Source organism: Salvelinus namaycush, chromosome 22 (assembly GCF_016432855.1).
Source record: "Salvelinus namaycush isolate Seneca chromosome 22, SaNama_1.0, whole genome shotgun sequence".
In the NCBI taxonomy this organism is placed as follows: domain Eukaryota; kingdom Metazoa; phylum Chordata; class Actinopteri; order Salmoniformes; family Salmonidae; genus Salvelinus; species Salvelinus namaycush.
In genome coordinates, this window is record NC_052328.1 from 18559175 (window position 1) to 18631263 (window position 72089).

Here is a 72089-nt window from a genome sequence, read left to right on the forward strand (position 1 = left end):
TTGTTATTTTGGTAATCATTTCAAGTGTTTTCGGTTTTCGTCTTTCTTTAATAAAATCATTATGTCAAATTATCACGCTGCGCTTTGGTCCAATCCCTACTCCTCCTCTTCATCCGAAGAGGAGGAGGACACCCGTTACAAGGATACATTTTTGAATTGTCTGTTTTGCCATTTATGACCGTGTTATTTAATGCATTTCTATGGGTAGTAAAGGCCAAATTCTATATTTTATCAAACTATTTATTCATATATTTTTGGGTACCTACAGTGGTCATACAATTCTAAATCAAATAGCTAAATGATCCTTGGTATGACCATCTTAAAACAATTCCATATGTTAGCTTTCCATGGGAAACAATTCCATGCTTATGCTTGTAATCGTTAAGGACTGGGGAGTTTTTTTGGGGATAAAATATAAACGGAATGGCACAGGCAAAATCCTAGAGGACACTGGGATATGAATTCACCCTTCAGCAAGACAATAACCTAAAACCCAAGGCCAAATCTACACTTGAGTTGCTTATCAAAAAGACAGTGAATGTTCCTGAGTGGCCAAGTTAGTGTTGACTTAAATCTACTTTAAAATGACAAGACCTGAAAATGGTTGTCTAATGTCTAGCATTATACTGTACAACGGGTGGGACTAATCCTGAATGCTGATTGGTTAAAACCGCATTCTAGCCGGTGACCATTCCACAAGTTACCACCGGCTAAATCTATGACGTTAAAATGCCTATTGTCACGCCCTGACCATAGATTGCTTTGTACGTTTCTATGTTTTGTTTGGTCAGGGTGTGATGTGGGTGGGCATTCTATGTTGTATGTCTAGGTTGTCTTTTTCTATGTGTTTGGCCTAGTATGGTTCTCAATCAGAGGCAGGTGTCAGTCGTTGTCTCTGATTGGGAGCCATATTTAGGTAGCCTGTTTTCCTTTGTGTTTTGTGGGTGGTTGTTTCCTGTGTCTGTGTTATCACCATATGGGACTGTTTCGTTTTCGTTTTGTATTTCACTGTGTTATTTTGTATTTCTTAGTGTTCAGTTAATAAATTGAATATGGACACTTACCACGCTGCGTATTGGTCCGACATCTCTTCTCATTCCAACGACGAGCGTTACACCTATTTACTCCGTTACATCTGACTGCGCAATCCACTGTCTCATCAGCCTAGCCAAGCAATTTATAAACTTGATCTCCACTATAAAAAGCATCTACACATTATCTCACATTTCTTTTAGACTAATATTTAATTTAAACAGCTGAGATTTGTATAAACCTCGCTGTTTGTCTCTCTGACATTTGCAACATTGTTTCAATATTCAAATTCAATCTCCAGCTGTCCCATAGTAATGAACGTGTCAGGAGTCTGGATGAGACTGACATGCTGGTTTCTCAACCACTTGAAATCATGAATCCTCTCATCATTTTTAGGGATATATACAAAGAAATGTCAATTGAAAAAGGTAAAATGAAACGAAGTTCAGCTAGTTTGCAGTCTTTCCAGCTTCAGTTTGAAGTGATTGTGTTAGCTGTGTTGTTGGCTAGCTACTCTGAACAACAGTGTCTTGAAGAGTGAGCACATTTTCTATGCCAGGTGAAATTGCACCTCATTAGGTCATTGTTATGGATGTATCCAAATAAATGTCACTAGAAAACAGCTTAAACAAATGCAAATACAGCTACTTTGCTGTTATTCTGGGTGCACTGTTTGACATGACTGTAAGTTAGCCATAGTTGGCTAGCTACTAAGCAAGGAATAAGAACGTTGCAAGCTGGTATGGCAATGGAACATTTAGAACGAATGACTGGGTCGCATCCATAGACACAGAACAAAAAGACTGAACGACTGGGTCGCGTCTCTGGCAACCGAACCGATAGAACGAATGACCAGCCGGCTTGGGAAGCAACCCTAGATTTGCGTCGGGACTATATCTCGTGGAAGAATGAAATAGTATGAATAAATTCATTAAATGATTTTAATAAAAATATGTCAATCATCATTTGAATATGTTGGTAACCCGTTATATAAAAGTGATAATGCCTTCGAAGCCGGTGTTTGGAGGATATATTGGCACAGTTTGCCCAGCCCTTGACTTCGTCTCGGGCCTAACAACACCCGTGCCAATATATCCTCCAAACACCAGCTTCTCGGGCATTATCACTTAAATGATCAACAACCAATTTGACAGAGCTTGAAGAATCTTGAAAAGAATAATGGGCAAATGTTGCACAATCCAGGTGTGGAAAGCTCTTAGAGACTTACCCAGAATGACACACAGCTGTAGTCACTGCCAAAGGTGCTTCTACAAAGTTTTGACTCAGGGGTGTGAATACTTACGTAAATTAGATATTTTTGCATTTCATTTCAATAAATTTGCAAAAATGTATTAAACCATGTTTTAACTTTATTATTATGGGGTATTATGTGTAGATGGGTGAGATTTAAAAAAGTATATATTTAATCAATTTTGAATTCAGGCTGTAACACATACGTGTGGCATAAGTCAAGGGCATAAATTATGTGGCATAAGTCAAGGGGTATGAATACATTCTGAAGGCACTGTACATGCCACATTATTTGTCAGGTGAGATGCGTAGAGCTGGACCACACGGCTGCCATAAAGTCTTGTTAGAGTCCATTACCAAACAAACAAAACACACAACACTCGGTCTGCACTCTGATTTATTGGAGAAACCTCCTCCTCTCTCTCCCTCTCTCTTTATTATCGTTTCTCTCCCTCCCTCTTTTTTACATTGTGAAGAACGTATGTGGCAGTTTTGTTGTGTCTGTGTGTGTGCCTGTGCGTTTGGCAAGTGACTTCCTTAATGACAATCTGTCTGTGCTCTCTCATTTCTTCCTTCAGCTCCACCACTTGATGAAGTGCGATGCCTTTCCTTTTGTTGCCCTTAATCGGGGCTTAACGTCTTCACTGGGAGATCAATATACTTTATTAATTATCTGGCCTGGGTCTATTTTTCCAGCCTCAGCTAGCTCATTAGCATGCTGCCTTTATTAGCTGGAGCAGCCGGTGTCTTTGACCCATCCTTTGTGTGTGTGTGTCTGTGTGTGTGCGTGTGCGTGTGTGTGCGTGTGTGCACGTATGTCTGAACTGGAGAATGTGGGTGCAGTGTGATTGCTAGAGGGCGGCCATTGTGTGTGTGTGTGTGTGATTCTTAGGTATCGTGACTATGACTCCCGCTGTAATTAATAAGCTGCTCCTCAGCTCTGATTAAACTCAGATACTTCATGATCACTCCACCAGTCTTCTTCAGGCCTCCCCAGCCTAGTCATACTCACCAGGAACAACAACACAGGAACAGATCTAGGAAACACAGGACAACCAGGAAGTAGGAGATACTTCCAAGACCCCCACAAACCTCTGGGAGGTGTAAGCCCACATAAACATACAGTATTAGCCCATATTGGTGCGTGTATAAGATAGAAATATGCAACTGCATATTCATGAACAAAATGACAGTGATATTTAAAGCCCCTTTATTACAGTGCTTGTGATTGCCCTTTATGAAATCAAGTCAATAAGATCTATTAGAAGCCTTTAATAAAGAGGTTTCTCAACTCAACGCTGAAGAGCTTCTTCTCAGTGTAATCTGTAATAATTGTAGCCGTAATAATCCTGCAAACAGAGGAAAAGGTCAGGGCTGTGAGGGGAAGATGGAGGGAGGTAAGAAGGAAAGAGAGAGAGAGAGTGTGTGTGTGAGAGAGAGAGAGAGAGAGAGAGAGAGAGAGAGAGAGAGAGAGAGAGAGAGAGAGAGAGAGAGAGAGGGATAGAGAGAGGGGGGGAAACAGAAAGTTCCCCGCACATCTCCCACTCACCACATGTCTCTGCTGTTGCATCACTTTTGCCTCCCCTTCTATGTACTGTAGCTTCACTGAAAATAACACTACACACTGAGTAACTATAGTCACTCACTCTACATCTGCTGTATTAGAAGCCTTTGCTCGTCAATGACTAAGCGTTTCACAATTTTGTAAGGCACGTGTCACAAGCAGCAGCTATTTCTAGCCTGGGTGCCAGACTGTTTGTTACAACACTCAAATCATCCAAAGCTATAAGTCTAACTGTCAGAATTTAAACTTAGACCTACATGTAAAAACAATATCATGGAAATTAAGTAAACTGAAGCAAATTAAGATACCTTTATTCAGAGATATATATTAAAGTCACACTCTAACACATGAAACTACTCGTTCCAGATTCTTGAAGCGAAACATTGAAGCAAACTTTTATCGCAAAGTTTAAAAAGTCAAAAGAGGCAAATATCACACAGCGCTGATTCACGATGTGACCAAACACGGCATCCAAGTTGAAACTAATGAAGTCTTTCATTTGGTTATAGTATATTAATGTCAGAGACACTCTGCGATTAATCACGTTATAACACCCCTGTGAGTGTGTGCGCTTGTGTGTGTGATGGCTGAGCCTCTGCTGGTAATAAGATCATTTTAAAGCGCTGCCATTATCGCCGTGGGTTACCCCGGCCCCCATCAGAATCCCCCCAAACCATTTTCATTCCAAACTCATTAATATGCAAACTTATTCAAATGAGATTGTAATTAAGGATCTACTGAGTGGGAACCCTTTTCATGATAATTTATGATAAACTCACAGCACCTTTGATTGAGATAGATTTTTGGTGCAGGGAAACCGTCATGAATACAAAAGGCGCACCTGAAAGACCTGAAAAAAACAAAACAAATTTATACACCTAACTTATTTCATGGATGATTGTGCCACAGTCATCTGAGAAGAAAAATAAACTAATAAAAATAGATGCTTCTGCATAATAAATTCTCATCTGAAAGAGAGTGTGCCTATCTAGCCTAGGCTTGACGTCCAGTAACTGTTTAGACAGGCACACATATTAACCTGCAATATAGCATGCTTATATATGTGTACAAACTTTAAAATAAGCATTTACTGTAAGGAAGAGATCTCTAAACATAAAATAACCCAACTGCTGTTAACTCACAATTTTTATCTTAGTACAAGGCAAAAGTGTATGTGCATGTGAGAGAGTTTTCTCAATTACAGTGTGCAATGTGCAGTGTGCAGTGTGCAGTTCATGTACATTTTCACTCTCTGTATCTGTACGTTTCATTGCTGTTTATGTGTGTTGGCCAAATAATGCATATGGGCGTGGACAGTACTGCAGGTACTGAGAGTATGTGTGTTCTGGTGTCTGCGTGTGTGTGTCCATGTGTGTGTGTGTGGAGGATATATTTAGATGCTGATGATAATAGCCTTTGTAATTAACAATGCCAGAGTGGGCACCTCGATGATAAGAATGTGAATCCATTGTTGTTTAGGAACAACATGAAAGGGAAATGGAATCTTGAGCAAATGATAGGCCTGTAATTGCCATACCTGGGAGTATTGTGGAGATATTCTCTGAGCTAGTTAGAAGCCCCAGGTGAGACCAGAGAAGAGAACAGTGGGGTTGGCTCCCCTGCATCCCCCAGTCTCCCCTCACACCACATTAAACAAGCACAAGTACAGACAAACACACACAAATTAAATGTAAACTTTCAAATCAGCATCTGAATTGCTTTTGTATTTCAAAAGTCTCCATTGTTTATCAAGGTCAGAGTGATTTGGAGAAGGATTTGGGCCGAGACGAAAAGCACCACGGTTATTGTGTTTGTAGCTTGTTCGTGTTCAACTTCAAACTCGACTGTTAACTTACACAGCCTTGTCAATCAACTCTAATCCAGTAAACTACTACTCAGCAGCTGTATCCTCCACCCCTCCTCTCTGTTAAATCACTGTCTCCTCTCTCTTTCTCCCCTTATGTCCTCTACCTCTCTTTTCAACTTTAACTCTCGTTCTCTGAGCACTCTTCCTCCATCTATTTCATACTTACTGTACGCTCCACCTATCTTATTTGCTGGCCCTCTCCACCCTTCTCTCTCGCCGTCTCCCTTTAGGAAGTGGCCTGTTGGAACAAACAGAGCCTCATGGAGAGCAGTAATCTACCAGGTGTTAGGAATGTTCCGCTGCTCAAATCTGACAACCAGGCCATCAATTCTTCTCTGGCTTTCACCCTCTTCCTCCTCTCGCTACCCCCCCCCCCCCCCCCTCTCTATGCCATCTCTTCTCTGCTGTGGTCTGCATATGATCTCTGCAAGGTGAGACTACAGGTGGTTCCATATTTGCCAGAATAACTTCAAAAAGTACATTTCCCAGCCACTGTGCTGTACAAGCCATAACACCTTGCAGGCCATAAGGAAAGCAGTCCGTCCTTTACAGATACAGGGCAAACTGTTCACTTTCCTCATGTTATGCTACAAAAGGTCAGGGTCAGACCTCTGAGGATGTCCTGGCTTGTCTTTGTGTAGAGTTCTCTGATCAGGCCTTTTTCATTTTTCATTTACCATTTTTAGGGGGTAGATCAGTGTTAATATCGCAGATAGGTTGTAGGCTTCCATCAGTGAAATTGTGTGCATCATTTCCAATCCCCCATATATATATTTTTGTAAGTATAAATATACTGTATATATATATACATTTAAAAATATATATATTTTCCTTTGTTATTTTCCCCTAACCCTACCACCCCTCCCCTAATTTGAGTAAACTAACGGACAACAACACTTATGCTTCTACTTCCAGCTTATACATACAGTACTATATACATTTCAAGGACAGTGTATTTTACAAGTTATCTTTATAAGAGCACTGGGAGTACTGGGAATACTTTGTCTCGTCTCCCATGGTGTGCTGGTCTCTAATTGGTTGTCCTATGGGGCCAGGTAGTGTCAAATCAAATCAAATTGTATTTGAAACATGCGCCGAATACATCAGATGTAGACTTTACCATGAAATGCTTACTTTACGAGCCCTTTCCTTACACTATGTGTGTGTGCATATCTGTCTCCGAAGAGACTCCTCAGTGCATGTGTCTGTTCAACATGCCCCCCCCCCCCACACACACTGACCCAGGAATCAACAATGACAACAAGATGACATACATGTTTGTGTGTTTTCATTTAATTTCTCATTTCAAGACTTCTGCTTTCTCCTTGAACCACAAGAACACAGAATGGTGAACATCAAGAACATTTTATTGAAAAGAAATGTTAAAGATTGAAAAAATGTATGGGATACAGTGACCACTGAAAAATACCAACGACATTTGGGGTGTGTTCGTAAATTCACTCTGGCACACTCAGACGAGAGTGCTCTGAAATGGGAGTAGATAGCCAGAGTGAATTTACAAACGTGCCATTGGTATTTTAGGACTTCAACCAAGTTCTCTTTTTCCCCCCTCTTCTTTTCCATAGGGCTCTAGCCTGAATTGGCCAAGCTCTCTCTCTCTGTGTTGTGGATGTGTTGCTTGTGTGTGTGGAGAGTCAGAGATACTCGAGGAAAGAGACAAACTAGATTTTCTCTTTGTCAAACTTCTCGAAAACATGTATTTCTTATGCTCTGTGCAACATCTCAATCGTTAATTTCCTCGTTGCTCATGCTGTTTGATTGAAAATATAATACATTATTATATTGATCAGTGTTTGACAAAGGAAACTGACATTGAATGGTAGTTACTAAATACATAGAGGTACTTTATTTGATTTTATACACCATGGTCTGACAGTTAGCAGCACTCCTTTTGTCCTCTCTTTCATTCTTATGAAAACATCTATGCAAATCCATAACAGTACAGTAATGTAAGGTTGCACAATCATGCCTGTCAAATGATATGGCATCACCTGAACATACATTCTCATAGGCCTAACTAACTAATTTCAGTCTCATAGTTCTCCTGGAGATGAGTGGCTCTTTAGAACAAAGTAAATTACAGTCCAACAACTACAGTCCAAGAAATTATAGTCCAACAACTCCAACAGCGTCGTCAATATCCACATGCAGGGCCACATCAACAGGGCAGACGTATAGGGCTAAATTATGTTTGGTTTGGGGTTTTACATTTCAATTTAGCCCCAGGCCTAAGAGCCATTATGGCCTAATCTGAATCCTGGTCAGTGCCTGTTCCCTGGAGCAGAAAGCAGGCTTTATCAGCCTCACATCACACACATAGACCTTCACTCACACAGGGCCACTGTCTATTATGGAGACACTGCTTCACATTACTGGCCATTAGATGTATAATGTATGTTCATTTGAAATGGCAATCTCATATTCAAAAAAATTGAGAGAGCCACAAAGCAGAAAAGTTACATCTGATGCATGATGGAATTCAAAAGAAAAAGACAAATACACATGCACACACACAGTCTCAGAAACACATTCATGTTGATTAAATATTGTGAGACTTCTAGAGAGTTGAAGAGTTATAGGTAGATGACTACAATTCAGACCTCACTGTCACATGGTGGCAGCGATGCTCACTCTACAGTGCAAACTCATATCACGACAGACAAAAAAAAGGAACAGAAAACTCTCCAGCCAGACTGATGGCCGCGGTTCCATATTGAGTATCTCTTCCTGATGGACACAGCACATTAACTGGCTCATTATCTATTTCCCACCATATGGACTTGGGCTGGGGTGGGTCACCACAGCGCCACCCTGCTCTGCTCCGCCTAATTATAACAATTATGCCATCTCCATCACGAGGGCCAGTTACACAAAATGGTGTCACGGCCTTCCCGAGATTGGTGTCACTGTGCCCAGACTATGAGAGCTGGGGAGAGGTGCCCGGTGGCACTCGGAAGGCCTCTTGGAGCTCACAGAGCAATTACCCTGGGTGAAGGGAGAGGAGACGGAGAGAGGGCAGAGGAGGGAGACAGCTACACCAGGCTAGCCAGAGATTAGGGGATCCTCTGCGTTAATGTAGGTGACTTTTAGAGATGAATCGCCTTCTCTACATCTCTACAAAGTCAGAACCAAAGTGATGTTACTGTGAACTCCACTGTTTCGCATGAATAAGGCGACCTAGATAGAATAACATTAGGGAAACGGCAGGCCAACAGAGATGAGAGTGCAGATGCGTAGGCTGTGGATGTTTTCTGTAGTTTCATATTAGCGAATGTAGTAAAAACGTAACTTGCTTTGCAATAACAGAGACTTACTTGGAATTGAAGATGGGTGAATGCAAAATATGTGAGAGATTATGCAACACCAAGGGCTCCATGCCAATTACATAGAACCTAATCATTGGCTGGTCATTCATATACAGAAGGCCTACACGCAATTAGGCCAAATTCATTATGTTCTAGTTGGATATAAACCCACTGTTATCCATTGATCTTTCATATGCAGCAGCACATGCATCGGTTAGACTTCACTTTTTTCTCTAAATTAACATTCTTCCGATTTTTTCCTTCCCCTCTCTTTGTGCTCAGCCCTTAATGTACTTTAGCAGAGTCCTTGAGTCTTAAATTAGGCCCTACGGGTGCCCACCGATCGATAGCCTCGCTGCAGGTGCGTGCCGATGGGAAAAAACGGCAGTTTTGCTCTGCTCTAAATAAAACAACCTGGGCTGAGAGCAGAGAGCGCGTTCGCCATCAGTTTGAACGCTCCGTTTGTTAAACCACTCTGGGTACATTATGGAAGGATAATATTGACCAATACATGCTGTAAAGCAACACTAGGATCAAGCTGTGATACATCTCAGAGACCACCAGACTGCTGTCCAAAAAACAACTGCCTATTGATCTGTGTGTGAACTAAACCAGCAAGAACTGGGAGGTTGTTATTCTGGTAAATAATTGTTGTTAGTGTCTCTCTGTTGTGGTTTCTTCAATCTCTTTATAAATAGTCTGAAATTGAAGTTTCACTGTATCAAGAACGGCTATGATGATAATGTGCTGTGTTGGCTGTTACACAAACCATGCTGGAGCGACATCAAGGTCTCTAAGATAAAGCCTAGGGCATTATGGGATCTGACAGGTTTGGAGCAAGGTTAGAGCCAATGTCATGACGTAAAGGTTTAAGCTGATGACCACTGGGTCATCTTGACTAGGACAGAGACAACTGGCAGCTCTACGTTTTACACATCTTTGTGCATCTTTTACATGTCAAAAGTTTAGCTTGTGTTCACAGTCTCTATAGCCTTGGCCCATGAATAGACAATGCCATCGATCACGTGACACCATTCATTCCTATGTGAAGACTCAATAACCCATTGAAGCCAAATTAAGTTGGTTAAGATGGCATCTCATGGATACTTAACATGTGCAGTTTGAGCTACTCCAGGAAGCAACGTTGCAGGCTAGCTCAGTGCTGCCCCCTCTCAATGAGTAACTAAAGTTGATGGCCTACCGGGGTACTGCAGGCTGCAATTAACAACTAAATTATCTTTATAACGTCTTCGGTGTGCGATTTTTCAAACAATCGGTCCAAGGACATACATCTGGTGTATTAGAAGTAATTATTGGTAACATGAGTGTCTTCTGAACATTATTTTTTTTTTTTTTACACAAAGATGGAACACAAAAATTCCCATTTTCCCATTCACTAAAATGGAGGATCCTGTTTTCTGCAAACAATGCCTGCAGTACTGTTGATTGGCCTTGAACACCATGGCTTCAATGAGAGGGGGCAGTTGTTCTCCCCTGGCCTCATCCCATGAGCTGAAGAGATCTTGGCAATTGTTTTAGTGCCTACTTCTACAATCATCCAAAAAGCTTTGGTTTAGACAACTGAGATTACAGTGAGTTATTGTTATAGTCTTATTGGCCCCCTCTCAGTCTGTGCCACCAGATGTATTACTGTTGTGCCCACTCAAAATTCAGGAAGACTTTGTGGTTAGGCCTACATTAGGCTCGCTGTTCATGCAGGTCCAGAGTGGCCCTTCCCAAAGCATCCAAATAGCATGTACAGTATAGTAGTCCCAAATGTGACTATGCTTTCCATTGCCTGTATAGCATAGCCACACATAATTACATATTATGCGTGGCTATAATGTTTAATACCTTTATATTTACTCTGTTGATTGTCTGTGGGGTTGGTACTTACTCGGGTCGAAATTTTAGACAAAATGTCTTCAGGAAAGTATTATTAAACCCATTTCAAAATGTGGGTCTCTGTGTGTGGCAATCAAGACTTGTTTGCGTATCACATAAGGCACGTACACAAGACGGAAGTACATGCACATGATAAATGCATGCTAACCGAAGTCTTGCAGGTGTTTTATTTACATGGTTTTGCGCATGTGCCAGGTGATAGACTCTTCAATGGCAGTACCGACGCTCTAAAAAGTTGGGCAAACAATACTTTCCTGTGGATATTTTGTCTCAAATTTTGCCCGCGTGCAGAGTAAGTATAAATTGAATTGTATTCAACATTTTGGCTTGTAAGGAAACTTTCTGGTATCATAGTCTGATTTATCAGCCTACCTGTATAGCTGCTTCATGTAACCTATTATTCAGGCTAAGTATATTAATAGTATTGTGGAGAATAGTGTTAATTCCACTTGCTCTACACATTTGATTGTTCCATTAGCACTAGCCATGGCATAGGCCGGTGAACGCAATGCAGCAATGTTTTATTTTTTGGTCAAAAGTTGAAAACATCATATCAGTAAATGAAAAACACAGAGATAAACTCTTGAGATAAAGAGATAAACTCTTGTCTAACATTAGCATTAACTTGAATCTTGTCTTTGTTATTTTAGTTTCTCTCTCCAGGACAGAGTGGTGGGGAGTAGCAAGCTGCAGGTAGTGTGCCCAAGAAAGATTGTACAGGCGCTGGGAGCGTTCAAAAGCACTTGAACACAATCATGTCGGACTTCCCAGTTGACCATTTCCCATGAGCATGTGAAGCCACTTTTACAGCCCGTGCTAATATAATGCGGCATTGTGCAGTGAAACATCGGAAGCCATTAAAATTCAAGCGGAGTGGGCGGGGATCTTTGAGCGAAAGGAGCATGGGCGAAAGGAGCATTGGGGAAAGCTGAACTTTATGCAAATCCTCTGCGATATTGCGAGGAAAGTGACCAATCAACCAGAGCTTGTCCAAGGTGGCCTGCATGGGCAACCATCATCCTTCTAGCCCGTAGAAAGCTAGGTCACACTTAGCCCAATATTGGACTAAAGGAGCCTAACGTTACTCCTTAGTCCAAGGACCTTATGTATTCTGTGTAAAGGGCGCATTGGCTCTAGAAGCCAAAATAGTCAAATACTCCATCTTAATGTGAATTGATTCTCAATTGCTGTACAGATCTAGAAACATAAATCCCTCTACTTTCATATCACATCAAAATATTTGGGTGTCTGTCTTCCATTTACACACGTCACACGTGTTCGGTGACGAAGATAGGTAATTAGCACAGGTAGTCCACTCTGTCTTCCGTCTGTTTTCCGTAAACAAACGCTGCAACATGGAAATATGGCTGTGTGGGAACCCTAACCCCATAAAGGTGTGTATCAATTTAGCCTTTTATTTTTTGAAAATTCTTTCTCACTGATATGAAAGATAAGGACCTTATGCTTCCAAAACCATACCGCAAGCCATGCGTGTTACTGTTCAGACCGAGCTTTGCGGCTCTTAACAAAACTCTCCCCTACAAAAGACACCTTTGTCCAATGACTTATGTGTAATGTAATGGAACTGAGTCATGATCAAGGGCTGGGTCACACCATGTTTGTACAAAGTTTCTGCAAGATTTTTACCTTTTGAGCCCTCCAAGAAAAGGAAAACCCTAGACTTGGATTCCTAGTGCTACGACTCCCTCCTTCCACTCCATCAGTGCCATCAGTGCCATCAATCAGAAAGACAGACACTAATGCTTTTAGACAGGCAGTCCAATTCTGATAGTTGTTTTAACTAATTGGTAATTTGACCAATCAGATCAACCCTGAAAAAGATCTGGAAAAAAGCATCAAAATAGCGGAGGTGGATAAAGATGGCGGCCCCTTAGCCTTTGATCGTGATGACTCTCAGTTCCATTACACATAAGTCATTGGACGAAGGCGTCTTTCTTAGGGGGGAGTTTTAAGATCCCCAATGTTCGGTCTGAACGTTACTATGCATCACTTGCAGTATGGTTTTGGAAGCATTAGAACCTAATCTTTCATATCAGTGAGAAATAATTTTCAAAAAACAATATGTTAAATTAATACTCACCTTTTATAAGGTTATGGTTAATGTTCCCAGATGGCCATATCTCCATGTTACAGCGCGTGTTTATGGAAGACCGAAGCACCACCTGTGCTAATTAGCTATTTAGCATGATCCGAACACTTGTGCATAATGGAAGGACGCCAGACACTTGTCACTGAAAAATACTGTTGGCTGCAACTGTGTTAAAGCCGGTTAAAATAGTGTATATTTTGATTAGTATAATTATTTTGTTGTGACATGAAAGTAAAGGGCTTTATGTTTTTAGAATTATATCGCAATTGACATTCAATTCGCGTTTAGATGGCGTATTTGGCTGTTTCGGCAGCCAGAATCAGTCTACCTCTGAAAATAACATAAGATCCTTGGACCTTAAGGAGTGACGGTAGGCTTCTTAAGAGTACATCTTGGGCTAGCGGCCCCCATGCACTTACCACAAATTCCTCCTTTTAGTAAATTCCCAATATATTGTACATTGCTTTCCATTACTCTTTTTTTTGTCTGGTCATTAGCAGGATATACATGATCCCCATTTCAGCTTCAAGATGCTGGGAATTTGAAATACAGAAAGAGTAGATTGTGCTGATTTATTAGCACATTGAACCATATCGCAACCTGTAGACACGTTCCAGCAGGTATATCTCACTGATCATCCCCAAAGCAATCACCTCATTTGGCCGCCTTTCCTTCCAGTTCTCTGCTGCCAGTGACTGGAACGAATTGCAAAAATTGCTGAAGTTGGAGACTTTTATTTCCCTCACCAACTTTAAACATCAACTATCTGAGCAGCTAACCGATCGCTGCAGCTGTACATAGTCCATTTGTAAATAGCCCACCCAATCTACCTACCTCATCCCCATACTGTTTTTATTTTATTTACTTTTCTGCTCTTTTGCACACCAGTATCTCTACTTGCACATCATCATCTGCTCATTTATCACTCCAGTGTTAATCTGCTAAATTGTAATTATTCGCTCCTATGGCCTATTTATTGCCTACCTCCTCATGCATTTTGCACACACTGTATATAGACTTTCTTTTTTCTACTGTGTCATTGACTTGCTTATTGTGTTATTGGCTTGTTTATTGTTTACTCCATGTGTAACTCTGTGTTGTTGTCTGTGTCACACTGCTTTGCTTTATCTTGGCTAGGTCGCAGTTGCAAATGAGAACTTGTTCTCAACTAGCCTACCTGGTTAAATAAAGGTGAAATAAAAAAAATAAAACAGTTTAAAAACTCAGTGGATAGTGCTAAAACATTGACGTCATATCTGCGTTCTGCCATCTTTATGCACGTTCGTCATTTGGCCGCCTGTCTAAGGCAACCTACGTGTCTTTCTTACAAATATATCAATCAAATTGATACAACTCCCTGGCCTAATCAAAGTGACATAGGGTTTCTGTTCTATGCAGTTTTACCAGAACGTTCTGTAACGTTGCACTCCACTTAACGCATCCCAGGTCAGACGTTTTAAAGGTGACTGACAGCAGTGTAAACCTGTACGGTACATGCTGTGTCATCGTCCCGCCTCTAGATAGCATTCATTGGCGGTTGAATAGCCAGAGCCATCGCTTCCTAGATCTTTGATACATTTCACGGGAAATTATCCAAACTCGAATGGTAATGTATCGCCAGATGTTTCATTTTTAAAGTAGCTATCTAGTTAGGTATCTTGCTAAGAACAAGTTGACACTGAACTGTGCAATGCCACCGAGCCAAATGAATCGAATATATTGTTTTGCTAGCTAACGTTAGCTAATTTTGTTCTATGTAGGGAGAGCTAACTAGTTTATTCGATATAGTCGGTTAGCTTTCTGTAGCTATCTAGGTAGCTAGCTAATCTGCTGGCCAGTTTCCAGATTTAACTGACTTTCAGTTTTGTTTCTGGATGTATTACGGGTCTATATAGCTGCTCTCTACTTTGCAAGCTAGCTGGGTGGCTGTAGTTGCATCTGTTGACCACATGTCAATAGTCTGTCTGTACCATAAGTTACTATTGCCAGCCAACTAACTTGACTCTCTTTTACCCCCAAATAGGTTCCTATTGCTGGCTAGCCCTATGGCCCCTCCTAGGAAACGAGCATTGCCTGCACCCCTACCAGACGGGTTTACACTGATCGACACTGAGAAGAAGCAATGGAAACTGGGCAGAATTATTGGCCAAGGAGGTTTTGGATTGATCTACCTAGGTAAGTAACCAGACTAGTATGTCAATCCATCAAGGTATCACTGATTCTCAAATAAACACACACATCCCAATTTATTTTACCAGGAATCACTGATTTGGGTGTAAAGCATTACCTACAGAGCATAAAAACTGGAGTACATCTGATTGATGCAAAATTACTGTCATGTTTATCACGGTTTATTTATGTGTCCCTGTTTTTTTCTTTTTCTCTCTCGCACACCATATCTCTCTCCCTCCTTTTTTTCCATCTCCTACCTTTCTCTCCCTCTCCCTTTCTTTTCCTTCAGCTTCACAGGACATGGAAATGCCTGTTGGGGAGGACTCTCATTTTGTGATTAAAGTGGTGAGTACAGGGATGGCTGTGTTGTGAGTCAGGGCATTTCCATCACTGTATATGCTTTGTCATTTGTTCAGAGATAACTCCAGATGTGATTGACAGTTTGACTTAACCACAATAATTTGCTGTGAAACTCTTTCACTTTGTCTTTCTCTCTCGCTTGCTCTCTGCTTACTGGGTTTTTCGTGGATATGGGAAGGTATAATAAGGAACTGCCATGTTAATATGCTTATAAATAAACCTATAATTGTACGGCAGTCACATGCAACAGTTCTCAGCATTTCTATTTCCTCATATATGACCCTCTTATTTCATTGTCTGCAGGAGTATCATGAGAATGGGCCTCTGTTTTCTGAGCTCAAGTTCTATCAGAGGGCAGCTAAACCTGAGAACAGTGAGTATCAACAAATTCAATTAGTCAACATCATGATGTAGCAGAAATATGACCAAGAGTTCATAGCCTATGTCCAATATAGGCTACATACTGTATGGTTACAACCAAACCTATTTTAGGCTACGTCTTATATGAGCGGCCAGGCCCAGTGCAGCGGGAGTGTACTTGGCTGATGAAGTGCCCAAGACTGCTGCCTGGTGTAATTAATAAGCCAAAGCAAACATGCACCTCAGTGGCAGTTAGCCCCTTCCCTGCTTGTTTGAGCTCTTAATTCATAGAGAGGGACCCAATCCCACATAATGATGCCTGCTCCTCTGCTGGGCCCCTGACCACCTGCCAGTCTGGTGGAGAGCCAGCCAGGACTCCAAGACAGGCTTCCTGTTCACTTTGTGCGTTTCTGTGTCTGTGATTTAGAAGTGCATGATTATTTCCTCTGTCTTTAAGTGGTCATATGTGTTTTTGTGAACAGTTCAGACAGTCCAACCTGAATCCACAGTCATTAAAACCACATCTCGTCCTAATTTGTTGCACCACTTTTAAGACCAAAGGCTTAGGTCCTCTAGGATCGTATCTTGGGCACTTACATTTACATTTAAGTCATTTAGCAGACGCTCTTATCCAGAGCGACTTACAAGTTGGTGCATTCACCTTATGATATCCAGTGGAACAACCACTTTACAATAGTGCATCTAACTCTTTTAAGGGGGGGGGGGGGGGTTAGAAGGATTACTTTATCCTATCCTAGGTATTCCTTAAAGAGGTGGTGTTTCAGGTGTTTCCGGAAGGTGGTGATTGACTCCGCTGACCTGGCGTCGTGGGGGAGTTTGTTCCACCATTGGGGTGCCAGAGCAGCGAACAGTTTTGACTGGGCTGAGCGGGAGCTGTACTTCCTCAGAGGTAGGGAGGCGAGCAGGCCAGAGGTGGATGAACGCAGTGCCCTTGTTTGGGTGTAGGGCCTGATCAGAGCCTGAAGGTACGGAGGTGCCGTTCCCCTCACAGCTCCGTAGGCAAGCACCATGGTCTTGTAGCGGATGCGAGCTTCAACTGGAAGCCAGTGGAGAGAGCGGAGGAGCGGGGTGACGTGAGAGAACTTGGGAAGGTTGAACACCAGACGGGCTGCGGCGTTCTGGATGAGTTGTAGGGGTTTAATGGCACAGGCAGGGAGCCCAGCCAACAGCGAGTTGCAGTAGTCCAGACGGGAGATGACAAGTGCCTGGATTAGGACCTGCGCCGCTTCCTGTGTGAGGCAGGGTCGTACTCAGCGAATGTTGTAGAGCATGAACCTACAGGAACGGGTCACCGCCTTGATGTTAGTTGAGAACGACAGCGTGTTGTCCAGGATCACGCCAAGGTTCTTAGCACTCTGGGAGGAGGACACAATGGAGTTGTCAGCCGTGATGGCGAGATCATGGAACGGGCAGTCCTTCCCCGGGTGGAAGAGCAGCTCCGTCTTGCCGAGGTTCAGCTTGAGGTGGTGATCCGTCATCCACACTGATATGTCTGCCAGACATGCAGAGATGCGATTCGCCACCTGGTTATCAGAAGGGGGAAAGGAGAAGATTAATTGTGTGTCGTCTGCATAGCAATGATAGGAGAGACCATGTGAGGATATGACAGAGCCAAGTGACTTGGTGTATAGCGAGAATAGGAGAGGGCCTAGAACAGAGCCCTGGGGGACACCAGTGGTGAGAGCACGTGGTGCGGAGACAGATTCTCGCCACGCCACCTGGTAGGAGCGACCTGTCAGGTAGGACGCAATCCAAGCGTGGGCCGCGCCGGAGATGCCCAACTCGGAGAGGGTGGAGAGGAGGATCTGATGGTTCACTGTATCAAAGGCAGCCGATAGGTCTAGAAGGATGAGAGGAGAGAGAGTTAGCTTTAGCAGTGCGGAGCGCCTCCGTGACACAGAGAAGAGCAGTCTCAGTTGAATGACTAGTCTTGAAACCTGACTGATTTGGATCAAGAAGGTCATTCTGAGAGAGATAGCAGGAGAGCTGGCCAAGGACGGCACTTGGCCATATTTGATCAGCACCAGTTGTGCACCTGCTACCTTTCAGAGGGAATAAAACAAAATGGCATGAAGGTAAATAATGAGAGCAACAAGTAATTCATAAAACAAAAATGCAAAAGAGCAAATATCTGTTTTTGCAATCTTGTTGTGTCCATTATTTCTGTAGAAAAACAATAGGTGTAATCGTTGCACTGGTGAAAATACGTTGTAAAAAGGGGCGGCAGGTAGCCTTTTTTTTGGCCCTTGTAATTCTGTCCTGCTGTTGATTCAGTGCAGAGGTGGATGAGGAGCAAGACGCTGGACTTTCTGGGAATCCCTGCATACTGGGGATCAGGACTGGCAGAACACAACGGAACCAGGTACTACTGGAACCACTACACTGACTGGTATAGTGATGGTCATGATGAAGGCATTAATACTTAATTAATAATCCCTTGCTTCCTGGTTGGGAAGTGTGTCAGAGATGATTTTACCTCTTATCCTTGACCTTTGCCCTGTACAGTTTTTATCCAGGTGACTCAATTAAGAACAAATTCTTATTTACAATTCAGGTACAGGTTCATGGTGATGGACCGCCTGGGCAGTGACCTGCAGAAGGTGTGTGAGAGAAACGGTGGCAAGCTGAAGAAGCACACAGTACTACAGCTAGGACGTGTCCTGGTGAGTCCCTCCCTCTGATCAAATCGTATTCGTCACTTGTGCCGAGTACAACAGGTGTAGTAGACCTTACAGTGAAATGCTTACTTACAAGCCAACAATGAAGTTAATTAAGAAAATATTTACTAAATAAACTAAAGTAAACATAAATAAAAATAAACACAATAAATAATATTAATAAAACATCCTCTTCCAAGATGGAATGTAAAGATTTCACCTTCTCTTTGTCTTCCTACAGCTGGATGTGCTTGAGTATATCCATGACAATGAGTATGTCCATGCAGACATAAAGGCTGCCAACCTGATGGTTGGTCACACAGACCCTGACAAGGTTAGCGCTAGCACTGTCTCAGAACAGTAGGCATGCGTATTCAAGGCATTTCTTGTACTGTGTATAAAACGTACGTAGAAGACCGTTACTAGCTATATTAACATTGAGCAATGTATATGTTAAGCTTTTTACTTGTAGGTGGGCTGACTGTTATCTACACATACTGTCTGTTTATTCCCTGTACTGCAGGTGTACCTGGCTGACTACGGCCTGTCCTACAGGTACAGCCCAGACGGCGTACACAAAGAGTACAAAGAGAACCCAAAAAAGGGACACAACGGAACCATAGAGTACACCAGCATAGATGCCCACAATGGAGTCGGTAAAGTGGGATTTCATTGATATGAACACTCATAGTTTCAGGTGGCAACAACTATTGTGTAGTGAAAGGGCAAGGTTTCTGGGTAAAAATACAAGAATAGGTGGACAATAGCTCACTTGTCTTGACTGTGTGGCCAATGATCTCGTATGGATGTATCTTGCTGTGTATACTAACTGTGTTACTGTATCTTTCAGTTGGCAGTGTACTTGTTTATCAATGCATAAAGTGAACCCACCCCTTCGTTCCTTGCTATAAAACCGCCCTCAGTAGGGAACACATTAGCTGGCAAATTGCGTACATGGTCCTTTTTTATTGGACATTGATTCTCCCGGCCTCGTATTCCCCGACACAGACTCCATTAAAAAAATCCCCTAATTAGCTAAAGTCATAACCTGCATCGTGTATTCATCCCCCATTAATTAAGGCTTTGATGTTTGGTTAGAGCGGGACTGGCCACTGATAACCTCTGTTTGCTAAGAGCGGAGGATGGTGCCGGGTTCGATATGCTGAACGAGTGTGGCGAAGACTCCCTAATCGCCATGCAACTGTTTCTATCAATGCTGTCCATATGTATGAAAACAGACAAGGTGCTTAGTCAGCGTTATTGATAAAGGCAAACTCGTCAATTTTAATCTTTTATAGAGCGAAGAGGGTGGTGGGGGTAAACATGCTGAGCTTGTGTTTTTATGTTCGGTTCTCTGAATCAAGAGGTGTATGTTGGGCCCATGTAATTCACCGTTGCATACAAGCTGAAATGTGGCAGGTGGAACATGCTTCAACATGTTCTGAGTCGTTGATCTATGGCTGTGAATTTAATTTAACAAGCGGTTGGATAGGAATGACATTCACAGGACTGGTTTAAACACAGGTCTGTTCTTTTACAGACCTACATAGAAGTACACACACACTGTCATCTAGTGCAATTTGTTCTCATATAACATATACTGTATGTCGTTGCATATGGTCCTCATTTCAACTTTTTGGTCTTCGCTTAACAGTAGAAGCTGTTGTATAGGTGAATCATTCCTTTGCTTCAATAGCACAGGGGTCAAAAATCTTCTACAAACTAAAGTAGGTATAAGATGAAAATATACACTCACTGGCCAGTTTATTACATAGACCCATCTAGTATCGGGTTGCCCCCCCCCCCCCCCCCCTTTGCCTCCAGAACAGCCTGAATTCTTCAGGGAATTCTACAAGGTGTCGGAAACGTTCCACGGGATGTTGGTCCATGCTGACGTGATAGCATCACGCAATTGCTGCAGATTGGATGGTGGTATAGCCAGTTCCATCCCTAAGATGCTCTATTGGGTTGAGGTCTGGGGACTGTGCAGGCCACTCAAGTAAACTGAACTCGCTGTCCTGTTCCAGGCAACGTTTTTCCATTCCTCAATTGTCCAGTGTTGGTGATTGCGTGCCCACTGGAGCTGCTTCTTAGCTGATTGGAGTGGAATCCAGTGTGGTCATTTGCTGCAATAGCCCATCCGTGACAAGGATCGACGAGTTGTGTGTTCCGAGATGCCATTCTGCTCACCGCTGTTGTACTGTGCCGTTATTTGTCTGTTTGGCCTGCCTGTTAACTTGCACGATTGCCGTTCTCCTTCAACCTCTCAACGAGCTGTTTTTGCCCACAGGACTGTCAATGTAATGACGCCAACAGACATGGCCGCTCTGCTTCTGGCTCCTAAGCAACTTTGCAGTATTTCGTTTTTTGGGTGTTATTTCTTACATTATTAGCCCAGAATGTTTTTGTGTTATTACATACAGCCGGAAATAACTTTTGGATATCAGAGCTGCAATACAACCAGGAATATGACTTTCCCAAATTGAATCCTTTGTTCGTACCCCCCTGGGCAATCGAACTTATCCCAGAGGCTGCTCCAAGTCGGCGCCGGCAGAGAAGAGGTTTTTGGAGTGGACTTCTAGTCAATCCACCGCTTCCGAGTATTTTACTCGCTAATGTTCAGTCTTTGGACAACAAAGTAGACGAGCTCAGGGCGAGGATCTCCTTCCAGAAAGACATCAGGGACTGTAACATACTCTGTTTCACAGAATCATGGCACTCTCGGGATATACTGTCCCCGTCCATACAACCAGCTCGGTTCTCAGTTCATCGCGCAGATAGGAATAAAGAACTCTCCGGGAAGAAAGGTGTGGGTGTATGCTTCATGGTGTGATTGGGATAATATACAGAAACTTAAGTCCTTTTGTTCACCCGACCTAGAATACAATCAAATGCTGACCGTATTACCTCCCAAGAGAATTCTCTTTGGTTATCTTCTTATGGCTGCAGCCCGGCGTCGGTACACTGACAACAGCCAGCTCAAAGTGCAGGGCGCGAAATTCAAAATATTTTTTTTTAAATATTTAACTTTCACACATTAACAAGTCCAATACAGCATATGAAAGGTACACATCTTGTGAATCCAGCCAACATGTCCGATTTTTAAAATGTTTTACAGGGAAGACACTATGTAAATCTATTAGCTAACCACGTTAGCAAAAGACACCACTTTTTTTACTCCACCAGTTTTTTACTCCATCAGTAGCTATCACAAATTCGACCAAATAAAGATATAAATAGCCACTAACCAAGAAACAACTTCATCAGATGACAGTCTGATAACATATTTATTGTATAGCATATGTTTTGTTCGAAAAATGTGCATATTTCAGGTATAAATCATAGTTTACATTGCAGCTACAATCAGAAATTGCACCAAAAGCAGCCATAATATTTACAGACACCAACGTCAAATACCTAATTACTCATCATAAAACATTTCTGAAAAATACATAGTGTACAGCAAATGAAAGACAGGCATCTTGTGATTCCAGCCAATATTTCCGATTCATTAAGCGTTTTACAGCGAAAACAAAATGTAGCGTCATATTAGCGTAGCCACAATAGCTAGAAACACTTGGGGGCTGACTAATTCACATACACAACAGATATATGAAATAGCATCATAAAATGTTTCTTACTTTTGGTGATCTTCCGTCAGAATGTTGGACAAGGTGTCCTTTGTCCAGAACAGTCATTGTTTGGATTTAGAGCGGCAACTTTCCCTCTTCAATTAGCATGCACACTAGCCAAGGGGCGCGAATCTCTCCATGTCAACAAACGGAAGAGAACGGAACACGGCAAAACTCCCGAAAAATTTTCAATAATCTGATGAAACTATATTGAAAAAACATACTTTACGATGATATGGTGACATGTATCAAATAAAATCTAAGCCGGAGAAAGTAGTCGCCTATTACGGCAGCTAAAGAGAAGGCAATCCCACTGTCCACGTCGCGCTCTTCAGAGTACCGAAAATGGGGGACACGTCATTCCAAGATGTGTTCCATCTCAGACCAAGATAATCACCTCATTTCTTCTCTCAAAGCCTCTTGACATCCAGAGGAAGGTGTATGACGTGCATGTATACTAATAGATCTCATGACCATTTATAGGCAGGAAGTAGAAGAGAGCCTCGGTTTCAGACTTTCCACTTCCTGGTCAGGAAGTGTGCTGCAGAATGACTTCTGTTTCACTCAGAGAAATAATTCAAACGGTTTTAGAAACTAGAGAGTGTTTTCTATCCAATAGTAATAATAATATGCATATTGTACGAGCAAGAATTGAGTACGAGGCCGTTTGAAATGGGCACCTTTTATCTGGCTACTCAATACTGCCCCTTGCAGCCCAAACAGGTTATTGTCACAGCCCTCAAGAAACTACACTGGAGTTTATGCAAACTTGAAACCACATTGAGGCCGCATTTATTGTAGCTGGGGATTTTAACAAAGCAAATTTGAGGCAAACGCTACCGAAGTTCTATCAACACATTGACTGTAGAACTCGCTTAGGGAAAACACTAGATCACTGCTATTCACCTTTTCAAAATGCCTATAAGGTCCTCCCTTCGGTGACCTAGTTCATCAGGAAGTGTATAGGGGATATTTTTCCTACCATGACTAAAACCTACCCAAAACAGAAACCGTGGATAGATGGCAGCATTCGCGCAAAACTGAAAGCGCGAACCACCACATTTAACCATGGCAAGGTGACTAGGAATATGGTCAAATACAGTGTAGTTATTCCCTCTGTAAGGCAATCAAACAGGCAAAATGTCAGTACAAAGTGGACAGACAAAGTATGTGGCAGGATCTACAGACAATCACGGATTATTGACGTTTTTCTTCCAAAGAAGCTAACACCTTCTTCGCTCGCTTTGAGGATAACACAGTGCCAACGATGCGGCCCGCTCCCAAGGACTGTGGGCTCTTGTTCTGTGTGGCTGACGTGAGTAAGACATTTAAGCGTGTTAACTCTTGCAAGGCTGCCGGCTCAGACGGCATCCCTAGCCACATCCTCAGAGCATGCACAGACCAGCTGGCTGGAGTGTTTACAGACTTATTCAATCTCTCCCTATCCCAGTCTGCTGTCCCCACTTGCTTCAAGATGTCCACTACTGTTCCTGTACCCAAGAAAGCAAAGGTATCTGAACTAAATTACTATCACCCCGTAGCACTCACTTCTGTCATCATGAAGTGCTTTGAGAGACTAGTCAAAGATCATATCACCTCCACCTTACCTGTCACCCTAGATCCACTTCAATTCGCTTACTGCCCCAATAGGTCCACAGACGATGCAATCGCCATCACTCTGCACACTGCCCTATCCCATCTGGACAAGAGGAATACCTATGTAAGAATGCTGTTCATTGACTATAGCTCAGCATTCAACACCATAGTACCCTCCAAGCTCAGCATTAAACTTGAGGCCCTGGGTCCTGGACTTCCTGACGGCCCGCTCCCCAGGTGGTGAAGGTAGGAAACAACACCTCCACTTCGCTGATCCTCAACACTGGGGCCCCACAAGGATGCGTGCTCAGCCGTTCACCCATGACTGCGTGGCCACGCACACCTCCAACTCAATCATAAAGTTTTCAGACAACACAACAGTCGTTGGCCTGAATACCAACAATGACGAGACAGCCTACAAGGAGGAGGTGAGGGCCCTGGTGGAGTGGTGCCAGGAAAATAACCTCTCCCTCAATGTCAACAAAACGAAGGAGCTGATCGTGGACTTCAGGAAACCGCAGAGGGAGCACGCCCCTATCCACAGTGACGGGACCGCAGTGGAGAAGGTGGAAAGCTTCAAGTTCCTTGGCGTACACATCACTGACACTTTAATGGTCCACCTACACAGACAGTGTGGGGGAGGCGCAACATCCTGCCGAGCTGTATCACCGCCTGGTACGGCAACTGCACATCCCGCAACCGCAGAACTCTCCAGAGGGTGGTATGGTCTGCCCAAAACCTCACCGGGGGCACACTGCCTGCCTCTAGGCCGTCAGACTGTTAAATAGCCAGCTACCACCTGGCTACTTAACCCTGCACCTTAAAGGCTGCTGCCCTATATACATAGATATGAAATCACTGGCTACTTTAATAATGGAACACTAGCCACTAATGTTTACATACTGCTTTATTCATATCATATGTGTATTCTGTATTTAGTCAATGCCACTCCGACATTGATCGTCTTAATATTTATATTTCTTAATTCCATTCTTTTACTTTTTAGTTTTGTGTATTGTTAATTGTTAGATGCTACTGCACTATTGGCGCTAGGAACACAAGCATTTTGCCACACCCGCAATAACAAATGCTAAATATGTGAATGTGACCAATACATTTGGATGTTTGTTTGTCGTACCAGTCTCTGTAAACCATAGACACTGTCTCGCGTGAAAAGCCCAGGAGGCTGGCCGTTTCTGAGATACTTGATCCGGCGCACCTGGCACCGAAGATCGTAACCCGCTCAAAGTTGCTTGGGTCACTCGTTTTGCCCACTCTAACATTCATCCCAACAGTAACTGAATGCCTCAATGCCTGTGCGTGCTTTATATAGCAAGCCACGACCACGTGACTCACTGTCTGTCGGAGCGATCACATTTTTTTTGTAAATTGGGTGGTGTACCTAATAAACTGTCTGTCTGGTATGTGTTTATGCTTCTAACCACTGATAATCATCAGTCCTTTGATGTAATAACTTATGTTAGGCCTACAGTACTCTACTATTGGAATGAGTCAATCGGGTAACGTTTCCCTTTTTGTCTACAGTTGATAAACAAACCAGAATTATATTCCAGGTGCCTAAATATGATGGCTGGTCTTACTTGACCTCCATGTTGTGAGGCAGTTTGAGTTTCTTTGGGTCAAATGGAAATCGAGATGCATGCAGATTTTGACGAGCTACAAGACTACTTTTTCCTCAAGATCCCACACTCTCATCTTACCTATCGTCACCCTCGCTGGGTAGATGTTGCCATGACAAGGGTGGAGATAGAACAGAGTGATGCATCACTGAACTCTGAGCTAATTATCACCTATTGGAGCGGGATGCTTTGGAACATGGAGATTCCGAAAGAGCGGGTTAAGATTGAAAATCGGAATATCAATAGGAGAGAACTACCCGCGCAAGCAAGAATATGCGTATGTGTGTGTGTGCACGCAAGCATATGTATATATATGTGTGTGTGCACGCAAGCATATGCGTGTGTGTGTGTGCTGCCGTCTCATTAGGGAAAGATTCATAAATACATGACCAAACAGCAAAGGAAAAGCTATTGTGAACAGGGACAATATGGTGAAAGCACGCCACTGGTGCTTAATGTAGTTGTTGATCTTTTTAATTGTTAATCTATTTTGTGGCTGTGGGAGTTGGTAGTTTTTGAGTGCTGGTGTCACTTGTGTTTTTCATCTTTATTCCCTCTTATCTGCCTCTCAGTATCAATGAGGCTTTATATAATTGTTTACAACAATGGCTTAATTAGAAGTGGCAGCAACAAATATACTGTAATGCTGACCTATACACTTAAGTACTTTACACCTTCCACTCTTGAGATAATTGATTCAGTAAATTACTTAAACAAGCGGCTTAATCACAAAAATGTTGAAGGCAACAACAGAGGCAGACGCAGTGGCAACCAACCAACATCTAACTACAACCAACCAACCCCTGTTGTCCGTCTCAAGGCTAGCCAGTAGTGCTGTCCTGCTGGGTGCCGCTGCCTGGCAGCCACTGTGGCAGCAGCCTATTTAATTGGGAACACTGTCTGGGATCAATGCTAGCCATGGATCTGGCTCGAGATTTCTCCTTCTGACGAAGCCAGTCGATGGGTAATTTCTCCGGAGATGCACGGCCGTTACAGTATTGAGCTGCTAAAACTCCTCGGGCTTGACCCCTCACATGCACTCAATCCAGACGTATTGATGAACTCCCCACAGTTTTTCATAAAGACACTGGCTCAGTGCAGGGTTTGTTCACTTCCTTGTATTAAAACTAGATGGAAGGCATTGTTTACAACGAGGCAAGTCTAGAGGTTAATGTCTAGCCATCATCAGTATTTAGTATTTAGATATCTCCCCAGTGCACAGCACCCTGTCGACTTCTGTAACCTGTGGTATTGATTTGGGCGTAGATATCTCTGTGTGTGTTTTACTGCCTAAGAGAGGGGGTGTTTGAGCAATCGAGTGTGTGTGTTTAGGCTGTGCAGCGGGCGTCTGAATCATGTCAGAGGCCACAAGGATCCAGTTTCCTGGAACAGGCCAGAGAAGAAGGAAAACTGACCTAAAATGTCAGCCCTCCCCTCAAAGCCCTGTCTGTCTGCAGAGCACAGGAAAAGTTGAAAGACTAACACTCCCTCCATAATTGTCATCCTCTTTACCCTCTCTTTGCATACTGTTTTACCTCTGCCACTGTTTTACCTCAGCCCAAAAATCAAAGCTGTTTCTATCCTCCCAAACCAGGTTCTGATCATCTTCTTCTGTCTCTGTGTAGCTCCATCTAGACGTGGAGACCTGGAGGTGTTGGGCTTCTGTCTGCTCCACTGGCTGTGTGGGGCGTTGCCCTGGGACTCTATGCTCAAGAACCCTATACAGGTCCAAGAGGCCAAGACCAGGTCAAGACCACCCTCTCTCTGGATCCCTATTGATCCTTATTAGTGTTAAATCCCCATCAAAATCTGTCAGTTTTAAGCTAGAGATGTCAATTCACCACATCCACCTACAATATGTCAGTCTTCCGCATCTGCGGTGGCCGAGCTGGCCGAGCTACCGTGGTGTTTGTCACGTGACTTGTCTGAAGGTAACCCGGTACCAGTTAAAAATAAAATATGGAGGTAGTTTTGTCAAATAAGGGGTTAAATGTGTCCCAAAATATATATTTCCTGAGCTTTCTTATACACCTGTCCACATACTTTTGTGTGTATACACTATATATATCAAAATCGAGCACACAGCCATACAATCTCCATGGACAAACAGAATGGCCTTACTAAAGAGCTCAGTGACTTCCAACGTGGCACCGTCATAGGATGCCACCTTTTTATAACAAGTCAGTTCGTAAAATGTCTGCCCTGGTCAACTGTAAGTGCAGTTCTTGTGAAGTAGAAACGTCTAGGAGCAACAACGGCTCAGCCGTGAAGTGGTAGGCCACACAAGCTCACAGAACGGGACCGCTGAAGCGCATAGCACGTAAAAATCATGTCCTCGGTTGCAACACTCACTACCGAGTTTCAAACCGCCTCTGGAAGCAACGTCAGCACAAGAACTGTTCGTCGGGAGCTTCGTGAAATGAGTTTTCACAGCCGAACAGCCGCACACAAGCCTAAGATCACCATGCGTAATGCTGTTTCGGCTGGAGTGGTGTAAAGCTTGCCGCCATTGGACTCTGGAGCAGTGGAAACGTGTTCTCTGGACTGATGAATCACCCTTCACCGTCTGGCGGACGAATCTGGGTTTGGCAGATACCAGGAGAATGTTACCTGCCCAAATGCATCGTGCCAACTGGAGGAATAATGATCTGGGGCTGTTTTTAAAGGTTTGGGCTAGGCCCCTTTAGTTCCAGTGAAGGGAAATCTTAACGCTACAGCATACAATGACATTCTCGACGATTCTGGGCTTCCAACTTTGTGGCAACAGTTTGGGGAAGGACATTTTCTGTTTCAGCATGACAACGCCCCCGTGCACAAAGCGAGGTCCATACAGAAATGGTTTGTTGAGATCGGTGTGGAAGAACTTGACTGGCCTGCACAGAGCCCTGACCTCAACCCCATCGAACACCTTTGGGATGAATTGGAACACCGACTGTAAACCAGGCCTAATCGCCCAACATCAGTGCCCGACCTCACTAATGTTCTTGTCCCTGCAGCAATGTTCCAACATCTAGTGGAAAGCCTTCCCAGAAGAGTGGAGCCTGTTATAGCAGCAAATGGGGGACCATCTCCATATTAATGCCCATGATTTTAGAATGAAATGTTCGAACCTGTGTCCACACTAATTGACCAAAAGTATATCTCTTGGATATAGGACAGACCCTTCAAAACCTTTGTCCTTACAGTATGTCTGTCTTTAAGTTAAACCCTTGTTTCTCTCTCCCACTCTATTTCATACCTATTTCTCTTTCCAGACTCATAGGTAATCTACCTGGCTCGGTGCAGGAGCTGTCTGTGGGTGGAGCTTGCACAGGTGAGGGAGAGGGCCTCCGTACCAGTCAGTACTTGTCCAGTAGTCAGACTCCAGAGTCACACCACTTTGTCCCAGATGGGAATGAAACATTTTTAGGAGGGTTTTTTGAAATATGTTCCCACAACTCCATTATCCATCCCAGAGAGATGTCTTAGACTCCAGTGTTGTTATCTCTGGTACTGTAAACAGAGGTCACGTCTCTGTGAGGTTAGGGCTATGTGATGTATAGTGGTGACTGACTGGGATGATTCTCTGCACCTCCTCCAGAGGCAGGGCCGGGCTGGTCGCCACAGATAAGGCCCAGGACATGCATCAACCCTATTGTATATGAGTGTGTGTGTGATACACACTCAACCACAGTGTGTGTGTGATACACACTCAACCACAGTGTGTGTGTGATACACACTCAACCACAGTGTGTGTGTGATACACACTCAACCACAGTGTGTGTGTGATACACACTCAACCACAGTGTGTGTGTGATACACACTCAACCACAGTGTGTGTGTGATACACACTCAACCACAGTGTGTGTGTGATACACACTCAACCACAGTGTGTGTGTGATACACACTCAACCACAGTGTGTGTGTGATACACACTCAACCACAGTGTGTGTGTGTGATACACACTCAACCACAGTGTGTGTGTGTGATACACACTCAACCACAGTGTGTGTGTGTGATACACTAGGTAGCTGGACATGTTAGTTGCAGTAAGGGGTGACGGTTTCACACGGCACATAGCCAGTGTTTATAAAACATCACAGATACGTCGAAGTGGGACTATTGCGCATTCTCTCTCTTTTGTCTCTCTTCCTCTCCCAGATAAATTGGCCAGTTTCCTGCTCAGTGTCAAATCTCTGGGGTATAAGGAACGTCCGGACTACCAGAGGCTAAGAGAGCTGCTGTCTGAGGGGGGACCGAGAGCGAGCGGAGGCCAGGGAAGGCTGGACCTGTCTATGCCACGAGGAGCAATGTCAGGGGGTTCCTCCACTAGAGGGTCTGATTGGCCAGACAGGGGCAAGGTGAGAGTACCTGAGAGATTACCTTGCTCAGAAAACTGCCTATTGGGGACCCCTAATGTACTCCTATTAATCAAATCGTCAATTAATCAATCGCACACATCCAGATCTACTCACAAATGTAGGCTAAATAGGCTCTTCTGGGAAAGCTTTCCACTAGATGTAGCAACATTTCTGCGGGGACTTGCTTCCATTCAGCCACGAGCATTAGTAAGGTCGGGCACTGATGTTAGGCAATTAGGCCTGGCTTGCAGTCAGCGTTCCAATTCATCCTAAAGGTGTTCGATGGGGTTGAGGTCAGGGCTCTGTGCAGGCCAGTCAAGTTCTTCCATACCGATCTCAACAAACTTTTTCTGTATGGGCTAGGACCTCGTTTTGTGCATGGGGACATTTTCATGCAGAAACAGGTAAGGGCCTTCTCCAAACTGTTGCTACAATGTTGGAAGCACAGAATTGTCTAGAATGTCATTGTATGCTGTAGCATTAAGATTTCTCTTCACTGGAACTAAGGGGCCTAGCCCAAACCTTGAAAAACAGCCCCAGACCATTATTGCTCCTCCACCAAACTTTAGTTGGCACTATGCATTCGCACAGGTAGCGTTCTCCTGGCATCTGCCAAACCCAGATTCGTCCGTTGGACTGCCAGATGGTGAAACGTGATTCATCACTCCAGAGAACGCGTTTCCACTACTCCAGAATCCAATTTACACCACTCCAGCCGACACTTGGCATTGCGCATGGTGATCTCAGGCTTGTGTGTGGATGCTTGGCCATGGAAACCCATTTCATGAAGCTCCCGACAAACAGGTCTTGTGCTGACGTTGCTTCCAGAGGCGGTTTGGAACTCGGTAGTGAGTGTTGCAACCGAGTGCAGACGATTTTTACGCGATACGTGCTTCAGCACTCAGCGGTCCCGCTCTGTTAGCTTGTGTGGCCTACCGCTTCACAGCTGAGCCGTTGTTGTTCCAGCCACTTTGCTCGATTTTATACAACTATCAGCAATGGGTGTGGCTGAAATAGTTGCATCGACTAATTTAAAGGGATGTCATAATTCTGTGTGTGTCATGCTGTTATAATGAGCTTCTTGATATGCCACACCTGTTAGGATGGATTGTCTTGGCAAATGAGAGAGCCTCACTAACCGGAGTTTGAGAGAAATAAGCCGTGGTGTGTGTGGAACATTTCTGGGATCTTTTATTTCAGCTCATGAAACCAACATGTTGTGTTGATATTTTTGTTCAGTATCTAATATAGCTGGATAGGGTAAAGTGCAGGTCAGGGGAGTGTAATGGAGACCAGATGGCTAGACTCACTTCATGTTCATTGTTTATACTCTGATTTATAACCCTCTGCGAGAGGTGAGGTGTCTGTGTGTGGGTCTGTCGGGAGCCCCAGTGCAGTGTGGGAGATTTACACACACTGACAGCCTCAGCCACAGATCACATACAAATCCAGGTCTTTATTTACAACACGCAGAAAGTATTTCTCATCAGATATGTGCATTTCAATTGGACTGTACCAAATATGTCACATCTCTCTCGCTCTGGCTCTTTGCATAGCAGTGTAGAGGTGAATCACATTTTCTTCTCTAAATGCCTGGCGGGGATCTTGACCGCAGTAAAGGGGGTCAACTTGCCCCTGATCCCCACGGAGGCACACCGCGTCCCCCCTCAAGAGGCTCTGGAGCGGAGAGGTGGGGATTTTCTGGAATTTACCGGAATCACTTGAGCCTTCAATGGCGACTAACTTGACCCGCAGATGGCCAAAACAGCCCAATTTGAGGCGATTGATGACACACACTTTACACACACTTTACAGGGGCAGAGGATCAGCAGCCATAATTGTTCTAATTTTCTCTCTAATTTCCATGCTGAACTGCTGGGCAGTTGGATCTGTAGTCAAATAGAAGTCAATTTTTGGAGGTTTGGAAAGTGAGTGTAAATGTCAATTGAATTAATAGGGGTCATGGAAAGGCTGCTTTCAGTGTCTGTCCTACTCCTCTGTATTGTTATTTACTCCTTTTTCCTCCCCAATTTCGTGATATCCAATTGGTAGTTAGTCGTGTCCCGTACGGACTCCCGTTTTATTATTATTACTTCTCTTCATCATTCAAAGACAAATGAATAATGCTTTGTCTTCAACACAGTAGGTGGCCTTCTCCTGGTCTAAAAGTTCAATGGAGAATCAAGCAAGTTTCTACTATCAGAAACAGTTGCATGTTAGCCTCTTACTAAGCCCCTCACCCTCTCTTCCTGTATCCTTTCCCCACAGAAAGCAGGCCGCGGTAGAGGCTCATCCAAACTAAAGCCCGTAGTTGTGGAGGATGAGGAGAGTGATGAAGAGGATGAGAAGTTGGAGTTGGATGAAGCGAGGCCCAAACCTGTACCACCCAAGGGCGTAAAGGTGTTGGCTATAAACGGGATTCACTAAACTTTACTACTGAGCTGGTTGCAATATGACCCCAAAATAAATGTATTGGAATGTACAGTAGTTGACACACATGGGGAAATGCCCTTTTATTCTAATGTGTTGACAACAGGAGTAAAAGTATGTTTTCATTCAGTTGTTCGTTTGCGTCACATGAAATAATTATTCCGGTGTCCTTCCCCCACAGAAAGCGGGCCAGGCTAAACCTGCAACTAGAGGGGCCTCCAAACCAAATCCTGTATATGTGGAGGATGACAGTGATGAAGAAAAGATGGAGATTGAAGAGGGGAGACCCAAACCTGTACCATCTCGTTACATTAGGGGACCACCTGTATCCAACCCCCAGTCAGAACATGGGGTAAGGTGTTAGTGAATTCACAAGCAAGAAATGTCCAGATTGAGGAGTATGTCATAAACTAGTGCATGCTAGCTTCACGTGAAATTTCAATCCGGTCTTCCTGTATCTTTTCCCCACAGAAAGCAGGACGAGCTAGAGGGTCGTCCAAACCAAAGTCTGTATATGTGGAGGATGACAAGAGTGAGAAAGAGGAGGAGATGGAGAGACCCAGACCTGTGCCGTCTCAATACATCAGAGGACCATTCAAGCCCCAGCCAGAACAGGCGGTGAGGCCAAGGCACTAAGTCCTGCTTGTAGTGTAATATTGACAGGATTCACAGCATTTTACTATAACGTTGTCAAACTGGTTTTACAAGAATGGACAAAATGACCAGCTACTTTACTTTGACACCCAACTGATAATGAAATACGTCTTATCAAAGCAAGTTCAAACATCACTATTTTTTCATTGCCTTTGTTGTAATTTCACATTAACGGCTGTTACAAAAGTTCAGGTCAATGGAAGAAACCCAAGCAAATGTGTGAATTATCCCCTAACAGAAAACATCAACACAAACCAAACGTCGCATCAGGAAAATAGTTGCTGATGACGGCGTTGTTGTGACCTCAAGACCACAAGTCAACCATAGACCCAGAGAAAGTACAACCCCTACAAAAAGCAAATTGGGTCAAACACATGATGATCAGTGGGAGGACCACAGTCAGACACACTGGGAAAAACATCTGTACAAAGAGGATGGTTCAGAGAACTTCAACCATGATCACCAGTGTGGGGGTAAGAGTCAGAAGCACAATCCCCCAGAATCTGACCACTGGGAAAATCCCATCCACATATATGACCGTGGTGAGTGGGAGGAATACAGCCACAAAGACCACGACCAGAGAGCAGAGCCTTCTCCCAAACAGAAGAGTGTCTGTAATGTCACACTGTACTGTAGTGCCTTAGTGGTGGTCTTATTCCTGTCCCTGGCCTTTCTATTCACTCTGGCTGACAGTCCTGAATGATGACTTGGTGCTGTTTTCCTGCTACTCTGATCTTTTTTGTTGTTTCCTATTCATCATGCCTATTTTAGGTTTGCATCATCCCCAACTCTTACTCCAGTTCGCTACAGTGTCATGACATGAGTGAGACCATATACATTAGATGAGATGTACATTAGATGTGAGTGTATTTGCTGAGGCTCATGTTAAACCATATAGCTCTATGCCCAGGCTTCAGTCAGCTCTCAGGGTTTCTGGGTGGACATCTTCACTGTGATGGGCTGTAAACAACAAAAAGTAAAAATATCAATTACTAAAAAAACAAACAAACTTGATTGTGACTTATTGTGATTTGCAACTGCACCTCTGGGGATTTTCTATAGGCTTACAGTGTGTTGATTTATGTGTGACTGTTGTTTTGTACTAACCAAGGACATGGTACCTCCACACTACTAAATGTGACCTGCTATATTCAATGTACTTATTGTGCATAAACAGCGCTCTATATTACCTTTTGAAACTTTATGAATGACACATTATATGAAGACTATATCATGTGTATGTTATATGACCTTTTATGAAGGACATCGACTGTAAAGTGAGTATTAATAATGCCATATGGCCGCTTGAAATACCTTGCTGCAGTAGGGACACTCTCCAAACACTATGTTGAAGCTCTGGCGACTGGAAGGTAGTCCACGCAACCACTGGAGAGAAACCCAACAAGAACTAGTCAAACTAAACTACTCAAATTGAAGTTGACCAATTCCTTGTGGCAAGATTTGAGAAATGCAAAGAAGCCAAACACCTGAAATGAATTTGATGCTTTTACATCCCATTTTTGTATGAATTAATAACAAATTATTTTAAATTCATGCATGTCTTATCCTGGATATTGTTTTGTAAAACAGACATGCCTACTGATTGGGTAGGATAGTTGTGTGCGTGTCCCTTACCTCGTACAGACAGGCCTGGTGGAAGGGTTGGCCGCAGCGAGGGTCGTTGCACACCTGGTCAGGAATGGCCGACTCCAGACGGTAGGCGTAACAGATCCCACACTCCGCACTGAAACTCTACAGGAGACATTCATAGTAGCTCTCCTCCTGTCTATCCCTTCTCTACCAGTGTCCCCCTTCCCCCTCTGTTTGCATATTTCTTTTCATGTAACGAGAAGCCCTTTTTCTCTCCAAGCGATCCATTAAAAAGAGGATGGCAGGTACAATTTCAACATCTGGTAAAGTAAACTTTGCTCTTCGGAATGTTAATGATGCTGAGGCATTAATCACCGTGGCGACAGTGGATAAACACGGTGCCCTTTCAACCCATCCGGCGGCAAAAAAGAGATAAATGGGGGTGTGATTAAAGCGATCTCGATAGTGCAGAGGATTCTGCCATCTTTGTTATTCTAATGATCTTATCTGTAAACAACCCAATTAAAGGGGATGCACACCCACCTCCAGCAAACAATCAAGAACAGAAATAAAAAATATATTTCTACACACACGATTGCTCGGCAGAGGTAATTGTGAGGGCTTGGTGTTTGAAACAGGGAAATGCAACGTACAGATTTTTCGTGGGTGGCAGGTGATGGGAATTCTATCTCCAAAACATCCCGGAGGTTCTGCAAGATGCTGCAGTCCGGGTTCCTGAAAGACACAAAACAGCTCCTTCACACACTAATTAAACACATGCAAATGAGGGAGAGACGGAGGGAAGAGGAGTTTGCAATTTTGACCAATATGTCTATTTCTCTCCCAGCTAGGAAATGTTGACCAAGGCTATCACATTGAAATGGCATAGAAGACTGTTCATTTAGAATCACATTGTATGGAACATATAATACCAATAAGTAGACTGTATCCAAATGACTGACTACCTAACTTACCATAAATGCATGTTGGCATTCAGCTTGTTCCTCAAAGGTGTTACCACTGCAGGGGAAAATAACCCACACAATTAAGTTGTGAATTCAAATGGACATTGTAAAAAGAGAGGTTTAGAGATACACAACACTTGCAGGGGGATTTAACAGTCGTTTTTGTGCATTTCAATGCATTTCAGAAAACATCACCCCAAATCTAATTTGGGGTGATGTCAAGTGTTTTCCTGGATGCAGCACACAGGCTCTTACAAACAGCTCTTCATATTTGATGACAGAGAGTCAGGCAAAGAGGAAATATTCCAATAACTTCGACATAAACGCTCTGCTCTAGTCCGTTCCACCCCATGAGCCTCGTCTTTGTGTACAGCCATCATTGCATTCTGTTGTTTGTTATTCTTAAATGCAAAAAGCAATATTTCTGCGTGACCCCATCTATTTGAGGGTCGCTGCCTGACTCAGTCTTGGCGACAGCAGTGTGTGTTTAATAGCATTGCTAGGCAACCAACAATGAGTTCTGTATGGCACTGTTGGCCAAGCATGACCTTGGATTTAAAGAAACAATTGGCAACAATTGTTAGGACTTAAATAGAACAAACTCGACCTTGGTTGGTCCGCTCCTACTCGTACCAAATCAAAAGCCTGATTATGTTGTAAAAACTTTGTTGGGTAGTACACATTCATCAGGACCCAGAATGCGCCCCCCAAAATAATACATCTTTCCTTTGTCTGTGATCACAGATATGATAGAATAAGGGTAGGTGGAAACCAGGTTTCCTCAATACTGCATGTGCTTATCAAATTGAGTCAGATCAGTTAATAGACAGGAGGATGCATTTAAAAAAAAAAAATTAAACATGGCAGTGTGCTGTCATTTAATATAGGGTACACATTTCATATAAATTATCGATAAAAAAAATATTTTAAGAAAGGAACAACCATAAGTATACAGTATTTTACCTACCATGCTCAGCTCCAAGCAGGCAGCACTCTGGCAACATCTTTGGGTGTTGCGTGTCAACCTCCACTTTTATGGACACGTTATTTGCTGCAGACATAGTTAATCAGTGATTGGAGACAAGGAATAGCTGACCACAACACAAAGGAAGCAATGATAAAAGTGAGTGTATATAGGTAGTAGCAGTAGAGGTCTGTTCAGTGTGCATGAGGGTTAATTATGGCCTATTGAGGTCTCTAGTTAGTGAGTTTGCATGTCTGTGTGTGCGTTACCGATGGCGATTCTCCTCATGGTGTCGGCTCTGCTGGGTTTCTCTGGCTCTAGAACCCAGGTCTTTTCATCGATCTCATCTAGAACCGCCCAAAACTCAGCCAGAGACTCTAGAAGCAGCAGGAACTGAGTGTGAACATGGCCCAGAGAACTCTGTGGGGAACAGAACACAACAGGTATGACAACCTAAACTAGGGTTCAAATGTGTGGGTGGATACTTTTGAATAAAGAAATTCATTATCTTAACTGAGAAATTATAATTAGTTCATACAGTTCCTTCAAAGTATTCACATCACTTTTCCCACATTTTGTTGTTCCAAAGTGAGATTAAAATTGATGTAATTATTTTATTTAAAACAATTATCGACACATAACTCTTAATGTCAAAGTAGAAGAAAAATTCAAACATTTGTAAAATATTTATATAAAATAAAAACACTAATATATCTTGATTAGATAAGTATTCAACCCCCTGAGTCAATACATGTTAAAAATCGCCCTTGGCAGCGATTATAGTTCAGTCTTTCAAATGTTTAGCCCTGAACTTATTTAGGCTTGCCATAACAAAGGGGTTGAATACTTATTGACTCAAGACATTGCATATTTAATTAATTTGTAAAAATGTCTAAATACAAAATTCCACTTTGAATGTGTGTAGGCCAGTGACAAAAATCTCAGTTGAATCAATTTTCAATTCAGGCTGTAACGTAACAAAATGTGTAAAAAGTAAAGGGATGTGAATACTTTATACCCATGTCAATTAAATGGTAATGATTTGCAGAACAATTGGCATCTATAGAAGGTCTGACCTTGGAGAGAATGACCCGTGTAGCCTAATAATTTTCATTGTATTAAAATGACCACAATTATAACTTACACCAATTAAGCTATCTAACGGTTAGGGAAATCTCTTTGCCTAGATTTGTGAGGTGAAGATGAAACTATAGACGAACATGAGATAGTATCACATTATATACAAACATGATTTAGAAAATGATTTGACTATTTAGCATTTAATGCAGGCACAGGCTCAACAAATCAAATTCCCTTTAACAAACTATTTTATTAGACTAGCTTTGTCCCGGGAAATCCGACATGAGGGAGAAAAAATAAAAAATACAAAAAAAATAGAGAAATGAACCAAAAATTATGGGTCATTGTGCCAGCACAGTGCACACAATTTAGCATCGCACAGGTGCAGAGACTCCGCAATTACTGGCCAATTAATGCCAGTGGCGTGATTATGGTTATGGCTCCATAGAAATACAGTGGACCCAGTAAAAGGGGGCTTGGTAATTGAATTCCTGCTGGATTTGAGTGGCAGGATGTAAGAGTGTGTGTCTGTGGAAAGCTAAGATCCGCTCAGTACTCCTTGAGTGCCTCAATTAGGCCTCTTCATCTAGCACTGAGTAAAAACAGATCTATCCTCGCTACAGGCTTAACTCCTGAGGAAATGAGAGCCTAACCGTACATACTAAAACACTGCTAATAAAAGCAATCATCTAGTGTGGTTCAAATGGAGTAACGACGTATGAATGGATACACCTAAAGCCTTTATAATGGTGGCTTGTGTAGACATTGAGGGAACTGTGATGCATCTGCCTGGGCCCTCTTCTCCTGGCTGATGACAGATAGGATTCTAACCCCGTGCTCTAATCATCTATTACTGTAGGTCCGGTACATACGGTTGTACACGCACGGACTCACAAACACACAGACTGCTGGCAGAGGTTGCTCATGCTGTGCCACACCTGCAGTGGTGGGTCTGGTGCCCACCAATGGTCCTGCCCAGCCACAATCTGATACAGACGTCAATCACCACACACTGATGTTAAAAGACACAAAACAGGTATGTATTACTGAATGAACATACACTCATTTGCCAGCTTATTAGGTACACCCATCTAGTGCCGGGTCAGACCCCACCTTTGCCTCCAGAACAGCCTGAATTCTTCGGGTTGGAAAACGTTGCTCAATTTGTATCAAGGGACCTAACGTGTGCCAAGAAAACATTCCCCACAGCGTTACACCACCACCACCAGCCTGTACCGTTGACAATAGGCAGGATGGGGCCAAGGACTCATGTTGCTTATGCCAAATCCTGACTGCCATCAGCATGACGCAACAGGAACCGGGATTTGTCTGACCGGGCAATGTTTTTCCAATTCTCAATTGTCCAGTGTGTCCAGTGTTGGTGATCGTGTGTCCACTGGAGCCACTTCTTGTTTTTAGCTGATAGGAGTGGAGCCCGGTGTGGTCGTCTGCTACAATAGCCCATCGGTGACAAGGACTGACGAGTTGTGCATTCCGAGATGCCGTTCTGCACATCACTGTTGTACTGCACCGTTATTTGCCCTTTTGTGGCCCGCTTGTTGGCTTGCACAATTCTTGCCATTCTCCTTCGACCTCTCATCAAATAGCTGTTTCAGCCCACAGGAATGCCGCTGACTGGATGTTTTTTAGTGTGTAGCACCATTCTCTGTAAACCTTAGACACTATCATGAGTAAAAAGCCCAGGAGGCCGACCGTTTCTGAGATACTGAAACTGGCACGCCTGACACCGACGATCATACCACGCAGAGTCGCTGAGGTCACTTGTTTTGCCCATTCTAACGTTTAATTGAAAAGTAACTGAATGCCTCGATGCCTGTCTGCCTGCTTTATATAGAAAGCCACAGCCACGTGACTCACTGTCTTGTAGGAGTGAACCATTTGAATGGGAACGGGGTGTACCTAATAAACTGGCCACTGAGTGTATATGACACATTGTCTTGTTTTTCCTCTCTAATGTGCACACAAACGACAGTGTCTCTCTGTCCCTCTCATTCTTTCACACAAACACAGTGTGGCACATCTTGGCCCTGCAACAGAGCAGGCAATAATTACTCATTCAAATGAACATGTCAGGATAGCCGACAGACAAGCCCTTCCCCCACAACACACACACTCCTCTCACAGCACAGGAGAGATCCATCAGCTGCCCAGCAGGCAGACAGGCTCCATACGGCAGCGCTGTACTTAGCTCGTCTTCTCTGTACGGCTGCCATGTACCACACACACACACACACACACACACACACACACACACACACACACACACACACACACACACACACACACACACACACGTGTAGAGGGACACACCCAGCACATAGAAAGAGAACAGCTGTCAGTGTCTAGGGCTCAATATTACTGACTGTAACTGAGAATAAAATAGGAGTTAAAAGGGAATCCTTCAAAGGTTGTACTGAGACAGACAGCAAGTGTGTGAATTCCGACTGAAAAAGTGTGTTAGTGTGTATAAGTAGTAAAGAAAAATAAAATCTCAAATTAATATAGTTACATATCGCATATCGTTATTTTTGACAATTTCTTTGTTGTTAGGTTGCGTTAGCTAGCGCTAGTCAGCTGTACCTGCGCTAAAACTCCGGTATTTTTCATCCTATAGCTTGTTATCCATCTTTTTAAACAGTGAGCCAACATGTTTTCAGCACTTTCATTACATGACTGATCAACATTTGTTTTCTCATGGCTCTCTTGTCTTTCTGCAGCAGACATAGTGAGCATTATGTTTGGAATATCAAATCGCAATAAAATCCCAGTATCGAATCACAATACATATAGAATCGGCACCTAAGTATCGTGATAATATTGTATTGGGAGGTCCCTGGCAATTCCCAACCCCATGTACGAGTGTGAGACAGTTGGACTGAAACAGTGTGATGTGTTTGTGTGTACAGTACCTGTGGTGTCCAAGTAATGGCCAGTGGAACAGGTAGGTCTGCGGAGCACCATGGGGCCTCTACAGGGTGCTGTGAATAGGAGGGAAACTTGCCTTAACACCCTAGAGTTGGCCAACATGCATATCAATGTCCCTGGGTACTTGACTGTTACAATACTGTACGTACACTAAACAGGCTATAGACTACTGGTAAAGTTGTTTTTTGGAAGTTAACCCAAACCCTTTCCTTACATCTCTTTCTTAATTCCTCTCCTTCTTTCCCCATATCACTCTTTCCCTGCCTGCCCCCCCTATCTCTGCATGTCAACCCCTACCTTCCACCCTCTGACTGTGCGCCTGTGTGGGGTGACCTGGGTAGGGGAAAAGGGCGGGCGAGGCAGCTGGGCCACAGGGGGAATCCAGGCTATTTTTACACAGTGACGGGGGCAGGCAGGTGGGCACACAGGCAGGTGTGCACAGGGTGAAACCAACCACCTCCTCTGGATATCATCTGGGCCGGCTACCACCAACCTGCCATGCGGCCACCCTGCTCACTACTCCCGAACCCAGCACTGCCACCCTGCTATACCCAGAGGGAGGGGGCAGGCAGGCATGGAAAGAGTGATATGCCGGCTAACGCCAACCAAGATGTAGGCATGGTCTGTGCTAAAACTGATCTAGATGTTCTACCTTTTAAGAGGACCAGCAATATGCATTTCTACTAGTTATGCCCACATGGTCTTATCTCCCTCCTCTCCTCTGCTTCTGGAGGGTTGTATCATGCAACTGTGAATCTAAAGTGGATATCTCTACACTCCCATCTCACAGGGTGTTGGAACCTCTCACGCAGACTTCAGAAAACTATGTTTGCCCTAGATATGGGACTGCTCAGAGAGGTACTGTCTTTTTAACACAAGATGGATATTTGAACATACTGTGTAATAGTATGACTTGGGTTTTTTCATTGACTGTTACAATGTGTGTGTTCTCACTTCAGGCTTTAGTTAGCTTAGCTGTAAGTGTTAGCCTGCATAGTGTGTGTGTGTTCCCTTACCTTGGGCGTCAGTTTGACGGTGACGACGTGCTGTCGTCCTGAGGAGTCCTCAGCCCTCAGTCTCAGTGTGCGGAACTCCGTGTCAATGGACAACAGCCTGGGAACACACAGACATCAGTCAGTCTGGTCAGACACATACTGCATAAAGAGATGATGCGTCCTCACACACAGACAGACTCAGAGGTGTTTAGTAGAGGGAAAGCAGGTTGCTCCCATCGTAGCCCACACCCTCTGAGAGGCAGTAAGACGTCTAAACAGTTAGAAATCCCCCGTAGGTACAGCTCTAGGACCAGCTTACATTTCCCTAATCCTAACCTTAAGCGGAGGAAATGTCAAACTGACCCTAGATCAGTTTCTAGACTCTGGGGGGGTAACTTCCTCCTAGATTTCCAGTGCAGTCATGGAACTCTGCTGTGGCTGACATGGCCATATTTCTGCTGGGGATTTATGTGGTGTGGTGGTCAGTGTCAACTTCTGAAGGCATGGAGCAGGGCAGCGTTTCTGACGGACCCGACTAGGATGATCGTAAAACTGACAAAAACACAGAAATGAGTGGAAATATGCTCAAACACACACACCGTGATCCAACACAGCACCTCACTCCTTTAATCTAGTAACACACAGAAAATGTTTCACTCACTCAATTCATCTCCCTCTTTTCCTCCTTCCCTCATTCCATTTCATTGCAGTGACAATCTAGCAAAAACATTTCTGCATATCAGTATCACAGCTCCATTCTTGAATCACAGTCCCATATCCTCTACTCTGCATTCACGCGGCCTCCCGCCCCACAAAAGCAGGGGCTGGCTGGCACTTGGCGCGATGGACACAGCGTGACAGTGTGATGCCCCACTGTGAAGACTGATGATAGAAGTGCAATTGCAACTACAGGAACGGAGCTGCTTAGAAAACAGGAACAGATGACACACGTGTGTTTGAGTGAGCAGTATATGGATGGAGCTAGCTGTACAGTGGTGAAAAAGTAATTTGTTAAAGTAATGATGAGAACTGTGGTGCTCCAGATATCGTATGAAAAGTATGAGATCTGTGTAGAAAGCCAGACAGTCATGTAAAATTCCACTCACTATTACAGTGCCTTCGGAAAGTATTCAGACCCCTTGACTTTTTCCAAATTTGGTTATGTTACAGCCTTATTCTAAAATAGTTAAATATTCCCTCCCCCCCTCATTAATCTATACATTTACATAATTATTCAGACCCTTTACTCGAGTCTTCTTGGGTATGAGTCTTCTTGGGTATGACGCTACAAGCTTAGCACACCTCTATCTGGGGAGTTTCTCCCATTCTTCTCTAGAGATCCTCTCAAGGTTTGTCAGGTTCAATTTAAATCAAATTTGTCACATGCGCTGAATACAACAGTGAAATGCTTACTGACAAGCCTTTAACCAACAATGCAGATTCAAGAAAATACAAAAAAAGTAAGAGATAAGGATAACAAATAATTGAAGTTAACAATAGCGGGGCTATATACAGGGGGTACCGGTACAGAGTCAATGTGCGAGGGCACCGGTATTGAGGTAATGTACATGTAGGTAGAGTTATTAAAGTGACTATGCATAGATAATAACAGAGAGTAGCAGCAGCGTAGAAGAGGGGGGGAAATGCAAATAGTCTGGTTAACTATTTGATTAGATGTTCAGGAGTCTTATGGCTTGGGGGTAGAAGCTGTTTAGAAGCCTCTTGGACCTAGACTTGGCGCTTTGGTACCGCTTACTGTGCGGTAGCAGAGAGAACAGTCTATGACTAGGGTGGCTGGAGTCTTTGACAATTTTTAGGGCCTTCCTCTGACACCGCCTGGAATAGAGGTCCCGGATAGCAGGAAGCTTGGCCCCGGTGATGTACTGGGCCGTTCGCACTGCCCTCTAGTGCCTTGAAGTTGGAGGTTGAGCAGTTGCCATACCAGGCAGTGATGCAACCCGTCAGGATGCTCTTGATGGTGCAGGGGGAATATGTTTTGTTGTGCCCTCTTCACAACTGTCTTGGTGTGCTTGGACCATGTTAGTTTGTTGGTGATGTGGACGCTAAGGAACTTGAAGCTCTCAACCTGCTACACTACGGCCCCGTCGATGAGAATGGGGGCGTGCTCGGTCCTCCTTTTCCTGAAGTCCACAATCCTCTCCTTTGTCTTGATCACGTTGAGGGAGAGGTTGTTGTCCTTGCACCACACGGTCAGGCTGTCTCATCATTGTCGGTGATCAGGCTTACCACTGTTGTGTCATCGGCAAACTTAATGATGGTGTTGGAGTTGTGCCTGGCTGTGCAGTCATGAGTGAACAGGGACTACAGGAGGGGACTGAGCACGCACCCCTGAGGGGCCCCCGTGTTGTGGATCAGCGTGGTGGATGTGTTGTTACCTACTCTTACCAACTAGGGGCGGCCCGTCAGTAAGTCCAGGATTCAGATACAGAGGGAGGTTGGATGGGGAGCGTTGCTGCACAGCTATTTTCAGGTCTCTCCAGAAATGTTTGATCGGGTTCAAAGTCTGGACTGTGGCTGGGCCACTCAAGGACATTCAGAGACATATCCCGAAGCCACTCATGTGTTGTCTTGGCTATGTGCTTATGATCATTGTCCTGTTGGAAGGTGAACCTTCAACCCAGTCTGAGGTCCTGAGCACTCTGGAGTAGGTTTTCATCAAGGATCTCTCTGTACTTCACTCCATTCATCTTTGCCTCAATGCTGCCATCAGCATGCTTCACCGTAGGGATGGTGCCAGGTTTCCTCCAGATGTGACACTTGGCATTCAGGCCAGATAGTTCAATCTTGGTTTCATCAGACCAGATAATCTTGTTTCTCATGGTCTGAGTCTTTAGGTGCCTTTTGGAAAACTCCAAGCGGGTGGTCATGTGCCTTTTACTGAGGAGTGGCTTGTGTCTGGCCACACTACAATACAGGCCTGATTGCTGCAGAGATGGTTGTCCTTCTGGAAGGTTCTCCCATCTCCACAGAGCAACTGTAGAGCTCTGTCAGAGTGACCATGGGGTTCTTGGTCACCTCCCTGACCAAGGCCCTTCTCCCTCAAGTGCTCAGTTTGGCTGGGCGGCCAGCTCTAGGAAGAGTCTTGGTGGTTCCAAACTTCTTCCATTTAAGAATTATGGAGCCCACTGTGTTCTTGGGGACCTTCAATGCTGCAGACATTTTTTAGTACCCTTCCCCAGATCTGTGCTTCGACACAATCCTGTCTCGGAGCTCTACGGACAATTCCTTCGACTTTAATGCTTCGTTTTTGCTCTGTCAACTGTGGGACCTTATATAGACAAGGGTGTGCCTTTCCTAATCATGTCCAATCAATTGAATTTACCACAGGTGGACTCCAATAAAGTTGTAGAAACATCTCAAGGATGATCAATGGAAACAGGATGCACCTGAGCTCGATTTCAGGTCTCATAGCAAAGGGTCTGAATACTTCTGTAAATAAGGTATTTTTTATTTTTTTAATACATTTGCAAACAAAAAAAATAATATATATATTCAATAATGCCTAGCAGACTCCTCCAAGTTAGGAAGATGTGACACCTATATCGATTACAATAAAAGCCAAATGGAAGTATGGCCATTTGGGGTAAAGGAAAAGTATACGGCAGGGGTGTCAAAGTCAATCCATGGAGGGCCTAGTGTCCACATTTTTCCCCCTTCTTCCTGTCAATTAGGATCTAGACCATCAGGTGAGGGGAGTTGTTTACTAATTAGTGACCTTAATTCATCAATCAAGTACAAGGGAGGAGCGAAAACCCGCAGAACCTGCCCTCCGTGGAATGAGATTGACACGTGGTATACGGTCTTTGGGAAACCTAAAGGCAGATTGAAGAGCAATACACAAAAGGTGAAGGCAAAGACACATTCACACACCTCTTACTTCAAACAGAGAATAAAAAAATGGATATGCCTCAAAGAGTGGTGAATATGGAATAGAGTTGTGTCTATTTAAGGATGCCAAACACTTTAAAGCATGTGTTTTAGGCATAGAGGGGGCTGGAGTGGAGATACTTGACTCCATATTCCCATTCACTAACTCATGACTTCTCAAGGCAGTCTCAAGCCCATTCAAATGACCAGGCTCAACGCAAGCCTCTCTTACCTGCACCTATCAGCAGACAAAATGAGTGAACGAGTGAAAACACCCAGGCTATTAATGCCACTGCCAATTAAGACGTTAAACGAATCTCGAGTGCATTGAGGCCTGCTGCGTAATGCTTCTAAAGGTAATACAGTATTGAAATGACGTTCACCTCATTTCCACATAACTTCAACATCCCCCCCATTAAACCTAAGAGTAGGGTCTTCAATTAGACCAATTTGCATTTGCTAATATCATAATTGCAGCTGTAGTCATTAATAGGGAAAGTGGAAAATGAGTAGCCGAGCTAAATGGTAGCTGAGATGCATCACCAGTCACAAAGAGAAGACGGTATTGGCCCTAGCTGACATATAGCTAGGCAGTGTTATTAAATGGGATCTGGCTTTAACTATAACTCAATAACAAAAAAATAAGGATGTCATTATTAGTCAGTTAATAATGCAGTATAATATTGTCCTAAGCCTTTATTTTATGGTTCAGGCTGATGGTATGGCCGCTATAGGGTAATAGTTAGTCACTGGCCTGTATAATAGAACTCAACAGGTAATAATGCAGGTCATAGTTATATTCTATGACTAGTGACAAGAGTTTTTCCTGGTCAGGTCACGTGGTAAAGCTCCTGGCCCTATCCCTACTTGCTCCAGTACATACTTATCCCATCCCAGGTCCTCCATCTCAATGATGAGCTGAGAGTAGTACTGTGGAGGTGGGATGGAGCGACACTCTGGCCTGCACTTGAGGGCCACTTCCTGGAACATAGAACACTTCCTGTTTACATTCAATCACCAGCATTTCAGTACGGTACTGTATGTATTATGACATCAAGGAATATGTCAATATCAATATGAGGTAAAAACAGATGCTCTTACCAGGACAGTCTTCAGCTCCAGAACAAAGCTGACTAGATCAGGAGAGTGATGTAATCTCTGCGAAAAGACAAAACAAGAGAGATCTGATTAGCTGGAAAATTAAGTGTTACTGTAGTGTCTTCTTTCAAACCAACTTAGTAGCTGTTCAAATCAAGGCCAATGTTTTGATTAATGGAGCCTGCCACTAGGTTTAATAATTAATGATAGCTTAAAGCCTGTGAAAATAATGAACTTTACAGCCTGGGGTGAAATATAAATCTAATCCCAATAACCCAGAGGTGACCACATAACAAATAGGGACATTTCCAAGGCAATGTTAATTATGCAGTGGAAAATATTTTTTTCAACAAGCGAATGAAACACAGCAAGTGATGGAATGCATAAGTGAACATACAGTTCACTAAGCAGTCCAGTCTACCTATCCTTGAAAACATCTTCATCTGAAATGAGTTGGGCTCTCAATTGATTAGAGTTATTAAAGTGTTGGTGTGGATTGCTTTGTTTTTTTCTTACCTGTTTTACTATGTGCCCATATCCACACAATAGCTGTTTCAACTGCCAGCAGCAGTGAAGCCTGCAATGCAGAATGATATTTAGTAAATCATTGATTCCATTTGATCCAGGGGACTAGAGTGAAATATAATTAATTTGGGGTATGAAAGAGGGCAAGCAACATGTATCATTAAGTTTGAGGCCACCAATCCTCTGCATAAGTCTGTCTGTGTGCGTGTAGAGAGAGCAAGAAACAGATGGACAAACAGAGAGACGAATTGACAGACAATTCCTTGTGTCTGTCTTTCTCTGACACACACACAAATAGAATACAGGGGACTTGTAACGTTACTTAGCCAGTTTAAGTTGATGATCTGGTGGAAGCAGTATTCTTATTCTGAAGTCTCTCTCCTAAAATAAAATAGCAACAATAGTAGATAAAGTAGGCCATCAGATCTTGTTCAAACCATAAATATTCTTCCGGCAACTTCTAAATAAACAGCTGACTGTCCAAGAATCGATGCATGCGCGCGACTACTACACAGCTAACAACGTTACAAATGATATCAAAGATAACGTTACAACATTATCTTAACTTGATTGTGGCGCAAGTAACAGTTACCTAGCTCAGAAACCATGTTTGTCCCACCTGAACCGTGATAAATCCATCATAGACAGTTTTCTCCTTGTTGAGTGGTAACAACAGCGGACTCTCTTTGACAAGTAAACTCTCCATTCTTGACAGTTCGAAGTCAGCTGTGTGGTGCTGGGCTAACGTAACAACATGGTTAGCTGACCATGCTAGCATGTAAACATCTCAAGTTTTCAGCTGCATACAGTACTCACGTTCGTGACACTTGAACATTAACTAAGAGTTCGTTTGAGAAAAAGGTATTTCAGAAATACAAGTATTGCCTTTGTACACAAACCGATACGTTATTTTTGGTTGAGTAGCTAGCCAGCTAACTGTTTTTCCCGCAAAAAAATAATAATAAAAAGTGTAACATACGTCACACAGGCTTTGGTTTGAATTACAAAACTTTATTAGCTAGTGCCAACTAAGCAGTGTTTCGGGTAAACTACTATTATTTTAAGTATTTATGCAACTTTCACTGAAAAAGTTAATTGATTAAGAAAAAGGGTTATTATAAGTTATTACACATTATCAATTGCCATTCTCCATGTAAATTATTGTTGTAGCCTGTTTACAAAATATTGAATGGTTCATGAATGTTGCTGAGTAGACATAACCCTGTATTAGCTTGGCCTCAAATTAAATACATGATTAAATCATGGAAATAGGCTTAACCGCACTTCTAGGATGTTCAGCTAACTGGTCCTTTTATATGAATAGCCCACAGGTAATGGACACCTTTTGATGTACAGTATAAAGAATGGAATTTCATGGTCGAAGAATGTATCAAAGCAGTAGCTAAAGGGTTTCTGGAAGGCATAGGCCTAGTCAATGTGTTGAAGTATAGGCTAAGCATAATGTGTGGAGGTATTTACAGTGGGTATTCCTTTTTTATTCATTATAAAGACAATATGTAAGGGACAGGGATATGTTAAGAAATAAAAGTATTACTGATCATTTTGTGAAAGGATTCTCGGTTTATTCTGTTCTATTCTATTCTACAGGTGACATTGCCAACCTCAGATAATGTGTTCTCCTTTGAGGTAGGTATTGACATTACATCGACATCTATTTTTAGTCTAGATTACCTTGACCATAAGACAACAAAACATTCACACTGTCATGTAATTATTCTGCCAGTATCATTCATATTCCATATATTATGAAATCCAATAAGACATCTGTCTCTGTTTCAATTTACATACGCATTGCATGCCACAACATGTGGCATGAATTCCCTCTCCCGAATGCCAAATATGTCATTACAATTCCTATTCAAATCCAATCAAACCATGATTACTACAAAAGCCACCGTATTGCCGTGCTCCTATATGCAGGTTTGAGGCTTAGCTCCCTTTAAGCAAATATTTATCCCTCCAGCCAGGATGACTGTATTGCAGTTTGTGATTATATATGGGTTTGTGAGAGGAGTGTGTCAACCGTGCATGCTCCACAATGTGCCTGGAGAGATTGATGTTTTGTCATCCACCTGCTTCAAAGCTGTAAAACCCGGCAGGCAGCAGCAAACGGAGAGACCTACCCAGCCCGGAAAAAAACAAACAAAGAGAGACCTTACTGGTGCTGTTTACACATCTGTGTGGAGGACTATCTGGGCTTGTGTGTTTTGACATCGCGCTCAAATGGCTGCACGGCTCCTGTCTCAGTGAAACGGGTGAGTGATATTCTCCTTCTCTCTCTCCCTCTCTCTGTCTCTCTTCATGTGCAAAGTGCAGCAGTCATGCAACACGGCTGGCTTAATAGCATTCAAAAAGAAAAAAGGCTTAAAGAATTGAGTGTTGGAGAATAGCCCAAGCCGGTGCATAGATTGTGCTGTCTCTCTCTTTCCCTCTCTCTGTCCTTCCTTCCGCAGCCTCCAGCGCTGGGCTCCAGCTCTGAGAGAAATGATCTATTGTGCTTTGTTTATCGCTAGCCATGGTCACTTCTCTGAAATGCAATTGGCTGGAACTACAGCGTGTGGGTCCTGCACCCAGTGTTTTTTCCTCCTCCTCTCTTTCTTTTCCTCTCTCTCCCTCGCTCTCTCTTTCTCTCTCGCTCGTTCATACAGATCCCTTTGAGACAAGATATGAGCAGGGGTGTCTGGTCCAACGCACTTCTCTCTCTCTCTCTGTGTTCTGCATTCATCTGAATGACAATATATAGGACATATTGTTGTGCAAGAGCTGAAATGGACATAACCACTAAATAGTAAAATAATAATGACATACCGGTAAATTAGTTTTTATTGTTAAAGATGTAGGTTGCGTTTAGGTTACACTATTTCAGCTATCTTTTGAATGCTGGTGGGATTGCTGATATGACCTATATTTTATGTTACCACTTACCACAGATTTATACTTAATTTACACTTTTATCTCACATATAAAATGTGTGTTGCCATTCTATGTCAGCTGTTTAGAAATAATTGAAGGTATATATTATATTATGGGACCCCCCTGCCCGTCACCCAGGTCTTTATTCTATTATTTGAGCCAAGATCTGTTCTGCTCGAATGGCTCTTCAGACATGCACGCTACACATTTTTTAAATTTACATCATTATAGTCAGAGTTACAACATATTTGCAATGTGCACCTGTTATTTTCAAGAGCGAATATATGATATAATGAAAGACAAAACAAAGACTATGAGGCGTTACCTATCAAGTGTTTTTGTACCTTACCTTTGAAAAAAAGAGACTGGATGTGAGTGGTCCCACACCAGATTAGTTCCAGATTAGGCAGGGCTGTGCACTATGAAGGTTTGAAGTAATGGAGGGAATCAGACCCAGCCTCACTACTGACCAGGCCAGCCCAGCGTGCCAGAGTCTGGCCCCGGTCCGGATGTCTTATTTAGCCCCATTAAATAGACTCACACAGACAAGACAGACTCAAAAACAAAGCGCTTGTTTAAAAACAAATCGACTCAAAATCAGATGTTATTTCCCACATTCTTTTTAAAAAACAGGTGAAGACTAACAGTGAAATGCTTACTTCCGGGTCCTTTTTCAACAATGCAGAGTTAAAGGCAAAAAATACAATTACAAATAGAAATAGTGACACCAGGAATAAATACACAGTGAATAACAAATAACAATGCAGAGTAAAAAATAACATGGCTATATACACGGGGGTACCAGTACCGAATCGATGTGCAGGGGTACGAGGTAATTGAGGTGGCTATATACATATAGGCAGTGCTTGAATTGGGATGAAAGAAGTGCTGGAGCTGTCTTTTTCCAAGTCGGCCCATTAGACTATGTTAACGGAAATTCACAAATTACATTATGCTATAGAGACCTCTGATTATTCACTGTTAAGGGATCAAAAACAATTCCCATGACTTTTAACCAAATTTCCATGACTATTATAATAGTCTGCCTCCTGTACCTGCCTGACCCTGACCTGATTATGTACCTCTGCCTGCCATGACCCCGAGCCTGCCTGCTGTCCTGTACCTGCCTGTCTCTGACCTGATTATGTACCTCTGCCTGCCCTGACCCCGAGCCTGCCTGCTGTCCTGTACCTGCCTGACTCTGACCTGATCACGAACCTCTGCCTGCCCTCAATCTGCTCTTTGCCTGCCCCGTGTTTCTAATAAATCATCTGAGAACTGTACTATCTGCCTCCCGTGTCTGCACGATAGTATAAGGTTCAAATATTCATGTTTCAGGGGACATCTATGCACAGGAAGTTATATTTTTAACGTTGTCACAATTACATTGCTACTGTTTAATAGACGGGAATCCCAGTTTTCCAACGGTGCAGATTTATTTAGGCTAGATTTAGTGGCGGTGGAAAGACAACAACGATATTAATGCTTAGTTAGCTATAGTTATTAACTAGCGAGATAACTGCTAAATGGTATGTTTTGAATTGGCTATCAAGTTAGTCTGTCATTATTTTATACATGCTGCTGATTTGTCGCGGTCTCTCTCCTCGGGCAACGGCCTGCTGGCACACATGCAACACACAAAGAAGGGTCTTTCCGATAATGGCTGATATGTGTATTTTTAAGTGATTGATCATATTTAAAAGTGTGCCTTCATGAATTACATTACTTTTCTTGATCTTACAAACCCTCATTTGACAATTTGGAACGGCGCATCAAGCGCATTCAGGTTGGTGTATTTTCAATCTGCACAATCTCGAACAGCCTACTGTCACGCACAGATTTACAGACTAGCGGCAAATAAATTTGAACAAAGCGGAATCAGGAAACGAATGCCCACTCACCATTGCTATTCAATGCAGATCCCGCCTTCATTCCGCATTGATGAACCTTTTTTGCCTTATGCGTGAATCTGGGACGGCGATAGGCTACTTTGTTTTATAGAGGAGCTGGTACGCAATTACCCAAACATTTGAAATGCCGGTATGGCGCTCTGGATAGCTCCGGCACAATTCAAGGGCTGCATGTACAGTGTATTCGGAAGGTATTCAGACCCTTTGACTTTTTCCACATGTTGTTACATTACAGGCTTATTGTAAAATGTATTAAATGGTTGTTTATCCTCATCACTCTACACACAATACCCCATCATTACAAATATGTATATATATATATATTTTTTTTTTATAAAATAAAAACGGAAATATCACAGTTACATAAGTACTCAGACCCTTTACTCAGAACTTTGCTGAAGCACCTTTGACAGTGATTACAGCCTCAAGTCTTTTTTGGCTATGATGCTACAAGCTTGGCACACCTGTAATTGGGGACTTTCTCCCATTAATCTCTGCAGATACTCTCAAGCTCTGTCAGGTTGGATGGGGAGCATCACAGCACAGCTATTTTCAGGTCTCTAGAGATGTTTGATCGGGTTCAAGTCCGGGCTCTGGCTGCGCCACTCAAGGACATTCAGATACTTGTCCCAAAGCCACTCCTGCGTTGTCTTGGCTGTGTGGTTAGGGTCATTGTCCAGTTGGAAGGTGAATCTTTTCCCCAGTCGGAGGTCCTGAGTGCTCTGGAGAAGGTTTTCATCAAGGATTTCTCTGTACTTTTCTCTGTTCATCTTTCCCTCGATCCTGACTAGTCTCCCAGCCCCTGCCTCTGAAAAACATCCCCACAGCATGATGCTGCCACCACCATGCTTCATCGAAGGGATGGTGCCAGGTTTTCTCCAGATATGACGCTTGGCATGCAGGCCAAAGACTTCAATCTTGGTTTCATCAGACCAGAGAATCATGTCTCTCATGGTCTGAGAGTCCTTTAAGTGCCTTTTGGCAAATTCCAATCGGGCTGTCATGTGCCTTTTACTAAGGAGTGGCTTCCGTCTGGCCACTCTACCATAAAGGCCTGATTGCTGGAGTGCTGCAGAGATGGTGGTACTTCTGGAAGGTTCTCCCATCTCCACAGAGGAACTCTGGAGCTCTGTCAGTGACCATGGGGTACTTGGTCACCTCCCAGACCAAGGCCCTTCTCCCCCGATTGCTCAGTTTGGTTGGGCGGCCAGCTCTAGGAAGAGTCTTGGTGGTTCCAAACGTCTTCCATTTAAGAATGACAGAGACCACTGTGCTCTTGGGGACCTTTAATACTGCAAACATTTGTGTGTACCCTTTCCCGGATCTGTGCCTTGAGACAATCTTGTCTCGGAGCTCTACAGACAATTCCTTCAACCTCAAGGCTTGTTTTTTGCTCTGACATGCACTGTCAACTGTGGGACCTTATATAGACAGGTGTGTGCCTTTCCCTATCAAGTCCAATCAATTGAATTTACCACAGGTGGACTCCAATCAAGTTGTGGAAACATCTCAAGGATGATCAATGGAAACAGGATGCACCTGAGCTCAATTTCGAGTCTCATAGCAAAGATTCTGAATACTAACGTAAATAATGTTATTCTGTTTTTATTTTGCATAAATTAGCAAAAATGCTCTGGTTTTCGCTTTGTCGTTATGAGGTATTGTGTGTAGATTGATGAGTTAAAAAATGTATTTAATCAATTTTAGAATAAAGCTATAACTTAACAAAATGTGAAAAAACATTTGAGCTTAGCATTTCGCTCCTCTGGTAGGCTTGCGTCGGTGGGCAGCTTACAGCTGGGTTTTCCTTTGCAATGCGTAATCGTTTGCAAGCCCTGCCACATCTGCCGAGTGTCAGAGCTGGCATAGTAGGATTCAATCTTAGTCCTGGTATGGACTTTTGGCCTGTTTGATGGCTCGTCAGAGGTCGTAGTGAGATTTCTTATAAGCATTCATTTTAGTGTCCCGCTTTTTTCTAGACTTCAGCTCAGACTTTGCCTGTAATCCATGGCTTCTGTTCGGGGTATGTACGTACGGTCACTTTGGTGACGATGTCGTTGATGCACTTATTAATGAAGCCAGTGACTGATGTGGTAAACCTCAATGTTATCGGATGAATCCCAGAAAATGTTTGAGTATGTGCTAGCGAAACCATCCTGCATCTGCTTAATCAGACTATTTCCGTATTGAGTGTGTCACTGGTACTTCCTGTTTTGAGTTTTTGCTTGTAGGAAGCAGGAAGCAGGAAGATAAAGTTATGGTCTGATTTGCCAACGTGAGGGCGAGGGAGGGCCTTGTATGTGTTTCTGTGGGTGGAGTAAAGGGGATCTAAAATGTTGTCGCCTTTAGTTGCACAGGTCACATGCTGGTAAAATAAGGGTAAAACAGATCTCAGTTTTTTCCTGCATTACAATCATCAGCCACGAGAATCGCTGCATCTGAATGTGCTTTTTCTTGTTTGCTTATATCTTGTTGAGTGCGGTTTTAGAGCCAGCATCGGTTTGTGGTGGTAAATAGACAGTAAACTCTCTTGGCAAATAGTATGGTCTGCAGCTTATCATGATTGGTATTCCAACTCAGTCGAGCAAAAACTTGAGACTTCGTTAACAATAGATTGCACACCAGCTGCTGTTAACAAAGAGACACCCATTCTCCCTTCGTCTTACCCGAGGCTGCCGTCTGGTGTTGACAATGCGTAGAAAAACCAACGAGATGTATAGTCCTCGGATATCACAGTTTTTCAGGTCCATTGATAGGATAGTCTTGAACAGAGCTCATCCAGTTTGTGCTCCAGTGACTGCACGTTCACCTACAGAACAGAATCCGATGGCGGTCTGTTTGTTCGTCGACGTAGTCTCGTCAGGATGCCGCCTCGCCTGCCTCTTTTTCACTGCCTCTTCCTCTTTAGAGTCACAGGGAATAGGGCCTGGTCCGTATTAAGCAGAATCTCCAGAGCTGCCAACTTGTTGAGGTAGACATGTTCATCCAAATCGAGGTTCATGATTGCTGTTCTGATGTCCAGAAGCTGTTTTCGGGCATAAGAAATTATGGCGGAGGCATTATGTACACATTTTTATTAGATCAGCTTTAAAACCCCCCAAAAAATAGCAACATTTTTCAGGCGCTTTTAAGACGGCTGCTATACACTGCAGCTCCATCTTCATCTTCAAACCTCTTGATTCACTGTGAGCACTGACAGGAATGGGCAACAGTCTGAGAAATGTGTTGAGTAGCACTAAACTGCTCTCAGGACCCAACTCTGAGCCAAAGAGTCAGATGTAATGTGCTGCAGGAAGGAGGGCTGCCAAGGACTATAATATGAGCTCTGATTATCTGACATCAAATGACATGGCCGTTTTTAAAACTGCTGTTTAAGTTCTTACCTGGCAAGCTTCTTGATAAATATTTATAAATACTTTTTATGTGGTTTCATGCTTTTTCTGTTGTTTGTTCTAGCCTATATCGTGGCATTCACCATGAAGTTTAGGAACTGAGTACATTTATGGTTTTGTTTGTGTGTTTGTTTGACTATGCACATATATATATATCTGTTAGTGTGGGTGTGTTTACTCTAATTTGCTGTATCACGGATGTGTGGTGATCTGAGTTGGAGCGGCGCAGAGTGTGAAGTCTTAGCCTGGATTACAGGGCTCAGAGATAGGGCTGAATCCAGCCAGCTGTCTGACATGAATTGATCGGATTAGAAAGTGTGGGTTCCTTTCCCCCACGGGGAGACCAAGCAGGTTGTGTATAATTGACTTTACTCCCTGAATGTCTTGTGGGCTAGGGAGGTCTGCCTGTCTGGGAGGGGGTTATCCCTAGGAGCCTGGCGGAGGCTTAGGAACAGATCGATATCACCAGTGTTGAGTTGCAGCAGGGAACCTACCTAAATAACAGTAGGGAGGTCTTTCCACCTCAGAAAGCACAATAAAAGAGGATTTCGACACCCAGCATCTCAGATTGTTCTGAAATAGTTTCTTTAGTTAGAGACAGGTACCTGAAACATTATTTTGTTAAAATTGTTTTTTATCTCAGAGAAATTAATTGCACCCAAATTGGCCATTTTAATTTATAGGATTCAGATAATATTCAATGAATATAGTGCCCAACAAACTTTTTCCTACCAATGAGTAAGACTTGAGGAATCCAAAACTTATTCAAAAGCCACCCACGTACCTCCCATATCCCATGCCAATCCCACCCCAATCCCAACCCAACAACCAGTGAACAGTATTAGTTCTCTATGTTTGACAAGTAGTATGAAGCTGTGGCTTGGAGTATTGCTTCTTCATTCTTTGTCTTCTATTCCCTGTGAATATGGTGATGTTTTTTCCCCCTGTTCAGATAAATGTGTCATTGATGTTGCTTTCATTATTTACCATAAAGTAGTGTGAAAGTACCAGGTTTTGACCACTAGATAACACTGTTGCTGATATACCGTAACACTTTTTAAAATCCATTTTGCTGGTCTCTTGTGTTTATTAAATAGATCAACATTTCCTTTGCAACTTTGTGTAGAAAACCAATAGATCTGTCTTATTATGAAAATAAATTGTGTGGTCATCCTCACAATTCAAACCTGTCCTTCATGAAAGCATTTCAAAAAGCTTATTTCTGGCCTCCTGAGTGGCGCAGTGGTCTAAGGCACTTGTGGGGGATTAAATGACTTCCGGGTTAAGCGAGCGGGTGTCAAGGTGTTAAGAAGTGAAGCTTAGCGGGTCATGTTTTGGAAGAAGCATGACTCGACCTTTGCCTCTCCCGAGCCTATTGGGGGGTTGCAGCGATGAGACAAGATCGAAATTGGGGAGAAAAGGGGGTACAATTACAAAAACATTTAATAAAAAATAAGCTTATTTCTCTGTTTACATCCCTGTTAGTGAGCATTTCACCTTTGACAAGATAGTCCATCCACCTGACAGGTGTGGAATATCAAGAAAATTAAACAGCATGATCATTACACAGGTGCACCTTGTGCTGGGGATAATAAAAGGCCACTCTTTGCAGTTTTTGTGTCACACAAATCAATGCCATAGATGTTTCAGGTTTTGAGGGAGCGTGCAATTGGCATGCTGACTACAGGAATGTCCACCAGAGCTGTTGGCAGAGAGTTTAATGTTAATTTCTCTACCATAAGCAGCCTCCAAAGTCGTTTTAGAGAATTTGGCAGTACATCTAACCAGCCTCACAACCGCAGACTACATGCAACCTCGCTAGCCCAGGACCTCCACATCTGGCTTCTTCACCTGCGGGATCGTCTGAGACCAGCTACCCAGACAGCTGATGAAACTGTGGGTTTGCACAACCGAAGAATTTCTTCTCAAACTGTCAAAAACCGTCTCAGGGAAGCTCATCTGCGTGCTCGTCGTCCTCACCAGGGTCTTGACCTGACTGCAGTTTGGTGTGGTAACTGAATTCAGTGGGAAAATGCTCACCTTCGATGGCCACTGGTACGCTGGAGAAGTGTGCTCTTCATGGATGAATCCTGGTTTCAACTGTATCGGGCAGATGACAGACAGCGTGCACGGAGACATGTGGACAAGCAGTTTGCTGATGCCAAAATTGTGAATGGAGTGCCCCATGATGATGATGGGGTTATGGTATTGGCAGGAATAAGCTACGAACAATGAACATAATTGCATTTTATCAATGGCATTTGAATGCACAGAGATACTGTGGCGAGATCCTGAGGCCCATTGTTGTGCCATTCATCCGCCGCCATCACCTCATGTTTCAGCACGATAAGACACGGCCCCATGTCGCAAGGATCTGTACACAATTCCTGGAAACTGAAAATGCCCCTCATACTCACCAGACATGCCACCCATTGAGCACGTTTGGGATGCTCTGGATCGACTTGTATGACAGCCTGTTCCAATTCCCGCCAATATCCAGCAACTTCCACAGCCATTAAAGAGGAGCTGGACAACATTCCACAGACCACAATCAATAGCTTGATCAACTCTATGCGAAGGAGATGTGTCACACTGCATGATGTAAATGGTGGACACACCAGATACTGACTGGTTTTCTGTCCATGCCCCAACTTTTTTCTTTTACGTTTCTGTGTCCAACAGATGCGTATCTCTATTCCCAATTGTGTGAAATCTGTAGATTAGGGCCTAATGAATTAATTTCAATTGACTGATTTCCTTATATGAACTGTAACTCAAAATCCTTAAATTGTTGCATTTATATTTTTGTTCAGTGTAATATCTAATAATATCAACACAATTTAATAATCAAGAGGTTCCCATGTGATAAGGTGAGAAAACTCAGGGTGTGGATGTAGAAAGTTCCACCTGATTAGTGAAGTGTGCTTGTTATACACACTGTGGAGTGTTATTGTGATGTATCCTTCACCCCATACTGTTGATTACAGTCATCTAACCAGTAGGCTACGGTAGGTTTGCCATGCCCAGTGATACAGTAGTGTTATAGTATGTATTACTTGTCTGTATCCACTTATCTTCAGCAGCACTACTGACTAAAGAAAGAAGCTTGGAAGTGTTCTTTTGTCTTTTGAAATCATATATATCAAATTAATCACAAAGTCATTATATAAATATGAACTTTACAGTGTAGGCTAACACATCAATCAAATATGTTATTTCCAACTTCATTTCCCTAATGTCTTGTTAAATAGCTGCACTGGTGAGAGATGTCGTTTAGATGTACTTAAAACAGAACATTCATTTATTTTTAAGTTAGTTCTGCGTGCTATCCCTTTGTTTTTCTCTTTCTTAAACATCAACTTAAAGTTATCCATTGAAAGATACAGACTATAGTATATTTTAGTGAAGTAATGAGTGTTCTTCATTTCCAATAAGCTGTCATTCATTCTGTCTCTCGGTAAAATATAGCGATTCTCCACATAGGCCTTATAGGCACGAGTAAAGAGTGAAGAGTGAAGAGTGGACTAACCTCGCCTATTTTGGCACAGACTAAGGTTCACTTTAATGGATCAATTCTTTTATTATTAAAGGCGGCCTCTGTAGTGCAGACTAATACATTCTGAATTGATCCCCCTCCAAACCTTTATTGCCATTTCTCCAGTGAAAGATATGTTCACTAGAATAAAGATTTTACATAGTGACTTGCCGTTAAATAAGCCTATAAACTGAAGTATTCACATTTTCATGGAAAGAAAATAAAAGGCGAGAGAGAAAGAGCTGGAATTGCCAGCAGGCTTTTGGAATATCATTACCACATTTTGCTCAAATTCAAATCATAGCATAAGGACGGTACCTGATAATTAAAACTGTCTCGGTGCGCCAGGGCTTTGATACGTACTCAAACGTCTGTGTGTGTTTGTCTGACTCTGTGTGTGTGTCTGTGTGTGTGTGTGTGTGTGTGCATGTGTGCGCGTGGGTGTGTGTTTGTGTGTGCATACCATCCAATAGCGTTCACAGTCTAGGATATATTAAATTGGAGGCCATTCTTTCAGAATAGGGATGTACATTCAGTTTACCTTGTGTGTCTGTTTTGTGGATTGATTGAGTTTTGTCTCTGTGGTATGCTAAGGTATTGCCATAGGCCTGATAGACTACTGAAATGTTGTGGCTCTATGCAGTCACCTCTTTAACTCATTTTTGGGGCCTGAGACATGGGCCCTGTTCAGTCAAAAATGATAAACAGTGAATCCCGTTAATCCAATGTAAGAAATGCATTCATGATGCCAGGTATGTTTCATTGTAATCATTATCATTGAAACAAAATGAAACTCAACAATCAGAACATGCTCTCTTGTTTGCATAAAAGCAATGTTATTTCTGTGCTACCTAGGAAGTCATACTCTGGCGGTTTTAAATGAACAGGGCCCTCAGTCAGAGCTGAGAATCGTGTGGAGTCTTTGCGGTAATGGAGCCTGAAGCGTGCCCGACCATTATTGACCAAATCTGTGTGAATGAGCCCAGCAGTTGAGGACATAATGATCCAGACTCACTGGGGTCTGTGTACCCAGCCCACGGGCTAGCCACTCGATGGCTGATCAATACCTTTTTATTAAAATTGTTTGCAAAGAAATACAAATCCATATTGTTTTCCTTGGACAGGGGCACTGTGAAATATGTTGATATATTTATATATTTTTCCAGATGAATGCAGAAAATGATTGGTTGATATGCATGAGAAAACCACAGGGCAGTGGTGGGGCGATATCGGAATATCCACTTGGAATTGATTTTAAAAAAAAAAGATGCATTTATGATGATCTTATTTTCCCTCTCTTCAATAGGGGTTGAATTACATATCATATTACCCTCATATTAAGAAAAATGTTATAACATAAGTAATTATAATACTTATGCCAATAATGATATGCTGAGAGAGGCTTATTGATTCAGCCTATGATGCACCTGGACTAAATGAATTGCAAATTTGCCTATTGGCAATCTCTGCCACTCACTTCGATTCAGTGTTAGTATGTTGAATTGCACCAGCCAGAAAATGATCTTAGCATTTCTGAGGCACTGGAATACTCAACAAGGAAACCTTGTCACCAAACAAGATGGGTCTTCTTTCCTCTCTCTCACTATTGTGCCGTGCTTAAATCACATTTATAGTCCTTCCACTGCAGCAGACTATCTGACATGTAATGGAATTTGAAGACCATCTTTATTTAGATCTGCAGTTGGGTGAGATTACCAAATAAACTGCCCACCTCTCCACTTCTCCTCTCTGGGGGAAGACAAGGAAGGAAACGGGGACGGCAAACAGACAGGTGTAAAGACAGTGTGAAAGGATACAGAGAGACTTAAAGTCCGGGTTTATGTTTTCTCTTTGCAGAAGATGTAGAGGAGCTGGATGCTGGAGAGTGAGTGAAGGAGTGAAGCTGAGCCCTGGACGGAGGGATCTGCTGGAGGAAAGGAGAGAGAGGTGAGTTGGGAAAGTGATGTGGAGAGCGGGTGGGAGGGGGTAGGAAAGTGGAGAGAGAGAAAGAGAGAGAGCTGGAGGAAATTGGGAATTTCTACAGTGTTTGTTATCTAAAGTGGTGTATTTCTTTGAAACGGTTCCTGGTGAGGCTGGCATTGCTGTTGAAAGAGGGCATGCTCTCTCTGTAGTGCCGTAGCTTAGATGACTGAGATTTCTTTGATCACCTTGGTAACCGTCTCCTAATGTGACTGCTGCTGGTGAATTGTTGCTGATCTCAGACCAGCATTAGGCTGGTCTGACTGTGTAGTCTATTGTTTACCGGATGGGGTCATTGCTGCTTGTCATTCCATAAACACCCAGCCTGTCCTCAAGTCCAAGTAGATAAATAGACATGTGGAAATATTAGCAGGTGTTTCCACAGCAAGGTTAATACATTCATTATTTAGTTCCTGTGACTGGTATGAATGCTTCTCATTGTCTGTGAATGCTTCTCATTGTTTGTGTTTATGGTCCCTTTTCAGTTGAACCAAAATTATATAATTTGTTGTTGTATTATCAGTTTCTTGAAGAATTGAAAGTTTAACTTTTTTGTACAATTTTAATTTTCAGCAATATTTGTCACTTACTTGCTTTAGTTAATTCTATAATATTTTTTTCTGGGCATCTAGTAATTTAATCTTGAATGTTGAGATAAGGAGAATGTTGCAGTGAGGAGAGAGTTGCAGTTGCACATGCCGACCAAAAGAGGGCAACATGATGTCAGAATTCCTGTTCTGGGTCCTGAATGAGATTGTATGTGTCGGGTTAAACGCGTAAGTAACAATAATTTACATTTACGCTTGGAACGGCTTCCCTCGCGCTGTCAGTCTGCAGTTCAAAGCGCCTTCCACTCTCCTGGCTACAAAGCAGCACCTTGTCACATGGTAAAGATAGCGAGGCTTGGGATGAAGTTCTTCACAGTCAAGGTGCCATTATGAAAGACCTTGCCTTGGCGTGAAAGCCAAATCAAAACAAGGGGAAAATTAAATGTGCCAGTCTCTTCCTCCTGAAACCGTCTCGGCTGCCTGGCTTGGCCTCAGCCAAGGACGTCTGGATGTTTAACAAACCCTCTTCTATTACTTTACTTTTATTACTATTCTAGTCTGAGTTTGAGTTATCTTTTAATGATATTCATATTTAAGATTTGTGTCATTATCTTTACCATTGTTGTTAATGGAAGCTTTGTTAATGGAAAATTTGAGAAATCTCCAAGTCATCTCCAAAAATTCTGCATTTACAAAACACCCCACATTCAGATTAAAGCTGTCCAGTTGAAGTGATCTTTGATTCGTACAGTTGAGTTTTGATTGCTACAGAATGCTGGGATATAACGGTGAGAATAGTTTTATGGGTGTACATCAACACGTCCCCATCGTTGTCCCAGTCAAGTAGTTTCCCCAGTCCATTCTGCTGAAGAGACCACCATCCTCAGCTCCACTGCTACCCTCTGTACCATGAAACCCCTTACCCTGCACTCTTGTCCTCCCTCAACCCGTGTCCCTGGGTGGAGAATGATAGCCCTCTTTGGCACAGTGTTCTGCCTTTGTTCCCTGTCAGGGACAGCCTGCTGGAAAGACAGTGGCAGGGTCAGTGGTAGTTCAATATCTGGCCAGCAGAGGGCAAGGTGCCATGGCACGGGGACGTAGTTTGAGAGAGAAGGAGATATTGTACAGTAGTGGTATGGCATTTTAAAAACCACAGGGTTGTCCCGACTAGAGAAAACACCAGACTACATGTACAGTATTATTTTCATCTTCTTCTTCCTCATATTATTACTATTAAAGGTATAAGTGGGAAGGACTAAGTTATAATATATCTACTCAGTAGTATTACTAATACTGTGAATAGGTAGTGCTCCTAATTACAAACTAATAGATAGATAACTGCTGTATTAGCCCGGACAAAAACTAATACTGGTACCACTGGAAATGCATTACAGTACAGTAATTGTAGAACAATTCAATTAAGTTGTACATGCTGTACAATTAGACTTTCCTGTTATGGAATTTAACGGTAAATTACTTGCATATTTGTGAGACATCTGCAAGTATGCAGGGATCATTTCATTTGTCGGTCAATGCATGCTCTCCAGGATCACCAAGGTGGAACTAAAAACATTAATCTCTCTTGTCAAGCTGTGCTCAAGTGATATGTAACAATTTACTCTACTGTATTAAAAAATAGATTGCACAAAACAATAGATTGCACACAGGATTTCCAAGTCTATCCATTTACTGTTTTCGTCTTCAATGTCATAACATTTTTATTTACATTTTTCTGACTGTCAATAGATTTCTGACAAATGTATGTGGCAAGCTCATTTTCACCAATGTCTGTTTATAAACAGCAATAGCGGGTGCATTTAGACACCCTGTTTCCATTCTGTAAAACAAACCCCTTGTACTGCCGAACAACCCTCGAAACTAACTCATTACAAATATATCTCCTGTTTCCCTCTTTGTCTTTGGTCTTATCTGGGCTAATGTGGAATTCATATTCAGAGACGAGAGTTTTGCTAAAGTAGACATTTTGTGTCTTCTCAAACAATAAACGCCCAAAAAGCAGCTTGTTTTTTGTCTAACATTTAGCTAATTGATTATCACATGCCTCAGTCTTATCAGCAAACTGTTATTTTGTAAATGAATATACAGGCACGATCTGCCTTTGTAGTACATTATTTGTGGACAAAATATGCAGACAGAGAAGAACACAAGTAGGTTTTCTGTTGCAGTGTCTAATTACATATGCTCGCACCTATACAGAGACGGGAGTATTTATAACTGAAATGTATTCACACTCCCCCAGTGAAATCGTATGCCAGGCATCTGTTTATGAAGTGGCTCTTTTACTCCCAGCATTCTGGAACGCTCTTCCACGACCCGGGAGAACGAAGGCTTAATCGCTCCTGTCTTTCTGATCCACCGAATGATCTTGATGTGATCACTTTGACTTGTTTATTAGGTTTCTGCAGGATTTCTTGTCGCCGCTGCAATCTTTTCAGGAGAAATAGATTGTGAGAAAGGGATAGAGGGAGATGGATGGCAAAATGGAAGGAAAGAGAATGAAAGGTCATCATAAAATGAAGGATGAAGGGACAGAGGGAGATAATTTATCTGCTACACCTCTATATAGATTCCTTTGTAGTTGCAGTCCTGTTGCTTTCTAACAAAGCATACACAGACAGACAGGCATAGTCAGTGACTAACACACACAGCAGCAGCAGCACCTCACTGCACCCAGATAGTCTGATGTGTCTGACCGGCCCTGGCAGAACATTCTATGCTTCATTTTAGGCATACAGACGGTGAGGGGGAAATTATACTTTAAAGAGAAGGGGAGAAAGAAGGGAAGGAGAAGAGAAAAAATTTGGAAGGTGATTAGTTGTTCTGGCGGATCTTGGCAGTGGAGAAGGCTGGAACACTAATCTGCGCTTTGGTTGGAGACATTTTCGCACAGTAGGTCCCTCTTTCCGCCCCCTCTCAATTTTAAGCCCCGTGTCAAGCTCAAGCTCCTTTCCAGAGCTCGCTGCTCTCATTTCCTTTGCCTTCTGGCGAGCCCTGCTATTTATAAGAAATCATTTTTCTTCCTCTCTTTTATTTAATTCTTTCCCAGCGTGTTTTATTTTCTGCCCTGCTTAGGAAGGTGCACAGATGAGTGGCAGGCGGCCAGAGGTTCTCTCCTCTTCCTCTCTCCTCCTCTTCCTCTCATCGCATGTCTTTTTCGCATCCAGAATCCTCAGCTTAGAATCAGTCCAACTGCTTGACACTACCTGAGGAGATGTGTAAACACACGCACACACACACACACTGATACACACAAACACACACACACTAGCACAGCACAAAATGTGTGTTCTTTCTACCAGAAATGTGTAGACTTAATTAAACTATTTTGGATAGCAAGTGTAGCAATGTGTGTAGACTGACCAGGTAAATCCATGTGAAAGTTATGATCTTTTATTGATGTCACAATCCACTTCAATCTGTGTAGATGAAGGGGAGGAGAGGTTAAAGAAGGATTTTTAAGCCTTGGGACAATTGAGACATGGATTATGTATGTGTGCCATTCATAGGGTCAATGAGCAAGACAACATTTTTTAGTGCCTTTGAACGGAGTATGGTGGTAGGTGCCAGGTGCACCGGTTTGAGTGTGTCAAGAACTGCAATGCTGCTGGGTTTTTCACACTCAACAGTTTCCCATGTGTATCAATAATGTTCCACCACCCAACGGCAGGCCAGTGGTCAAAAACGGCTAATTGACGAAAGGGGACAAAGGAGGCTGACACGAATTGTGCAGAGCAACAGACGGGCTACAGTCAGTCAACTGACAGTCCAGTACAACATTGGTGCCCAAAGACACATAAAAGAATGCACAACTCGTCATACCTTGACACAAATGGGGTATGGCAGCTGATGACCTTACAGAGTTCCAATGCTGTTGCAGTGGGCTAAGGAACGAAAACACTGGACACTGGAGAATTGGAAAAACATTGCCTGGTCTGATGAATCTCGGCTCCTGCTGTTTCACGCTGATGGGACGACTAGAGTATGGAGAAAACCAAATGAGTATATGCATCCATCATGCTGCGTGTCAACATTGCAGGCTGGTGGTGTAACGGATTTCCTCCTCCTCTTCATCCGAAGAGGAGGAGCAGGGATTCGACCAAAACGCAGCGTTGTGAAATGACATTATATTTATTTAAACAAGACAAAAAACGAACTATACTTGATACTAAACAAAATAACAAAACGATGTAGACAGACCTGGACGTAAGAACTTACATGTAACGAAGAACGCACGAACAGGAAAAATGACTACACAAAACGAACGAACAAACAAACCGAAACAGTCCCATGTGGTGCGACAAACACAGACACAGGAAACAACCACCCACAACAATCAATGTGAAAACACCTACCTTAATATGGCTCTCAATCAGAGGAAATGAAAAACACCTGCCTCTAATTGAGAACCATATCAGGTCACCCTTTAACAAACATAGAAACACATAACATAGACTACCCACCCAAACTCACGCCCTGACCGTCAAACACATACAAAATAACAGAAAACCGGTCAGGAACGTGACAGGTGGTGATGGTGCGGGGCGTCTTATTGGTCCCCTTGATTAAAGTGGAGGAACGTTTGAATGCCACAGGATATTTGAACATCATTGTTAATCAGGTGCATCCCTTCATGGCAGCAGTATATCCATCTGCGAATTGATTTGTTCGGCATAAGGATAGGATTGTCCAGGAATGTTTCTGAGGGCAAAAGGGGATGCAACTCAATTAGAAAGGTGTTCCTAATGTTTTGTACACTCAGTGTATAGATCTAGATCTCAATAATGTATGAACAGCAAATTAAATAAAGTAAATTTAGTGTAGTGATGAATATTTTAATTATATGAAATACATCAACTGGTGAAATACTGTACTCGCAGTTGAAAAAAGAGGTTCATGTTACATGATTTTGATTGTGTTTGCAATATTTCTCTCTCGATCTCTCTTTCTTTTTATTTGCCTTCGTCTTCCCTCCTCAACAGTCAGTAAAATTAATTTCCCTGACCTTAGCTTCGCCCGAGCAGCAGGGATCAAATTCCAGCGTTCTTTACACTGCCCTTTTATTTCACTATAAAATATGTTCAACAGGATAATGAGAGCTTGGGGAATCCGCTTATAGATTTTTATTTCGTGGACGGAAAAAAATACAAAATAATTCAAGTTGAATAAACAGGCACCTGGTCAGAGGGGGACTGAACCGGGGGAAAAATGAACTTTAAGACAAGTTGGAGTCTTAGTTTTCTCGTCTCTAACGTGAGGGAACTCACTCAAGCTGATGACCAGAGAGTTGAGAGTGGCACAGACATGAACAGAGAGTAGGAGCTGGATGGGGGATAATATTTCCTATAGGGGGATGATAAGGGAACATCCACATGGTAACAGCACCAGGTGTTTGTGTCCTATACCTAAACAGACATGTAAGGATGCTAATTGTTCCACTTAGGGCCCCAAGCTGTGTGCATTTACCTGGAAATAACATTTAGAGGCATCAACCCGCCACCCGAACACAACAGCTGCCACTTAGAGGTGTCAGGCTTTTTTAACTTCTCTGTCTGTCTGATGAAATCTATTAGGGTACAACCATTCATTCAGATATGGGCAGTAGCTACACTGCCAACATTGTCCAAAGGCCTTAACCATAATGATCCATTAGACTCTGTCAGAATGTCAGTTCTGATACTGTAATGTACTGTGAATTGGTGTCTGATACTATGTGATGGATGCCCAACTTAGTTCATTCTCCAGAACTGCAAACTGTCCCTTTCTTCCAAAATTTTGCAAAAGCTTAGTCTTTCTTAATCCCCTCACCTTTGTCCAGCTGGTAATGGTGCAGAATGAATAATGTGCTCTGCTTCCCCTAAAAGTAGTCATCTGATCCATGTTTCTCAGGACGCGGTCTCTTAAAGCCGCTGCCACCGGTGTCCTTGCCAGCCTCCATCAATCGCCCGGCGATGGGCGGAACAGAGGAAGAGAGGGGCGATAAATGAAGTGAAAACTTTTAGAGGTATGCAGAGTGTCGGCAGCCGGCCGGGGCGATGGGGAAGAGTTGCCCGGCCTTCTGTAATGGGAGCGAGAGAGAGTGCGAGGGGAGAGCGGGCGCTGATAGATATTGATAGAGATTTTAATGAATGTTCAGGAGAGATGGCACCTAAAGCGCTCCTCTGGTAATGCAGTGTGACAGTGTATTTGTACTAATAACCCCTAAAAGTGGTGATAAAATACTGTGGGCTCCTACTGGAGCTGTGATGGATGTGGTGTGAGTAATTAAACTCCATTAGGATGGGACTTCACTTACCCAGGGACGTGTGTGTGTGTGTGCGTGTGCCAGGGCAGTGCCGGACAGTCAGGAGGCCGGGAGGTAGAGGAATGCATGAAAGCAGCATTATCCCCAGCCAGTCCATCCTCGGGAAAAGGGCACGTGTGTGTGTGTGTGTGTGAAGGACTCATGAGTGCAAGCGTCTCTATGACCTCCCATGTTTCATTGCTGATCCCAAAAGAGTGTGTTTACGTGTGTGCGTGTGTGTTAGTGTCAGTTTGTACAGTTTACATGACAGGTTGCAGCCGAGGCAACGTCACACATACTGTAAGTGTTTTTGTGTTGACAGGAAAGCATACTTCAGTCTGTTTTCACCATGCTCAATGTCCCCCTGCAGGACCACTGTGGTGTTTAGATGCCAGGAGAGAAGCCCCAGGCTATACTACCTACCGCACTCACTGGGAATACACTGGCCCCACACTACACCACCGTGTTCTACTACTCTCTCCTCTTCACCCTCTCTCTCACACACACACACACCTTCTCAGACGCTGGTCCCAGCAGCAGTGCATCCCCCTCCCCTGCTGTTTTAGTGAGCGTAGATTCCAGAAGACAGGCATCATGGTTGGCACCCAGGCCTGGGATCTGCCCTCTCTGAAAATGGCTGCGGTAATGACCCTCCTGGGAGCGCCCTGTTGGGCGGCTGAGCGGATATGTCCAGGTGCTGCAACATAAGCATTTCATTAAATATTGAAGCCACCGTTTACAAGCTACTAGCAGCTCTAGTGGCAGAAAAAAGCCTTTTTGGCATCGGTCCAAAAGCGACTATGTACAGTATGTGAAATTTTTTCCGCTCTCTTTTTCCACACTCTCTCTCTCTCTAATCACACTCTGCTTTTACTTGACCTTTCTTCTTCTAATTAGTTGCCTTGTTGAAAAGCATTGTGGGTAATATATCTTGGGCGATGCAGTTCTCATCTCCCTGTGTGTGCTGCCGATGGTGATGGCTTGCAAATGTGCTGATTATTTATTCAGGGAAGCCATTTTCCTCTGATCCCAAAATACACAAACCATAAAGCACTGGCCTGCTATGACCCCACTACTCAAAACAGGGGAAAAGGAGAGAGTTCTGTGTGGTTTGAGACACATTGACATTGCGAATGTGCTTGTACACATCTACAAGGACAGACTTATGTGCTCTCTATTCCTGTTATGACATGTACTGTTCTGGTGCACATGAGTCTACGCATTTCATTGGTGGTGTTGCTTTTATTAATGCAATGTAAGAATTATTGTATTAAAACAATAAATGTTAATCTAAAGTAAATTTAGTTTTACTCTACTTAGAGTGAGTAATGAGTGAATGAGGGAGGCTGGACAAATAATAAGGGAAAGGGGGTTACCTAGTCAGTTGTACAACTGAATGCATTCAACTGAAATGTGTCTTCCACATTTAACACAACCCCTTTAAATCAGAGAGGTGCCTTAATCGACATCCACGGCGCCCGGGGAACAGTGGGTTAACTGCCTTGCTCAGGGGATCCGATCCAGCAACCTGTCGGTTACTGGCCCAACGCTCTAACCACTAGGCTACCTGCTAGTCACAGATGTCAGATCTTAAAATGCCGCAGGAGGAAAATAGTCCTGCAGCAGGAGGATTTGAATGAATATTGAAAATGGCTGTCAGGAGGCAGCTGGAAGTGATGTTTGTTTGTAGGCTATACAATGCAGTACCGTACCTAGGGGGCTACAGTTTGGGGAAGGCTCTGCCAACCAACCGACCTCATACCATCAAGTATCATCAAGTATTCTCACAGCTTGCTAGAGCATTGTAAACTCCCATAGTGCAGTGATCTGGGCAGCACACTTTGGCTCTGAGCATCAGGAGTTCGTGCCCCGTGCTGGGCAATCACTTTGTATGAATTGAAACTAACGTTGGTGTAGCCTACTGTTATTATTTAACCAATCCAAAGGCTGCTGCCTACCTACCTCCAAAGGCACCTTAGAAGTAGAACTCTTCCAGTTAGGTTACTTCCATTTGGGACAGGATTGGAAGGCAGCATCACGTGATAACACATCATCAAACTCTATTGATGACATATACATATTTTGCAGGTGTTCACAGGTGCAGTGAAATGATTATGTTCCTAGCTCCAACAGATCAATAATGCTTAACTATACAAAATAATACACACAAATCCCAAAAATAAAAAGAAAGGAATTAAGAAATATCAGAACAAGCAATGTCAGAATCCGGAATATAACTATATACAATACCTTTATGATGGCGTGTATAGACGGTATGGACAGGATATGAATAGAAAAGGTGTGTACAGCAGTAGTTCTATAGAAGACATATACATATGAAGTGGGTAAAACAGTATGTTAACATTATTAAAGCGACCAGTGTTCAATGACTTTGTACATAAGGCAGCAGTCTTTAAGGTGCAGGGTAGAGTACCGGGTGATGCCGGCTAGTGACAGCAGAACAAAACGTATAAGATCTTCCAAGCCTGTGATTACCACAGACCTTATTTTCAGTATTTGTTCCAAAACCCTATTCTCTCCACATTCATTTTTCCCGATAAGGATGGCTGCATGAAACTTATTTCCGGGTTTTAGGACTACAAGCTGGTGAGCTCTATTTTGGTCGATTACCAGCAAAATAATTATTGCATCGCCGTTTATCCAAAAACCCTCCAAAAACGCCATTCATTTTCCTCATAGGCTTTGTCCGACGAACCATGGTGGAGTTAGTGCCTACAAAAATAAACTATTACTATTTCTCTCTATAGTTAGCTATGCTTGCCTGTTCAGCAGATTGTCTGCCTGTATACAGCACTGATTCCTACCACCAGAACGACTGAATGAATACCCAGCGTGGTCAGTCAAGTAAACAGTGTCTCATTTGCATGACATATTGGTGGACTATGGGCCATCAAGTCATAGTGACGTTAGCATGACACATTACACTGGTTATAGCACAACGCTACAGCCTATGTACAGCCTAGAAGTATTCAGACCCTTGACTTTTTCCACATTTTGTTATGTTACAGCCTTATTCTAAAATAGACCAAGTAAAATATATTTCTCATCAATATACACACAATTCCCCGTAATTACAACAGCAAAAACAGAAATACCTTATTTACATAAGTATTCAGACTCTTTGCTATGACACCCGGAATTGAGCTCAGGTGCATCCTGTTTCCATTGATCATCATTGAGACGTTTCTACAACTTGATTGGAGTCCACCAGTGGTAAATTCAATTGATTGGACTTGATTTGGAAAGGCACACACCTGTCTATATAAGGTCCCACAGTTGACAGTGCATGTCAGAGCAAAAACCAAGCCATGAGGTCGAAGAAATTGTCTGTAGAGCTCCGAGACAGGATTATGTCGAGGCACAGATCTGGGGAAGGGTACCAAAAATGTCTGCAGCATTGAAGGTCCCCAAGAACACAGTGGCCTCCATCATGCATAAATGGAAGAAGTTTGGAACCACCAAAACTCTTCCTAGAGCTGGTTGCCCGGCCAAACTAAGCAATCGGGTGAGAAGGGCCTTGGTCAGGGAGGTGACCAAGAACCCGATTGCCACTGACAGAGCTCCAGAGGTCCTTTGTGTACATGGGATAAACTTCCATAACGACAACCATCTCTGCAGCACTCCACCAATCAGTCCTTTATGGTAGAGTGGCCAGACGGAAGCCACTCCTCAGTACAAGGCCAAAAGGCACCTAAAGGACTCTCAGACCATGAGAAAGAAGATTCTCTGGTCTGATGAAACCAAGATTGAATTCTTTGACCTGAATGCCAAGCATGGTGGTGGCAGTATCATGCTGTGGGGATGTTTTTCAGCGGCAGGGACTGCGAGACTAGTCAGGATCGAGGGAAAGATGAACGGAGCATAATACAGAGAGGTCCTTGATGAAAAACTGCTCTTGACCTCAGACTGGGGTGAAGGTTCACCTTCCAACAGGACAATGACCCTAAGCACACAGCCAAGGTAATGCAGGAGTGGCTTCGGGACAAGTAACTGGATGTCCTTGAGTGGCCCAGCCAGAGCATGGACTTGAACCCGATCGAACATCTCTGGAGAGACCTGAAAATAGCTGTGCAGCAATACTCCCCATCCAACCTGACAGAGCTTGAGAGGATCTGCAGAGAAGAATGGGAGAAACTCCCAAATACAGGTGTGCCAAGCTTGTAGCGTCTTACCCAAGAAGACTGGAGGCTGTAATCGCTGCCAAAGGTGCTTCAACTAAGTACTGAGTAAAGAGTCTGAATACTTATGTAAATGTGATGTTTCCGTGTTATGTACATTTCTTTATACATTAATACATTTTAATCCAGTGTGCTGAACCGGCAAACAGAGCTAACTATTTTGGTCGATTACCAACAAAATAATTATTGAATCAAAGCATAACAGAAAGTGCATGCAGTATTTATTACATTGGTCGATTACTAACAAAATAATTATTGAATCACAAAGCATAACAGAGAATGAATTCAGCATTTTTTACTTATCTTTCTTTGTCGAGGATTT

The 72089-nt window shown here is 43.1% G+C and overlaps 2 protein-coding genes across 3 annotated transcripts; one reads left to right on the top strand and one right to left on the bottom strand.

Moving 5' to 3' along the window:
* The first annotated feature begins 14595 nt into the window (after nt 1-14595).
* On the top strand, nt 14596-34697 carry vrk2 (VRK serine/threonine kinase 2). The gene is made up of 15 exons (XM_038960542.1): nt 14596-14661; nt 15079-15230; nt 15517-15572; nt 15891-15960; nt 18243-18330; nt 18523-18631; nt 18867-18959; nt 19149-19281; nt 27119-27239; nt 28748-28806; nt 29634-29833; nt 32102-32233; nt 32445-32615; nt 32735-32881; nt 33156-34697. Exons 2-15 carry the CDS (start codon nt 15101-15103, stop codon nt 33618-33620), a joined length of 1974 nt encoding a protein of 657 aa, XP_038816470.1. The 5' UTR covers nt 14596-14661; nt 15079-15100; the 3' UTR covers nt 33621-34697.
* Nucleotides 31264-47948, bottom strand: fancl (FA complementation group L). Of its 2 annotated transcripts, XM_038960543.1 has the most exons (14): nt 47588-47948; nt 47291-47349; nt 46960-47020; nt 46447-46503; nt 46229-46326; nt 41479-41575; nt 40447-40515; nt 36706-36856; nt 36440-36523; nt 35482-35527; nt 35161-35242; nt 34553-34669; nt 34232-34303; nt 31264-33877 (listed from the first exon to the last, which is right to left on the bottom strand). In XM_038960543.1, exons 1-14 carry the CDS (start codon nt 47744-47746, stop codon nt 33842-33844), a joined length of 1188 nt encoding a protein of 395 aa, XP_038816471.1. In that variant the 5' UTR covers nt 47747-47948; the 3' UTR covers nt 31264-33841. The 2 variants fall into 2 exon arrangements, with proteins under 2 accessions (XP_038816471.1, XP_038816472.1); XM_038960544.1 differs by lacking the exon at nt 47291-47349 and having other exon boundaries at nt 47588-47715.
* Nucleotides 47949-72089: the final 24141 nt, after the last annotated feature.

What these genes read in the sequence shown, in the direction of transcription:
- fancl (XM_038960543.1), bottom strand. Translation starts at nt 47,746, where the DNA reads ATGCTAGCATGGTCAGCTAACCATGTTGTTACGTTAGCCCAGCACCAC. An exon ending in CCATTACTTGGACACCACAG is followed by an intron (nt 36,857 to 40,446) that starts GTACTGTACACA and finishes TGTTCCCCACAG; the next exon opens with AGTTCTCTGGGCCATGTTCA. An exon ending in ACCAGGCCTGTCTGTACGAG is followed by an intron (nt 34,304 to 34,552) that starts GTAAGGGACACG and finishes GTTTCTCTCCAG; the next exon opens with TGGTTGCGTGGACTACCTTC.
- vrk2 (XM_038960542.1), top strand. Translation starts at nt 15,101, where the DNA reads ATGGCCCCTCCTAGGAAACGAGCATTGCCTGCACCCCTACCAGACGGG. An exon ending in ACCCCCAGTCAGAACATGGG is followed by an intron (nt 32,616 to 32,734) that starts GTAAGGTGTTAG and finishes TTTTCCCCACAG; the next exon opens with AAAGCAGGACGAGCTAGAGG. An exon ending in AGCCCCAGCCAGAACAGGCG is followed by an intron (nt 32,882 to 33,155) that starts GTGAGGCCAAGG and finishes ATCCCCTAACAG; the next exon opens with AAAACATCAACACAAACCAA.